The sequence below is a fragment of the Miscanthus floridulus genome, chromosome 9 (assembly GCF_019320115.1).
Source record: "Miscanthus floridulus cultivar M001 chromosome 9, ASM1932011v1, whole genome shotgun sequence".
NCBI lineage: Eukaryota > Viridiplantae > Streptophyta > Magnoliopsida > Poales > Poaceae > Miscanthus > Miscanthus floridulus.
In genome coordinates this window covers 110,523,258-110,595,346 of record NC_089588.1, presented here as the reverse complement: position 1 = coordinate 110,595,346, position 72,089 = coordinate 110,523,258, and the positions used below count along the sequence as shown (strand labels likewise).

Below are 72,089 nucleotides of genomic sequence, written 5' to 3'. Positions count from 1 at the left end.
CAGCCCCTGGGAAATTTACATGCATCTTTGTGCTGATCGATAAATTCTCCAAGTGGATAGAGTACATGCCCCTGGTCAAGGCATCTTTAGAAAAGGCTGTCGCGTTCATCGACCAGTTCATCCACCGCTTCGGCATACCCAACAGCATCATCACTGATCTGAGTACTCAGTTCACCGGGAATGCTTTTTGGGACTTCTGCGATGAAAGGAGCATAGTAGTAAAATACGTCTCGGTGGCACACCCTAGAGCTAATGGACAGGTTGAGCGGGCAAATGGTATGATCCTGGATGCACTCAAGAAGAGGATGTATAGAGAGAATGACAAAGCTCCTGGAAGATGGCTCAAAGAGTTACCAGCTGTGGTCTAGGGTCTCAGAACCCAGCCTAGTCGCAATACCGGTGTATCACCATACTTTATGGTTTATGGCGCTGAGGCAGTGCTCCCAGCAGATATAGCCTTCAGATTAGCACGAGTAGAGAATTTTGATGAAGACAAGGCCAATGAAGTACGGGAGCTAGAAGTGAATAGTGCAGAAGAGAAGCAGCTCGATTCTTACGTACGTACAGCCAAATACCTTGCTGTTTTGCGTAGGTACTACAACAAGAACATCAAGGAGCGGTTCTTTGTGGTCGGGGACCTGGTCCTGAAGTGGAAGATGAATCAGGCTGGTGTCCACAAACTCGCAACCCCATGGGAAGGACCCTTCATGATCAAGGAGGTTACACGCCCTACATCTTACAGGTTAGCTTGCCTAGACGGCATAGACGTACCCAATTCCTAGCACATCGACAAGCTTAGGCGTTTCTATGCTTAGCTACTAAGATATGTACCCCTCTTGTACTATTGATTTATTTCAATAAAGCTATTATGATTTCTCCGACCACTCTAATGTGTCATTTCGAAGTCTATTGTTATTCTAACTCTACCAGTTAAAACCGACCACCATCCCTTCTTGGGTTTTCAGAGCAGGCCCTGTCTCCGATTCCTCCCAACACGTGCATGGGATCTGCTCTCTACGCTATGGGTGATCGATAGGTGCTCTCTGGTTTGACTTGTGTGTTTCTACGTGTACACAAGCTACGCACCTCACACTCCGACCGCAAGACAAATCAGGGCCATACAAACCTTTCAGGATGACGTGTCGAATAAACTGGTACAACTAAATAGAACGCCAACACGTTCTAACTTAGTTACATCGGTACGATATCCGAGCTTAAACACGTTTTCTACAAAACAAACAAGCTCATGTTGATATACAGTTACGTTATTACAAGTTTGCCTAAAAAGGTCCAAGTTTACAATAACACAATTACATCTTCTTCTACAGCTATAGCCTAATGGCTGGTCAGGGCACGCGACACCTGCTGCTCGCTAGGCCTGACATCGTGCTTGGGTCTCGGGGACTCTGGCATTGATCGAGCTGAAGAAGATGGCCCCACCGACGCCTGGCTGGTCGAGACCGTAGGCTTCACTGGTTGGCTTGAAAATAATGGCGCTCCCAGCTGACTTGTTGACGACGTTCCTTGTACGGGTGGTGTCGCACCTCCACACAGGTTAATGTTGCCAATTATTTTTGTAGACAATTCCAGCTGGGTCATCCGTAGCTCTGTGGCCTTGTCTGGATCTACCTCCTTCGGGTATCCAGCCTCTAGGCGCTTGAGATCGATCAGGGGGTAGTGAGCATGTACCATGCTCAGCACATGTGCGCCTACGTACTCTCCTGCCTCCTTCATGAACTCCTGGAACCATCCCCATGCCTTTTGGCTTCTCTCGATCAACCCCACCTATGGCGTCCTTGGCACATCTTCTGCTAGTGTCGGATCGATGAGGTTAAGGACTGGCAGAATGCCCTTTGCCACCTCCTGGGACCGGCTTTTCTAGGTGTCATGGTCCTTGGTGATCTCTTGGCATTGTGCTTTCCAGCCATCACGGTCCTTCATCATGGCCTCTAGATGCTTCTTTACATTGATTTTTATAACTGCAAACCGCACACGCTATTAAAACGATAGACCACTACAAACTATGGTAGGCGACAAAAATGAGCAAAGGCAGTTGGACAACTTACCTTTCAGCTCCTCTGTCATCTTGGTCATGTGGTCCTAGAGCTGCGACTGGTCTTGCGCTAGTTTTCTATTGTCCTCTTTCAGGTGATCACACTCCACGACCGCACGACTGTTCTCCTCTCGGAGATGGATCACTTCGGCTTCTAAGCCTGCACTATAGCTGTTACTACCAACAACGCAACAACACTTGTCAGTAGTTGGTATGATAAAATGGCTACTTACTTGTTCTTTCCCGCTCTTTATTACTAAGCTGGATGACTAGGTTTTGGTTCTGGGACTCTTGCACTGTCTTTTTATGGTTGGTGGCTTCAAGTCGCTGGCACAAGCATTCCACCTCCGCCGTTAGCTCCTTGTTGCTTGCAGCGATCCCCTCGATCTGGTCAAAGCATTTCTTGCGGTACCTTGCGGTCTTCATTAAGTCCTGTGTGCAAATAGCTAAGTAAGACAACTATGACTAGACACCAAGACCAGGGGGTGAAGTAAAGCTTACTTGCACCTCCGTCACAAGCCGTTTCACCACCCGTTCAACTTTCTTGGTTTCTTCGACCTCCAGGATTTCCTCATGGACAACCCATTGGTCGTTCCGCCAATGCGACACATACACATGTTGTCGCTTGTCTTGTGGATGGCCTAGGACTTCCTCCACCTCATCCTCTTTGGGCTCTTCTTTGGGTCCTGGTGCTGGCCCGGCGTCGGCAGCATCTGTGATCACCACAACTTTCCCATGAGTTGTGGCGTCGGTAAATGTGGACTGTGCTCTCACCTCCGGCCATTGCTCCTCGGTCTGCTCCATTACCCTTGATGCTGAGGTGTTGCCCTCAGCAGGTTTAGTGCTCAGAGCACTCGTGCCCGGCTCGGCTGGTCCCTCGACCAACTGCTCAAGGACTGTTGTCTGACTGCTCGCTTGCTGTGGCCTCGATGGATCTTCTACTATGGCTTCCTCGGTGGTCGGCTGCTGGGCAGTCTGCTCTGAACTTATTGGCGGAGCCACACTACTTCTGGCTAGCTGGTCTAGACCATCTATGGATGCCGAACTAGTACATCCGAGATAAGTTTAGAAGGCAATCATATTCAATGCAAATTGCTAACTTACGTCAAGGTTACAAATACTTACATGTTGGAAGCACGGAACGATATGGAGAAGGCGCGTCTCTTCGGTCGTACTTGCTCCACATGCTGTGCGGATGACTCCTGTTCTCCCTCTACATCCAGCACTATCGCTGGGCCTTGGTGCTCAACCCCTCCGCCACTTGTCCTTCGCGTTGCAGTGGTCGGTGGCGTGCTCGGTCAAGTTGTCGCTCCCATCGCCGGTCATGTTCCCTGCCTAGGTACTCCCGAGGTCGACCCAGCTGCATCCTTCACCGCCATCGGTGATGTAGGTCCCATAGGCACGGAGGAGCCACCTTGCTCTATCGACTCTAGTTGCTTCCTCCTCTTTCAAGGGACAAGTCAAAAGATGTCTGCATCCTCTCCCTCCTCTGCGTCATTGTCCGACCAAGCAAAAATCGCCTATCGACGCTTGCTGGCCGGGTTCTCCTCCGGGTCCCCCTTGGGCTCATTGATATTTAGCGCCCCCCCGGTGAGCAGGGTGGTAGCTAATCTCTTCTTCAACTGTTTGGGGGCAGCCGGCCGCTTACCAGTGGCTTTGGCCGCTGCTTCCTCTCTAGCTCTGAGCACCGCCCAGTCGACGTCCTCATCCTCGATCTTGATGCTGGTCTAGGTGGTGAGATCAGCTCCTTGTGGCCACTCTACTCCAGGGGGTGGCGACACAAACACTATCGCTCTATCCCAACCATTAACCTGGGTAACAAAAGGGAGTGAACACAGTAAGTTTCCACTTATCCTACCATAATATAAAACTATGGGTACAAGGCAAGACGAGTTACCTTTGGGGGAGGTCAGGCAAGCTTGAAAGCATGTTTGATATCGCTCAATCTGGCATAATTTGGATCGGCTAAGTTAAATAGCTCGCCACTTCTGGCTTTGACTTCGATTTTGTCAAGCGCCCCCTGCCTCATCCACGTCGGGTCCGCGCTCCCTTGATACTCATAGCCAGGATGTACCCTCCTCTGGTAGGGCTAGATCCGTCGGCTGATGAAGCTCCTGACCATGCTTGGACCATCCAGTTTTTTCCACGGGATCATTCCAAATATTTCTGGAATCTGTTCCAGGTGCTTGGGCTTCTCCGACCAGCTTCTCTTCTTCTCTAGAACATAGCCCATGTCGCATAGCGTGATCATGTTTGGCTCTTCATGGATGTAGAACCATTTCTTATACTAGTCGTCGAGCGACGTGTTCCATGGGCAGTGCAGGTACTGGGCTTTCATGCCATCATGGAGGTTGAGGTACACACCCCTAGCTATCTTTGAACCATCGCTTCCTTTCTTCCGCAGATAGAAAAGATGGCGGAAAAAATCAAAATGGGGCTAGAAGCCGACATATGCTTCGTAGAGATGTATAAAAGTGGCGACAAGGAGGATTGAGTTGGGATGCAGATTGCAAATCCCAATCTCATAGTAAAGACAGAGCCCCTGAAGAAATGGATGTACTGGAACCCCAAATCCCTGTTTAAAGAAATCCTCGAACACCACGATCTCACCTGGTTGTGGATCAAGGTACCCCTCGCCCTCCACCGCACGCCATCCTACGAGCTTCTTGTTGTGGAGTACCCCCATGGTGACGAGGTCTTTAATGGTCTGCTCGTTGCTTTTCGATTTCCACCACTCCTTCACCAAGACCCCTGCTTTCTTCTGCGCATCACTTTTTGCCATGACTCCGGCCTTGCTGGTGAACAAGGAAATGGCGGCGGATTGATTGGTGGTGATTTCAGACGTATTAGGGTTGGTGAGAGGAAGAAGAAAGCTGCGGTTGCGAATGGCAATGGGGTTTAGTAACTAGTAACTGACCTATCATATACCGTATTTAACCCAAGAGTTATGCCGTTTCGTCTGCCTGGAATTCTTGGGAGATGTGCGCACGCGCCGCAGATAGTTGTTTTCACAGCCTCGAGATCTATGCCAATATATGCGCCTCTTTGTTGCCAGTGTGAGAGGGCCCACGCTGACGCACCTACTGATAGGTGCCACGCAACTATTTGCTTGACAAGACAAAAAGGCAAAATGACATGCTATACCTGTCTACTTTTTTGACCAGACGTGTCAGACCGGACTTGTTAGAGCAAATACATAAGCAAATACAAAAAAATAATAGTAAAAGTAGCATAATAGTACAAGTGGCAAAAGGTCGATTTGCCACACTTTTTGTGCTTGGGGATTGTCCCGACCACCCTCATGCTCGGGGACTGTCCAGACCACCCTCGTGCTCGGGGACTGTACAGACCACCATCGTGCTCGGGGACTGTCCTGACCACCATCAAGCTCAGGGACTGTCTCGACCGCCCTCATGCTCGGGGACTAAACTGACTATGGTTATTCTTGGGGATTCGTCGTTTTTCCCATGCTACGATCGAGGACTGCCCCGACCACTCTCCGACCATTGCTCGGAGACCGCTCTCCTCGGCTACATGTGATTTGTACTCACATACAGTTGAGAGGCATTTATTTTTTCTCACTTAGACCTTGCTACAAGGCTGATACCTCGCCTTCCAGCAAGCTTGGGGACTACATCGGTACGATGCACCTACCGGTGCATCTCGTATTGATTGTACGACGATTGGATTCTCAACTTAACTAGGAATTCTTTTTAGACCCTAGCACCATGTGCCTATGTCACCTACTACCAGGCTTGGGGACTAAGTGAGCACACTTCACCTTGCGGTGAATGTGCTTATTTTATCAACCCCTATACTCTGACTATTGGCCATAACTGCTACTATAAAAGGGTCACTTACATTTCTTTTCAGAAATACAAGTGGGCACACTTGATCAGGAAAGAAATCTTTTTCTTTTTTCTTTAGAGCACCATGCATTCTTCGGACAACTGGAATCTTCGGCTATAATCGTGGTCTACTGCTCTCTGTGCTGACCAGGATACTGGCACATTTACTTGGTCAATGTTTCAGCCAGTCAGAGATGACATGAAGATAGATCGCATTAGTCGAAGAAGATCGAACGGCGTGTCGCAACATAATACATGGTGCTCGGGGACTAGCTATGGGGGTATTAACCCCTATACCCTTATGGCTAGGCTTGGGCTGGCCCGGACCAGGGGGTCTAGCCCACTAGAAGACGACGCGCGGCCCGGCCAATCTGCTCAGAGTCCCGCGCAAGGAATCAAGGCAGACTTGGAGATCAAGCAAGATCCTGGTCGATTAGAATAGGAATCCTTATTCGGCCACCTATGGCAATTGTAACTGGTTAGGATTAGTTTCTAAATCTGTAACCCTGCCCCCTAGACTATATAAGGTGGGCAGGGGAGCCCTCTCAAAAACATCTCTCATTAACATACAACAATACAATCAGACGCAGGACGTAGGTATTACGCCTTCGCGGCGGCCGAACCTAGATAAAACCTCGTGTCTGTCTTGCGTCACCATCTTGTTTGTAGCTTGCGCATCTATCTGCCGATAATCTACTACCTTGGGCATACCCCTAGGTAGACTGCCGACCATATTTCATCGACAATGATGTAGGCGATGAACCATTGAGGGAGGCTATGAAGAACATTCTGGTTAGAGACATCAAGCTTAAAGATGATGAAGATGATGTACAAGTGATTGATCCACCTTCTTCATCAAGTGTGCCATAAGATGATGATAAAGATGGGAGAGTAGAAAATGAAGACACCCATGTCTCCCATGATCAAATGGTGACACAAGCACAAGATGTTGATGCTCCACAACCTCCTCCTCAAGTGGTCAGTAGAAGAAATACACCTCTACTATAAGATCATCCACAAGATCTCATCATAGGGAGTCCATCAAAGGGAGTAATGACTCGCTCATAAAAACTTGCTTCATTTATTGCTCATCACTCTTTTGTCTCTTGCTATGAGCCTACCAAGGTAGAAGAAGCTCTTCAAGATCTGGATTGGATAAATGTCATGCATGAAGAGTTGAACAACTTCACCCGTAATGAAGTTTGGACTCTTGAAGAGCAGCCAAAAGGTGCAAGAGTCATTGGAACAAAGTGGGTGTTCCGCAACAAGCAAGATGATCAAGGCATAGTTGTGAGGAACAAGGCAAGGCTAGTTGCAAAGAGGTTCTCTCAAGTTGAAGGATTGGATTTTGGAGAGGCCTTTGCACCGGTTGCAAGATTAGAAGCCATCCGTATCCTCCTTGCATATGCATCACATCATGAAATGAAACTATATCAAATGGATGTGAAAAGTGCTTTTTTAAATGGCTTTATTAATGAACTAGTCTATGTTGATCAACCTCCCGGGTTTAAAGACCCTAGATATCCTAATCATGTTTATAGGTTATCCAATGCATTATATGGGCTTAAGCAAGCCCCAAGAGCCTGGTATGAGCGCCTTCGGGACTTCCTCATTGAGAAGGGCTTCACCATCGGGAAGGTCGACACTATACTATTCACCAAGAAGCTTGATGGGCACATCTTCATTTGTCAAGTGTATGTTGATGATATCATCTTTGGATCATCAAATGAAGATTCTTGCAAGGAGTTTGGTGAATTAATGTCAAAGGAGTTCGAGATGTCAATGATTGGAGAGCTTATATTCTTTCTTGGTTTTCAAATCAAACAAATGAGAGAAGGGATTTTCATCTCTCAAGAGAAATATACAAATGATCTTCTCAAAAGAGTGAAGATGGATGACTGTAAGTCAATCAAGACACCAATGCCAACTAATGGACAACTCGACCTAGATGAGGGAGGTAACACGGTTGATCAAACTCTCTACCGCTCTATGATTGGTAGCTTGCTATTTTTAACCGCATTTAGGCCCGACATCATGTTTAGTGTGTGTATGTGTGCTAGATTTCAAGCTAATCCTAAGGAAACTCATTTAATTGCCGTAAAAAGAATCCTTAGGTATCTTAAGCACACACCAAGCATTGGCCTTTGGTATTCCAAATGAGCTATATTTGAGTTAGTTGGCTATTCTGATTCAGATTATGCAGGTTGCAAAGTTGATAGAAAAAGCACATCTAGAGGGTGCCATTTGCTTGGTAGATCACTTGTGTCTTGGTCCTCCAAGAAGCAAAATAGTGTGGCTTTGTCCACCGCCAAAGCGGAATACATTGTCGCGGGTACTTGTTGTGCACAAATACTTTACATGAAACAAACTTTGCTAGACTATGGTGTAGTTCTAGATAAAGTACCTCTTTTGTGCAACAATGAAAGTGCGGTAAAACTTGCAAATAATCTAGTTCAACACTCTCGCACCAAGCACATAGATATCCACCATCATTTTCTTAGAGATCATGTTGCTAAAAATGATATATCATTAGAAGGTGTAAGGACCGAGGATCAATTGGCAGATATCTTCACTAAACCGCTAGATGAGGCAACTTTTTATCGATTGCGGAATGAGCTCAATGTTCTTGATTTTAGTAACTTTACTAAAAAATGAGCTTGTGTTGTCCCTTGCATTGCATTGTAATATACAGCATGTTTGATTTTTGGTAATGCATATTGGACTTGTCTAACATGGTTAAGATAACCGCCGTAAAGCGTGTGAAGAAGCTTAACCTTGGATCAAACTTGACAAGCAACTAGATTTATCTTCAAGTATTGCATTGCATATGCATGAATGTTGTTTTATCGTTTATCTTCAATTGCCCTCTTATTGCCTATTTTCATAAAAAGAATAATAGCCTAAGGCAAAATATTTTCGAAAAACATGAGGGTTTGAGAGAGGTCACTCACATCGGTCCCAATTGGTGTTTATTTGGATCTTATTGGAGTTGACACTTGATTGGGAACAGGCAGCACGAAGGACTTTTAAGATTTGCTGGAAAAAGAGTGACCGGATGCTACACCGAACTCTGATGTCTAGCGTCCGGTCAGTTCATAGGAGGTGAACTTGCTATGAAGGAGTGACCGGACACTGGAATAGTGTTCTCCTAGCGTCTGGACAGATGGTGGCTCTACGTCCGGTCGATCAAAGACGAAGGAGACAGCTTGCACTGGACTCTGGCTGTGTCTGGTCGGTGTCCACCGGACGCGTTCGGTCATGATTCTAGGGTATTTGGACCTCTCTGGAATTGACCAGACACTAGGTGGCAGCGTCCGGTCGCTGCCACCGGAGCGTTCGGTCAGTAGAAAACGTGTGCATTCTGGATTCTTTTCCCATTTCCTTTTCTAACACGGGGGACCCCCATATAAGCCGTGCGCCGCTTGACCTATTCATGTACCACGCGCCGACATCGCCGTCCCAAGCTACAATGCCTCCTTTGCCCAAGCCGCCTATCACACCTCCATGCCTCCATGTGCCGCCGCCGTCGGGCCGTGCCTCCATGTGCCGCCGCTCACGTTCTCCGCACGCCGTCGTGACTCCGCGCCTCTGCACCTACGCACCGCCGTAAGCACTCGGTCGTGCCCGAGCCACCGCCATGCGTTGCTGTCACCATGCCCTGCTCCCCATGCCAGCATTGTAGTCTCGTAGCCGTGCCCTGCTCCCCACGCCAGCGCCACCGTCTCACCGCCATGTCCTACTCCCGCGCCACTACCGCCCGCGCGCCCGCAGTTCTCCAATACCACCAAGCAAACCTGTGGCCTAGCATCGCCAAGTCCCTGCCCTAACGCCATCGGTGTCCTAGCCACAGCTCACCGTACCTATTCATCATAGTGCATCACCGATCCACGCCACTGCAAACCCTAGCTGACCCGGTGGTTCCTCGCGTGTCGCTTCTTTTCTCTTCGGATCGCCGGTTCGTCAAGTAGCAAGCCCTTGGTTTCTATTTCATATCTAATTGCTTGCTTTCTTTGGGTTTCATATCTCTAGATGAATAATTAAGATTATTTGTATATCCTCTATTCTATCATGCAGCGAGTCAGTGCTGTTGAGGTCATACTTGTAGTTGTGAGTCAACTCGGGGCCAAGCTCACGAGTACGGATCGAGGCCAAGCCTCGGAAGTGACATGCGATAGTTGTTCTTCTTAGATCCAACTGATGGTTCACGTCAAGAATGTTGGAGGTGGTCCTGGAGATGAGGATCTAAGGCATCTGCCTTGCTTGCTTGCAGATCCAAAAGGCAAGGCGATAAAGAAGTTGGTAACAAAGAAGCACAAGTATCCAGATGCAGATACAGCTAGAGCAGCCGCAGTTGCAAAGGCCACAGAGCATGCCGATAGAGGAGGTGCTCACAGTGGTGTAGTTGTTGCAGATCAGCAGCTTCCACCAACGATAATAGAAGCACTTGAGCAGGTTGAGCGCCGTCATGGTGGTCCAGCTGGGACTGTCATGGTAGCAGGATGGCGAGTTGTCTTAGATGAGAGTCAGCCTCAGGGGCAGTCATAGCAGTAGCCACAGGCAGTAGAGCATACTCAGGAGGGACAGCAGGCCTAGGAGACAGAGCAGGCACCTCAGCCACAGCTTCGCCGCTCTGGTCGTACCTGTGCTCCAGTCACACCGAGGGCAGATACACAGCGGAGGGGTTCTCATCCATCGCCTAGACCATAGGATCCACCTCCAGTGACTCATCTAGATCTGAGGGCCGCCACAGCCAAGCAGGTGCAGTAGCTCATATTTGTGGAGTTTGAGCAGTGGTTTCCGCCAAGGCGAGATGAGTGTGCATCAGAGGGCTTCTACACACCACTGCAGGGGGATTTCTACAATGCATATCTTAACAGTGGAGCTATTTTCAGATCTTAGAGGTTGTGCAACATAGAGTCTATTATTGCAGTAGCTGGAGAGCACATTCGCCCCTACCTTTCTTACCTACTAGAGCTGATAGATTTACTTGGACCAACAGGATTGTATGTTCCATCTTGGGTCTATCGGTTCTATGCTTCCCTCTGGATTGACCCGCAGCATAGATTCATACACTTTGCATTCAGTGGTAGAGATTACAGGCAGATGAGCACTAGGGTCAGAGAGATACTCAGGCTTTAGGAGCAGCCCATCTAGCTACATGAGGTTTGCTATGGACAGACAGCGCCCCCCAGACGTACTCATGGCGGGATGGTGCCCCCTACAGATCTAGTCAGCCACTGCTTCACAGAGCCATTCGGCGAGGGGTCTAGCAGGACACCCAGTGATCTTACTCCCACTGTTAGAGTGCTTGATGCCATTATGAGGAGGACACTACTTCTGAGGATGGGGTATCGCGAGGGCTTAACTCGCATATGGTTGTGGCTACTGAACTGTCTGATGCAGTAGACATTGTTTGATATTTGGGATCTCCTTCTATCAGAGATGGAGGACACTATTGCTGAGGGGTTTAGAGGTCACCGACAGTTGCCCTATGCCCACTAGATCACATTTCTTATTCACAGGGCAGTTATAGTGAGGCTGCCTGAGATGTTAGCTAAGTACAGTGGTGCTACGATAGAGTTCCCTACATATAACCTGACTTAGATGATCCATCATAGTACACCGACTGCACCTAGCCAGCCGCACCATCGTCCAGAGGTGCTAGAGACTGCAGCCTAGTAGGATGCTACTATCAGGGGCATAGCAGCTATAGAGGAGTAGTAGTTGGATGCTCAGCAGAAGGGGATGGTCGCAAGCGACCCTAGTGATAGCTCAGATGAGGACTACCAAGAGATACCTTAGATGCCTCCTTGATGACATGACCATGAGGTCGGTAGCTCTAGTTCAGCTCCACCTGCACCGTAGACAGACCCCGCTCTACTTGCCATACTTGAGCGGATGAGGCAGGATCAGGTTCGCCAGGCTTAGGAGACCACCGCCACGTTTGCATAGTTCCAGACTCGACAGGATGAGTTTCAGTGGCAGCAGCAGGCCATACAGTAGTAGCAGCAGGCCATGCATCAGCAGCAGCTCCTCATGCAGCAACAACTCCTTGGATTTATGCAGCATGTAGTGATAGCTATTAGGGTTCCACCGCCACAGCCTTCATCCTAGCTTGGTCAGCCTACCACCACTTCTATGACTCCAGCGTTACCGCCTAGTGGGCTTAAGAGTCAGGGACAGCCACTAGCATAGTTTGCTTCACCTATAGAGTAGGTGTCCTAGTGGTTTGCTTCAACCATGTTAGCACCGTAGTTCACACCTCTTCAGACGGGCTTCACACCGGCTCATACTTTCTCGCTGCTAGTGCTAGAGACTGTAGTGTCTAGGAGCCTTGGTGAATCCTTCAGTGAGTTGATAGGGCATCCTACTCCGCCATATTTACATGTCCCAGGTTCTTCTATAGTTGCACCTATTACCAGGACTACAGAGATGCTCCCTTCCTTAGTGGCATCATCAGAGCCGACTGCTCTAGTCATACCTGCACAGTCTACAGCAGCTCCAGTTGTTGATCCAACCCAGGCCGCTTCAGTGTCGCTTCTAGCTATAGAGGGTCAGACAGCTCAGAGTTCTTGCTCAGATGATGATGGCACCTAGTTCCAGTTTGCTCCTCATACCTCAGCGCCTGACTCATCTGTTGTAGCCCCACCGACTGACCCTTAGGTTTTAGTGTTTGACGCCAAAGGGGGAGAGGGATCGAGCATGCTAGACTTAGGGGGAGCGACTTAGGGGAGCTTAGTTTACTTAGACTATCTATTACCTTTACATTTGGAGTTTTATGTGTGATACACTATTATGCATGTGTGTGTTTATTTTTATGCATCAAACTATATTTATGTGATAGTGATATCTACATAATTATGATATATGACATGTGTGCTCTCTACTTTGAATTATTTATATGTCATATCACTTGTGCTATGCTCATTTGCTTTGCTTCCACGTTTCACTCCGATGCAAATGAGCTTTATTACTTGTACTCATGCTTATTTCATATCTTTTGAGTACATCATGTTGGTTTAGGTCATATAAGCTTGCCTAACACTTTTGTTCTTCTTGCCAAAGCTTATATGAACCAAGCATGTCAAAAACCTCAACTCTTTCACATACTCGAGGTAGTATTGTCATCAATTACCAAAAAGGGGGAGATTGAAAGCATCTAGGCCCCTAGTTGGGTTTCGGTGATTAATGACAATACATGATTACTATGACTAACGTGTGTTTTGCAGAGGCAATTAAGTTAGGTCATGGTAATGGAGATCGATTGGGCTATCATGGTGGTCATGCCCCTACGATGGAAATCGTTTTAATTTTCAAAGGATGAACGACAAGGTTAAGGATGGACTAGTTCTAAGTGTCGATTGGAGTTGAAGAGACACTTAGAGTAGTTTATGACTTTGTTTTTCCTTTGGCCGTACTATTAAGGGGGGTATGGATGGGTAGCTTGACCTAGGTGAGTCTAGTGGGTTAGGTGTGGTGCACACTTGCTAATCCTAGCACTAGGTAGCTCCTAAAAATCCCTTAGATCTAATGGAGCAAACTTCATTCACGTACGTTTGAAAGTTGGAAGTGAATGGAGGGTCAAATACTTACCAGACGCTGGCTCCGGTGTGACCAGACGCTAGCTCAGGGTTCGGTCAGTTCAGTTGACCAAGGTGTTTTCGTCTGGTGCGACCGAATGCTGAGAGGTCAAGTGACCGGACGCTGAAGGCCAGCGTTCGGTCGACTCCAGTAAGGTTCCAGAGAGGGAAAATCTCGACCAGATGCGTCCAGTCAGTGCTAACCGAACGCTGGCCAGCGTCCGGTCACCCCGTAGACACTACAAAAAATCTAGGCTTGTATGACAAACCGAAATTGTCATGTAAAGTACTGAATTTGTCATAAAATGTATTATATGACGAAAATGTGGCGTCACGCCGGTCGTCATATAACGACCGTCACATAATGTACCGCGTGACGATTGTATGAAAAGCCGTCACAAAATGTGATGACCTTTTGTGACGGTACCATTTGGTCATCACATATTGTTACCTTTTATGACGATAGTATTTGTCACATATTATTTAGTCAACGCGTCACTCAATATATTAACCGTCACAACTGCCGACTACGTACCCTGGTTAATGCTCGCTATTATGACGATAAGAAGTCGTCATCTATAGTGTAGTTAACCATGGTTAAGAAGCATCACGCATTATATATTCATTCAGTGATGAATCTTAGCACAGGTCATATAACATAGACATAAAAGTCACGCCATCATTCACTTAGAACCCAAATCATATGATATATTACATAGCGCAAATAGGTTCAACCATCACACAAGTTTGTCTTTTGCATATGCAAATAACTTTATATAGCTTATGATAAGACAGAGTTTGTAGTTCCAGCAATACATTAGCTCCCATGTCCTTTACTACAAAGTTGAAGAATTTGCACCTTGCAAGCATTTATAGCTCACATGTCCCTCACTTCTCTCCTTGCTGCAACTTTCAATTGAACAAAACAACACAAAACAAAATAACAAATCAGCAAGTATGCATGCTTGGTGTTGGATTCTTGAAAAAATTACAAAGAATGTAACTTAATTGGAGATATCAATACCTTGAAGAGGACATAGTAGATTTAATTAATAGATCAACTAAGCTTCACATTGGCACAATGGATCTGTCTGGCACAAATAGCAAAACAGCTCCCTTCAAAAAAATAGCAGACCATCATACTGGTTAGGGGCAGGAAATAAAAACCTATGCAGTGATACATGAGCACTATATGAATAAGAATTTGGCAGGCAACCAGGTGCAGACAATGCAGGAACCCAAACAGAATGTCAATGAGATTACCTCTCACACGAAAAGCACATATAGGGAATTGTTCCCATAATATAAATAATTCAACATATATTCAACGATTAGGGTAGCATCCATGTGGTTAGCACTCACAGTCACCACAAAAGGGCCAAGGCAGCATCAGACCAAAGGTAGTAGTGTAATTCGTATAATTGGTACCAAAATTCAGTAGAAGGGGTTACAGTTAATGTGGTACACCGACTCCACAAATCTATTAGCTAGTTTTTATTAGCAAGGAGGAGCAAAGCATCAAATGAGTATGCACGGCAAGAGCCAATTGAACTGTGACACCAAGTGTTAAAGAGTGGTCCAAGTGCTTAAATATCATATCACTATTGCTAAGCCGTTGTTCTGGAACAAAGTTTCACCTGATGCAGATTAATCAACGTTTCCTCAGCAATCAGCACACACCAAGGCAATTATGCCGCATCTCCTGCAGCCAACAATCAAAAGAATAATATTTTTTTACAAACTAAATTAGTTCAAATGTGTACTATAATTATAGGGCATCTGGTACAGAAGGATGCACAAATATGTAAAGATTTAGTATGCAGCCAAATTGTTAAGCCAATGGCATTCTGATTTTAATTTCAGTTGAATTGTACACCGAGCTAAAAAAATCTGTAGGGTTGATGTGTGGTGAGATGTTACTGAACATGCAAAGGGATCTGAAAACGCTATCCATGATCCATAGCATCGCCCAAGGTACATCTGTATTTTCTGAAAGCAGGAAAGAAATAGCAGGTTAGTGTATTTGACTGTAGTCATCTAAAGAAAAATAACCAAAGTCCTTTCTATGAAATCCAACGCTAATAATTCGCTGACAGCAAACACTGCTAATATTTATTTATAGGACCTATTCAGAGTCTACAAAAATTATAGGAGATAACACTTCAACTAACATGCAGTGCAAATTTCATGTTGAACATAATTTACGTGTTCACTAAAAATGGCATGATAATTATACAAGCATATTTATTTATCTATGGCAGGCCTAAAAATAATAAGCAAAAAATAAATTAATTTACACTAACACATAATACACATTATCAGGAGTCTAATAAAATTAGTTTTATAAATTTTGGACAACTACAAAATTTTCTATTGTATTTACAAGATCTAGTTAGTTTGGTCACTTTTAGAGAAAAGCAGGAAGCTAACAGACACATATCACGCTAGCAACCACGAGCTTCCCTCTAAATCACACGAAAGAACAGAGGAGCAGATGGCGGTCGTGACTTGCAACGCACGCGGCGGCCGTGGCTCAGTCATCCCGCAACATCCTCTTGGGCGAGCGCCAAAATTGTATAATGCAACAAATCCCGTCCGCATCTGTATATCAGCTGCAAAGAAATAAGGAAATAAAAAGGAGAAAAGAAGAGCATACCTATTGCTATTGCTGTGCCTCGAGCGAATGGCGTTGCTGCAGCCGCCATGCGAACGTGCCGGGCAGCCGTGCGGACTCGTGCATGGCCACCAGACGCAAGAGCGAAGTGGAGTAGGAGGTTGCCATAGGGAAGGATGCGGTAGGAGAACGGTGGATCTGGATCTGAGGAGGAGAGGTGGAGTGGCATGTGAAGAAGACAACTGAGTGAGCGGCGCGTTGGTAGGGTTTAGGTTATTTATTTCGAGCTGAATGAATGTGAGCCGTCCGTTGATCGATCCAACGGCCAGGAATGATATGCAGATCAATTTGGGCTGGGCTGGATCTACGTTTGGGCTGAATCTGATGTTAATACAGCGCGCTTATTATGTTTATAATTTATCGTAAAGTTTATGATAATTATTTTAAGAATATAAATTAATTCAAATGGAAAAGTCGTCAACTACAAAATTTTAGAACTCATCAAGATCTACAACTTTCATATTGGTTATTTTCCCATCCGAGTTTATTTGAACTTTTTAAAATTTGAATTTCAAAATATTTAGAATTCAAATAGATTTTTGAGGTTATAAATTATTCCAGCTGGAAAAGTCATCAACATCAAAGTTGTACAACTCATCAAGATCTACAACTCTTATTTTGATCATTTGTTTATCCAACAAAGTGATAGCAACATTGTTCACAAATTTTACATATCTCTCTCAAAGTTTCATAAACTAAGACAGAGATGTAGAAATTGTGAACAACGTTACTATAACTTTGTCGGATTTGTAAGTCACCAAAATAAAAAAGTTAGATCTTGATAAGTTGTACAACTTTTATATTCATCACTTTTTCAGACGAAATCATTTTGGGTTTCAAAATTTGGTTTGAAGTTGTCATTTTATAAAATTCAGAATTTGAATTCTTCAAACTTTGACACATGACAACAAGAATACAATAACTACATAGATCATGATTTTAGAAAATTTCAGAAAAAAAATCATCGCATTTGGAGTTAGTATGTGGGAGAAAAACTTGTTACACGTTTTAAAAGGAGATTAAAAAGAGAAATCATTCTTGTTCGTCACTTGTTCATGATGAAGAACAAGTGATTTTTCTTTTTAATCTGCAGCTAAAATTTGTAACTAGTCTTTCTCCCACATACTAACTCCAAATGCGATGCTTTTTTTTCCTAAATTTTTCTAAAATCATGCTCTATCATTGTATTTTGTTATTGTTTAAATGTGACAAAGTTTGAGTAATTCAAATTTTGAATTTTAAAAAATTACAACTTGAAGCCATATTTTAAGACCCAAAATGATTCCAGCTGAAAAAGTCATCAACATCAAAGTTGTACAACTCATCAAGATCTACAACTCTTATTTTGGTCATTTGTTTATCCGACAAAGTGATAGCAACATTGTTCACAAATTTTACGTCTCTCTCTCAAAGTTTCATAAACTAAAACAGAGATGTAGAAATTGTGAACAATGTTGCTATAACTTTGTCGGATTTGTAAATCACCAAAATAAAAAAGTTAGATCTTGATAAGTTGTACAACTTTTATATTCATCACTTTTTCAGCCGAAATCATTTTGGGTTTCAAAATTTGGTTTGAAGTTGTCATTTTATAAAATTCAGAATTTGAATTCTTCAAACTTTGACACATGACAACAAGAATACAATAACTACATAGATCATGATTTTAGAAAAATTCAGAAAAAAAAATCATCGCATTTGGAGTTAGTATGTGGGAGAAAAACTTGTTACAAGTTTTAAAAGGAGATTAAAAAGAGAAATCATTCTTGTTCGTCACTTGTTCATGATGAAGAACAAGTGATTTTTCTTTTTAATCTGCAGCTAAAATTTGTAACTAGTCTTTCTCCCACATACTAACTCCAAATGCGATGCTTTTTTTTCCTAAATTTTTCTAAAATCATGCTCTATCATTGTATTTTGTTTATGTTTCAATGTGACAAAGTTTGAGTAATTCAAATTTTGAATTTTAAAAAATTACAACTTGAAGCCATATTTTAAGACCCGAAATGATTTCAGCTGGAAAAGTCATCAACATCAAAGTTGTACAACTCATCAAGATCTACAACTCTTATTTTAGTCATTTGTTTATCCGACAAAGTGATAGCAACATTGTTCACAAATTTTACATATCTCTCTCAAAGTTTCATAAACTAAGACAGAGATGTAGAAATTGTGAACAACGTTACTATAACTTTGTCGGATTTGTAAATCACCAAAATAAAAAAGTTAGATCTTGATAAGTTGTACAACTTTTATATTCATCACTTTTTCAGCCGAAATCATTTTGGGTTTCAAAATTTGGTTTGAAGTTGTCATTTTATAAAATTCAGAATTTGAATTCTTCAAACTTTGACACATGACAACAAGAATACAATAACTACATAGATCATGATTTTAGAAAAATTCAGAAAAAAAAATCATCGCATTTGGAGTTAGTATGTGGGAGAAAAACTTGTTACAAGTTTTAAAAGGAGATTAAAAAGAGAAATCATTCTTGTTCGTCACTTGTTCATGATGAAGAACAAGTGATTTTTCTTTTTAATCTGCAGCTAAAACTTGTAACTAGTCTTTCTCCCACATACTAACTCCAAATGCGATGCTTTTTTTTCCTAATTTTTTCTAAAATCATGCTCTACCATTGTATTTTGTTTATGTTTCAATGTGACAAAGTTTGAGTAATTCAAATTTTGAATTTTAAAAAAATTACAACTTGAAGCCATATTTTAAGACCCGGAATGATGTCGACTGAAAAAGTCATCAACATCAAAGTTGTACAACTCATCAAGATCTACAACTCTTATTTTGGTCATTTGTTTATCCGACAAAGTGATAGCAACATTGTTCACAAATTTTACATCTCTCTCTCAAAGTTTCATAGACTAAGACAGAGAATAGAAATTGTGAACAACGTTACTATAACTTTGTCGGATTTGTAAATCACCAAAATAAAAAAGTTAGATCTTGATAAGTTCTACGACTTTTATATTCATCACTTTTTCAGCCGAAATCATTTTGGGTTTCAGCCGAAACGATTGTGAAGTTGACAAAGTTTTAAAATTTTAAATTTTGAATTCCAAAAAAATGAAAACTTCAAACCAGATTTTGAAACCCAAAAAAAGAAAAATATCTCTTGGCCCTAATATTTTAGGCCCAGCCTGTCTCCCTCCACACGTGCGCCCTCCACATTTTTACATGGGCCAAGGCCTAGCTCCGGGCCCAGCAGACATGGGTCAAGGGTCCATCTCCTACTGGGTATTTTATGACGTTGGGGGTCGTCATATTTGATAAAATATTCAGTGACGACTACTATCGTCACATAAAAACTATATGAATCGTCATAAATTCACAATCGTCGACCGGCTTCTGGCGCCTGCCATTTTGTGACGAAACTTGGTACCTTTACGTGACAAAAAAATGATGTCGTCATAAATAGTTTTAGGTCTTCTAATTTTATGACGCTAGAGAAATTTTTGTCATATTATGTTACATTATATGACAAAAACAGGCCCCGTCATGAGGCATTTTGTCATAGAAAGACGGATTTCTTGTAGTGAGAGGCACATAACGGTTCATTTTTTAGCCCATGTTATAAATACTTCCTCCATTCGTATGTGGGGGTCCTTTTGCTCTTTCCAACAGCTAAGAAACACCTTTGAGAGTGTCAAGAAGAGCAAGGTCCTAGTGAGGTGATTGAGATTTGAGAATCCCAAAGAGAGCCCTCATTAGTGAGATCAAGAGTAGCAAAGTGTGCATCCACCCTTCTCATTAGGCTTGTCGTGGTCAAGTGAGAGTTTGTGCTTGTTACTCTTGGTGATCACCATCACCTAGACGGCTTGGTGGTGATTGGGAGCTTGGTGATCATCCGGCGGTGCTTGTGGATGACCCAACTCAAGTTGTGAGCGGTTGTGGGTGATCCACCGTGATGGAGTGTCGAAGAATTAACCCATAGAGAGCACTTGATCCTTGCATGAATCAAGGGGGAGCTACACCCTTGCGCGGGTGCTCCAACGAGGACTAGTGGGGAGTGGCGACTCTTCGATACCTCGGCAAAACATCGTCGCGTTCCTCCTTCTCTCTTTACTTTGAGCAATTCAATTCTTGTCATTTACATTCCTAGAATTGCCATGCTAGAGTAGGATTGGAACTTAAGGTGCTAAACTTTTGTGCATTAGATCAATAGAAACACTTTCTAGGCACAAGGGGTTAATTGGGCTAACCGTAGAGTGTATTTATTGCAAAGAAATTTAGAATTAGCCCAATTCACCCCCCCTCTTGGGTATCTTGATCCTTTCAACCTTCAACAAATTTAATATTAACTTATGTGGGGTTTCAGATACGTCCATCAACTCTAAGTTGATTTTCAGATCCATAAATTTTAGATTTAACTTTCAAGAGCATAAACTTTTTAAGTGGTTTACTGTAGATCCATACATCTTCATTTGGCCCTTAGATCTAATGTGGAATGCGGAGTTAGCAGCCAGCATGACATGAAATTTGCCAAGCTCATGTTTATCCCCCGATCGTGCTGCCCTCAATTCCATTCTCTCAAGCCTAACATCTATGCATTTGCTCACTCTCTCCTCGAGTGCTCGCCACCACCATTAGAGTACCTACTATGCCTTGTACTTCACCTCTATCCTAGAAACGAGCTCCTACTAAATCTATCTCTGTCTCCTCTAGCTTCTGCACTCGTTGGGCACAGAAATCATGTCATAGCTCCTAGCCCATCCTACTGCATCTGAAATAGTCAAGTTTTGAGCTCGCGTGCGCCGTAGTTTCCATCGATGTAGGCCATCACTACTTCAAAAGGTCCTAATGGCTAGAGGGGGGTGAATAGCCTATTAAAAATTTCTATAACAACACTTAACAAACCGGTTAGACAATTATGAGGCAAAGCGAGTGTTGCGCTAGCCTACTAAAAATACAAGCCACCTACCATAATTCTAGTTTATGTAGTTTCTATTCACACAATAGCTATATCACTACACTAAGTTAGTGTGCTCTCAAAGGCTAACTAAAGAGCCACACTAACCAAACTAACAAGCTCTCACAACTAGCTACACTAAAGAGCTTGATAACTAGTTTGCGGTAATGTAAAGAGAGTGAGCAAGATGGTTATACCACCGAGTCGAGGAGTGAATCAATCAGTCACAAGAATGAATACCAATGAAGACCAATCACCTCAGAATCAAATGATGACACAATGATTTTTTTACCGAGGTTCACTTGCTTGCCGGCAAGCTAGTCCTTGTTGTGGCGATTCACTCACTTGGAGGTTCACACGCTAATTGGCATCACACGTCAAACCCTCAATAGGATGCCACACAACCAACACAAGATGAGGATCACACAAGCCATGAGCAATCCACTAGAATAACTTTTGGCTCTCCGCCGGGGAAAGGTCAAGAACCCCTCACAATCACCACGATCGGAGCCAGAAACAATCATCAACCTCTGCTCGACGATCCTCGCTGCTCCAAGCCATCCAGGTGGCGGCAACCACCAAGAGTAACAAGTGAATCCCATAGCGAAACATGAACACCAAGTGCCTCTAGATGCAAACACTCAAGCAATGCACTTGGATTCACTCCCAATCTCACAAAGATGATGAATCTATGATGGAGATGAGTGGGAGGGCTTTGGCTAAGCTCATAAGGTTGTTATGTCAATGCAAATGGCCAAGAGAGTGAGCTTGAGCTAGCCATGGGGCTTAAATAGAAGCCCCCATGAAATAGAGCCATTGTACCCCTTCACTGGGCACAACATAGGGTGACCGGACGCTCCGGTAAGATCGACCGGATGTAGGACCCCAGTGTCCGGTCGCTCGATGCTTGCCATGAGTCATCGGCTTCAAACACTGATCGCCCGATCTCAACGGTCATCAGTACATTTAAGTAGTGACCGGACGCGCTGCTCAAAGTGAACGGACGCACGAACACCAGCGTCCGATCATTTCTAGTAAGATACCAGAAGCAAAAAATCACGACCGGACACGTTCGGTCATGACCGACCGGACTCACCCAGCGTCCGGTCACTCAACGTCTCCCCTGTGCGCTGCATATGTCATCATACGTCATACTGACCGGACTCAGGCCCTGAGCGTCTGGTCATTTCTCGTGCCAGCGTTTGATCATGTGACCGAAACCGCACGCTCACTGCTGCCACTGACCAGACGCGCCGGTCCTATCATGACCAGCGTTCGGTCACTTATAGTGACCTCCATTCACCTAGGTTAAGCCACAGGACATGTCTGTTATGCTCTGTGAAACCCTGTCTTTTCTGTACAGTGTGCCGGTGGCACCGTCGGAATGTCCACACTCTATGGGCGGACTCTTCGCCGGTGAAGCTTCTTACCCTTGCTCAAATGTGCCAACCACCAAGTGTATCACCTTGTGCTCATGTGTTAGCATATTTTCACAAACATTTTCAAGGGTGTTAGCACTCCACTAGATCCTAAATGCATATGCAATAAGTTAGAGCATCTAGTGGCACTTTGATAACCGCATTTCGATACGAGTTTCACCCCTCTTAATAGTACGACTATCGAACCTAAATGTGACCACACTCACTAAGTGTCTTGATCACCAAAACAAAATGGCTCCTACCATTTATACCTTTGCCTTGAGCCTTTTGTTTTTCTCCTTCTTCTTTTCAAGTCCAAGCACTTAATCATCACCATGGCATCACCATCATCATGTCATGATCTTCATTTGCTTCACCACTTGGAGTGTGCTACCTATCTCATGATCACTTGATAAACTAGGTTAGCACTTAGGGTTTTATCAATTCACCAAAACCAAACTAGAGCTTTCAAATGAGAGCACGGTTGAGTCAATCGCAGTCCCCTTGTACCCGTGCACATGCATTTGGGACAAGTCTATACTAGACCCACCTTTTTCAGCATCGTCTTCCACCTACCAGCCATCGACCGCCGAACGAGCACTCTCATGGCCGACCCACTATTGACCTCCACGAGACAGATTAAAACCATCCTTGTGGTGCAAGGGTGGTAAAGCTCGCGATCCCATCCACTATAGCCAGAGAATGCTCCCTTGGCCAAATCGGCCCCTCCTCACCATACTTGTGCCTATGCTAATTTGGGAATGAAAGAAGAGGAAGGAGATAACTCGTGGGGCACGCGCGCCGCCACGTTTCTGCAGTGCACCCCTATAGCCATATGCCGGAGGTTCGTGTCCGTGCATTGCAACAGGTGCAAAATATTCCAATACAACAAGTCAACAACTAAAATAGACAAGGATAATTGTGATGCAACTCCTATGACATGGATAATTTTATCAAAAGACATTAATGGCCAAATAACATCAGTATAAAATGTGAATGGCATATTAGGCATTACACAAAATAAGGCATCTTTATATTTCAAAATTTCGAAGTCCTATAATTCATCTTTACAAATAATCCAACATAGGGTCCAATGCAATTTTTGTATAATCTCAACAAATAATCCTGCTATTAGAGCTCTCCACTGGCTTACCATTGTAAGCTCGATCCTAGGATGATTTATCGTGGACTTTTTTTCTCTTCTAAAATCTCTTCTCAGGCAACACTAATAAGCATCTCAAGAAACAATAATGAGCATTTAGGGTTTCCTAAATCTACAGAAAAAGGAATTCAGACATCAAAGGCACCAAAGCTCTCACACATGTTTAGGTCTTATACTTGTATGTAAACAAACAAGATAAAGTATATGTCTACATAGTAAAAAAAATCGAGCAGATCAAATTGTTCTCTAACAAGCCCATATATCATTCTGCTATTATGAACATTTGTTATTATGGAATCCTTCCCTTCAAACAACCTGTACCTAAGAGCATTTGCTATTATTATGGAATCCTTCCCTTCAAACAACCTGTACCTAAGAGCATTTGCTATTACGGCCCTAGGAGACATGTTCCACACACTACAGAACCGAATCACCAAACTTATCATCGGAACCACAATGTTATATGTATGACGAAATCAACCCCAAGAGCATTATGAAGCCAAAAATGCACCACACGATCACAATCCATGCTCAAAGAGGTAGGCAGTAGCAGCACATAGTGCCACACATAAACTTCAGACTCCAAAAGTGTGAACCATTATTTTAGAGTCTTCTTGGTAGCATTTATTTTCAATTTTGCTATTCAAGTAGTAGAGGTAGCAGTAGCATTTATTTTTAGTTTTACTAGAACAAGTTGAGCTAGCAGTACCTACTGTTTAGTAGTTTTGTTATTCAGTGAGTATAGGTTTTAGAGTTTTCATCGAGTAGCAGTATGTTCTGCTTGTGCTATTGTCACATTGCTTCAGTTATCGGCTATAGGTTCAGTTTTCAGAGACTGCAGGATTTGAGCAAGTGTATGTACTACACACTGCTCTGCCAATGTTGCTGAGCAAATAGCTATGTTACAATAAGCAATAAATGTTTATTTGATTATGTTTTATGCATTCGCAACAGAAGAACAAGAAAGAAAGAGAGCATTAAGAACAAAATAAAAAATTGTAAGCGTCTCTGCAGCCTGTTTTCCCTTCCCCAATGCAACACCGAAGTATTTATGTTCAAGTTTGTAAAGTCAATAAACATTATGTATTTCAAATTCACAAGACTCTTAAAGTGCAATGCTACTTAAAAACAATGTCATCCATACTGAAAATGAGCGCGCAACTGATAGAAGACCAAATTCATATAAAAACTAACACAAAGAGCCTATGCACTCACGTTGTTACAACTATGAAATATAGTAACTTACATAGGAAACTCCTGAGGGTTCTATCATAATCTCCAATAATAACACCACAACCAAAAGGCCTGGTACAACAGAAACGAAGTTAGGGTTGACTACAGTAGCCCAAAAATGTTTGATGAATACAGACATGCCTCCAGTAATTATGGACCACTACTGCTAAATATATTACCTGAGCCACCAGTACAGTATGCAAAGGTGAACATAACTTGCCACATGATCTGCCAAGTCTAAATGATCTTACATAACATGGATCTGCCAATACCTAAATCCTCCTCACGCTATATCAAACCAAATTGGATTGATATCTTGATTTACAAGACCAAACGCTGCACAAGACATATACAACAAATCAAATATTTGATTTCTCCCATAGGCAGTACTAAGGATTTTGCCCTTTGGCATTTCATGACTGACTTCCTCACCGTAGCTTGTAGCTCTGTTGCTCCAATCAAGATCAATTGTTTTGAGCATTATATGAAGACATTTGCCCACTGAAGTCACAACCTAAATTGAATAAGATTAAAAAATATTGTGTACAACATCATTATAATAGCCTAAATTAAAAAAATATTATAGTGATTAGTTAATAACTTGGCATGTAGTACTAAATATTGTATGAAACCAAAAAAATTACAGCTACAAAATACATTTATTTTTGCAAAGGTTGAGTAATCAGTTTTGCAGTGTTTTTTATGCAATCGTATGACATGGAAATTCGCATCAATTCATATTAACCAACCTACTTCCTGATCAGAGCTCAGACCTTCATTCATATCACGATCAATAGAGGTTTTTACCACAATTGAACAGAACCTGCGCCAAAGCATCAAGACAGTAATAACTATTAAGTTGAAGGTTCAATGCTGACTTTTATCCTCTCATCACTGCTAAATACATCAAGCTGGTTCAACAATTCCAACATTGTCCTTTGCACTTCTCTATCGTAGCTAACTTCACTGTAGAATGGAACAAAAAAGTACAAATTAATTGACTACAGACAAATAATATATATATCCGGATCTGATGCTAATAATCATCCTATATAACATCAATTACCACCCAGCATGGAGATACTAAATATGTAGAATACATAACCAAAAAGAAAAGAGTGAGTTTGCAGTGTAGAATCACACTGCATGAATTCTATAAACTGCAAGTTGTTTATCAGGCCAACTGAAAAAAGTGAAATGCTAAAATGGTTAGTTTTAGGAGCCCTATCATTTGTATGATATTTTAGTATATTTCAAATTAAAATAATGGGATGTTACAAATATTGATTTCATAAATTTAATTACCTATCGGGACAAGTTGTGGACAGCCAGTTTCAGAACTGTGGCATTAGTTTGTGGTGGTCCATACAAAAGAACATCTTTGGGGGGATGAATACCCAATTTCTGAAATCGATCTTTGTGTGTCATTGGCAACACTATTGCTTCCACAAGCTCTTGAATCTGTGTCCAAACATAACATCATTTTACTGCTTGCAATGTATAAACTCAACCATAGTGTCGCTTTAACAGTCTATGCATCAATTGTACAAAACAAATTACATGTTTTCCAAGTCCTCCAATGTCATTGTAATCCTTTGTAGGTTTCTCGTCTACTTCCAATGCCATAATCCGTGAGTCATGCTCAGAAGGCAATGTGTAAAGTATCAAGTAGTTGTCTTTGTTAACCAAAGAATTTAAAAATGAATTTGAGTTCTTCATAACCGACAAAATCAACCAACTACAAATGGCATGTGGAAGTAAACATATGCATTATTGAATTACAATACGTTCAACGCAGAACAAACAAAAATGTAATCCGACTCTAACAATTAGGGATTAGGATACCTTGATTTTTTTTATAAAAAAAGCATAGGGCTTTTTCTGAAATTGAAAAGGCACAAAATGAAAACACTATTCACAATAACTGAATCTCTGAAATTGAAAACACTGAAAACAAACAAAACTCGACATTCATATATTGAGAGATTCACTTGAGGACTGAAGGATATTAAATCGGTGACTAATCGTACACTGAGCACAAACTGAAAATACAACCACGCATGCCTCACCTTCTAATGTGGCAAAGAGGAAGCAGAAGGACTCCTGTTTGTCCCGGGTGGCGGAGTGAGACGTCGGCGATGGCGGCCGTCCCCGTGAGCACACAGATCCCGATGCCACGGCGGCGCGCGCTCCGCCGCTGGGTATCTCGAGCATGTGCGGGCGCATGGCCGCCGCGGGATCCACGTCCCGCGTGACCACCGGCGGCGGCTTGGGCTTGTTCTTGTACCCCGGCGACCGGCCTCGATGACGCTCGCTGTCGGCCCATCGACTCCTGCTGCCCCGTCCGTCACGGTGAGGGAAGGCCACCGCTGCTGTCATCGAGGTGGGGGAGGGCCACCATGGCCGCACGTCAGAGTGGGGGAAGGTTGCGTGGTTGGGGGCGCCGCCCGATCCATGGGGTGGGGGAAGGGGTGCCATGAAACGGCGACGCGGCGAGCTGAGGGCGACGATGGGGGCGCGGCGGATGTAGACGACTGTGGTTGGCCGCACGTGGAGCATGGGCGCGAGCGAGGATAAGGGCACCCGTGCGATGGCGATGATGGCCGCGCAAGATCGGTGGTATCGCGAAACTGCCACCGGGCGAATGAATCACAGGAGCGAGGTTTCCTTTTGAGCTCTTTCCTTTTGTCGTGAGGGGACGGGCGTACGAGCGCCGACTCCTGGGATCGCACGGGGAGGGCAGGAAGGTGAGGCGAAGTTTTTGTCGCACCAAAATGGTGTCTCCTCTTTAGTCTTTTTAGTTGTGAGAGATGCTGGCCACAGTTCCCAAAATATTCTAACAGAAAGAATGGAACACCCATACTCAACAAGACCTCATCTTCTGAGCTCCATGGACTGGATTTGCTCTGTGAGAACCTCAAGGCTGAAATCATATCTGGCTATAGATATGGACCCCACCTTATCAGGCTTCTGGAGCGTGTTTCAGTGAATCTGTCGAAGAAAAACATTAAACTCACCAAAGTTAATTAGAGTAAACTCACCAAAGTTAATTAGAGTTTTTGTTATCCCAGGCCTTCTATGTGGCTACTCACCGAATGGTTCATGTGGAATTTATGTACACGTTATAGGCTCCCTTCAGAGGCACTAAATCGAAGCCTATACTTTTGACTACTTTCTAAGTGAAGCAGGCCTTTGCTCTATTGACTATATATGCTATTGCCTTTTACTCTTTTTCCTTGCTTAAGGATGTGATTGCAAAATATCTGCTTTAAGCCCTATGCACGTACTGTGTCTGTCGGTATCTGCTGTCCACTTACATGGACAAAGCTAGCTTAAGTTGTTACATATTGGGAAACTGTTTCCTATTATAAAATATCGCAATCTTGAAAAATGGGTTCGCAAAGTGCATGCTTTCTTCTTCTTCTTCTTTTCCTTCCTGGGCCTTTGGGGACTAGGCAGAGGTAACTACCTACGAAAACTATACACCATCTCAACTTCATCATTGTTTTTGCCATCACACTGCAATGATCTCCTTACATGGATGTTCAAAATATCTTGAGCCCCTTTGCTTTGACATACATGTTCTTCTATGTGTCTTCTCCCCTTATGTTTCACATGTGGAATTTCTTGCATATTATGGGTTCCCTTTAGATGCATTGGATCGTGAGCCTGTACTTTTCACCAATTTCTAAGTGTGATGCAGGTCTTTGCTCTATTGACTATATTATATGCTACTGATTTTAACTCTTTTTTCCTTGCTTCTGGTGCTTACATGTTTGCTTCTGTGTTTTCCTACTGAAACTATCTCCCTGGGGCTCTTTGGAACTTGGCAGAGAGGTACATACTTTAGGAAACTATCAAATTCATCAGCGTTTTTGTCATTAGTGTGCTTTTGTCTTGAGCCCCTCCGCTTCGGCTTTGACATGATTTCAAAACATCTTTCTCTGGACTGAAAACTCTGTGCTGACTGCTGACTACAGACGAGCTGAAACTGTCTAGCTGGTTCACCCTCTTTTGCTTCTGCAGTGCACAAGATCTGTAATCAAATCCCGTGGAGTGTTTCCTGTTCCAATTTCAGTTGGTTTTCTCGTGCAATCAAACCTTGACATGTGTACAGATCCCCAGGAACGCAAATGCGGGTGATGTGAGGATTTCAGTCGGTGAAACAAAATTTGACTAAATTTATTTAAGAAAGCAACAGAAAAACCGGTCGATTGACAACCACGCGGACGCAGTGCACCAAACACCGGCGACAGTGACGCACTGATAGAGCTTCAGGCGAATTAGGCCTTCTTTTACAACATTTTTTCTTCACTCGTGTGATGGCATTTGGCAAAGCAAACAGATCAATCACTGGGCCAAATTGCAAGCATAAGAACTTTGTTCTCCATGTTCCACCATACTGACTTTTCTTATTAAAAAAACAGAATTTAGCAAATATAAAATATGAAGTCAGTTCATTGGCACATAAAGGATTAGAAAACAAAATCTGAAACCAGGTTGTTGGAAAATCCATTGAGTAAGGACTATTGTGGCATCATTTTCTTCATATTGCTATACCCTTTTTTTTTTGCGAAACTCAATATAGATGCAGACGCTCATATGACGCGTACGTCGCATACCACTGAAAGAATAATGCCGCTAAATCCTAGAATAAATCTAGGAGAATATAAGCACCCGTGTCAAGTCTGAGCACAACTCACTTCGTCCTTCGTACATTATTTAATGGATATGTTATTTAGTAAATATATTTTAGGATTTAATAAATAAAGTGATTTAAAGATATACTTAACCCTCAATTTGTCTTATAGTAGTGAACAATTGCTAAGAAACCGATGTCATATCAAAAGTTTTTTTAAAATTGAATCCATTCAAAATGTATGACATTTTGTTTATCCTAAATTGATATCCTAAGTTTAAAAAGTTTATAAAAAATGTAGAAACTTCTTGCAACACTAGATTAGCACTAGATACACTAAATGTAATCAAATTTAAATGAGTCTTAACAGGACAAACATGAAAAAACATATATTTTAATCGAGGAATTATACACTATGCATGCATATAATTTTAACTAATAATTAGCCAAAATTCATAAAGTTTGGTTTTAATCACAATCTGTCTACTAATTTTGAGCGGATGAATTTCTTTAGAGAACTCACTAAAAACATATGGTTAAATTTTCCAGAATTACTCGACGACGGGCGACTGATTTTTCGCATTCACACCCGTCACCTGCCCACGAGCTCAACCTGCGCCCGTGGCCTCCCCTTCTCTCTCATCTCTGGCGACTCCTCCCTGGCGGCCGTGCCCGTGCCCTACTCCGGCGAGCTCCTCCCCATGCCCCACTCGCACTTGTCCCCGTGCCTGGCAGCCACGTGTGCGCCGGCCCCACCCCCTTCTTCCCCAACTCCGACGGGCTGAGAAGAAGGGGCTCGGAGGGGGGGGGGGGAGGTAGGGGCGGCACGACAGTGGGGACAGTGGCCGGACGATTAGCAGCTTGTTCGGTAGCCTGTATTCGGCTTATAAGCCTTGGTTTATCAGCCAGCAAACAATATTTTTCTCTCATACTAAATCAGCCGGCAGTACTTTCAGCCATGGCTTATAAGCCAATCTAGCCGAAACGAACAGGCTGTAGGTCCCCTGGCGGCGGTGGAGGCGGGGGAGCTCCATGGTGGGAGCTCCGAGGCCATGTCAGGCTAGGTCACCAAAGTTCCATGGCTAGGCCAGGTTAGGGCGGGCGCGGGGAGGGGGGAGGGTTGGGGGGTTGGGGAGAGGCTGCGGTGGAAGACGGCAGCCACTGCGAGCGCCCTAGGATTACGCTGGAGCTCAACGGCCGTGGAGCTCTAATGCAACCCTAGCACGCCCGATGGCCGTGGAGCTCTAATGCAACCCTAGCGCACCAGTGTGGGGCGGTGGACCGCAGCGGGGTGAAAGGTCTAATGGCTAGAGGGGGGGTGAATAGCCTAATAAAAATTTCTACAACAACACTTAATAAAATGGTTAGACAATTATGAGGCAAGCAAGTGTTGCGCTAGTGAAAGGTCCTAATGGCTAGAGGGGGGTGAATAGCCTAATAAAAAATTTCTACAACAACACTTAACAAAATGGTTACACAATTATGAGGCCAAGCAAGTGTTGCGCTAGTGAAAGGTCCTAATGGCTAGAGGGGGTGAATAGCCTAATAAAAATTTCTACAACAACACTTAACAAAATGGTTACACAATTATGAGGCGAAGTAAGTGTTGCACTAGCCTACTCAAAATGCAAGCCACCTACCACAATTCTAGTTTAGATAGTATCTATTCACACAATAGCTATGACACTATCCTATATTAATGTGCTCTCAAAGGCTAACTAAAGAGCCACACCAACCAAGCAAGCAAGCTCTCACAACTAGCTACACTAAAGAGCTTGACAACTAGTTTGCGGTAATGTAAAGAGAGTGATCAAGAAGGTTATACCGCCATGTAGATGAAGAAACTAATCAATCACAAGGATGAATAACAATGAAGATCAATCACCTCGGAATCAATGATGAACACAATGATTTTTACCTAGGTTCACTTGCTTGACGGCAAGCTAGTCCTCATTGTGGGGATTCACTCACTTGGAGGTTCACGCGCTAATTGGCTTCACACGCCAAACCCTCAATAGGGTGCCGCACAACCAACACAAGATGAGGATCACACAAGCCACGAGCAATCCACTAGAGTACCTTTTGGCGCTCTGTCGAGGAAAGGTCAAGAACCCCTCACAATCACCACGATCGGAGCCGGAGACAATCACCAACCTCCGCTCAACGATCCTCGCTGCTCCAAGCCGTCTAGGTGGCGGCAACCACCAAGAGTAACAAGCGAAATCCGCAGCGAAACGCGAACACCAAGTGCCTCTACATGCAAACACTCAAGCAATGCACTTGGATTCTCTCCCAATCTCACAAAGATGATGAATCAATGATGGAGATGAGTGGGAGGGCTTTGGCTAAGCTCACAAGATTGCTATGTCAATGAAAATGACCAAGAGTTGTGAGCTATAGCCGGCCATGGGGCTTAAATAGAAGCCCCCACGAAATAGAGCTGTTATACCCCTTCACTAGGCATAACACGGGCTGACCGGACGCTCTGATCCAACTGACCGGACGCAACACCGGATGCACCGGTTGTGAATACGGGACGTGTCCGGTCGGCATACCGGACGTGTCCGGTAGCCCCCAGACTACCATGTGTCTAGTTCAAACCAACATAGCCGTTGCTACTTAATCTGCCGACGACTGGACGCTCACACCGGACGCACAAACACAAATGACCGAATGCTGAGCCGCAGTGTCCGGTGGAGTACAGTAAGCATCCTTGCCCGACCGGACGCGTCCGGTGATACCGGACCGGACGCTGCCAGCGTCCGATCGACTGTCTTGTCGTATACTATTTTTTCTGATTCACACCGAACGTGTCCAATGTGGTGACTGGACGCGTCCGGTTGCAGAGTTCATCACCAAATACCGAACGTGTCCGGTCACCATACCGGACACGTCCGGTCACTCTGTAACCAGCGCGACAAACTCCTCTTCGACTCTATCTTCTTCACCCTTGCTCAAATATGCCAACCACCAAGTGTATCACCTTGTGCACATGTGTTAGCATATTTTCACAAACTTTTTTAAGGGTGTTAGCACTCCACTAGATCCTAAATGCATATGCAATGAGTTAGAGCATCTAGTGGCACTTTGATAACCGCATTCCGATACGAGTTTCACCCCTCTTAATAGTACGGCTATCAAACCTAAAAGTGATCACACTCTCTCAGTGTCTTGATCACCAAAACAAAATAGCTCCTATGGTTTATACCTTTGCCTTGAGCTTTTTATTTTTCTCTTTCTTCTTTCTAAGTCCAAGCACTTGATCATCATCATCATGTTATGATCTTCATTTGCTTCACTACTTGGAATGTGCTACCTATCTCATGATCACTTGATAAACTAGGTTAGCACTTAGGGTTTCATCAATTTACCAAAATCAAACTAGAGCTTTCAATCTCCTCCTTTTTGGTAATTGATTACAACCCTTTCACAAAGATATGAATTGAAATTCAATTGAATCCATGTTGCTTGCCCAAGCATATTTACCATGCGTAAAAGGATATGGACAAGTTTCATGAACCCCAAATGGTAGCAATTGCTCCCCCTACATATGTGCTAAGAGTTTGGATTGTAGCTTGTACATATGCTTAGATAGGAAATATAGGAGTCAATGTCTATCAAATGATGCTAAGGTATAAAAGATGGACCTTTGAAGCGTGATACCAATCGGAGTGCACCAATATGCCATCCTTAGCACCATGGTTAGCTCAATACCACTTGGAAACAACACTTGGAAATGAAAGTTATCTAGTGATTTCATTTCATCATTCAATCTTACAACTAACGTACATCACACAAGCATGGATGTTTAAATTTAATACTTGTGTCATGCAAGCAAACATATGAAATGCATCATCCAAGTTCATGAGCTTACTCCCCCTACTTGTGTGCTCAAAATTTTAGTTGATCCCTTTCCTTTGTCATATCTCTCCCCATATGTCATATATCAAGATATCTTTATGTTCTCTCTCCCTTTATGATATTTCTCTCCCTTTTCACTATTTTGTACTACTATCTTTGTTTCTCTCCCCCTTTGTCATCAATGACCACAAAGGTTCTAAATATAGACAGTATTACTTGTAGGGTCAAGATTATCAATGTTAATCAATGGGGTGAGGATCAAAGTTCCAAATTTGGTTTAAACTAGAATATATGCCAAAGATATTTAACTCGGTTTGATCCAAGGACAAGCTTCTTCACACCTCCAAATAAGGGTTATCTTGTACCATGTTGAGTTAAATACTTAGAGCTTATTGTCTAGATCAAACACTAGGTTTACAAGCCCACAAACATGTCATATGCTACCACTAGATCAAAATAAGCATAGAAGCAATATTGATACCATATAGACATCAAAATCATTTGATTTTCATGAATGAGCCTAATAAAAATAGAACCACTAGAAAGGTCCTAATAAAATTGAAAATGTGACTAGATGCACTAATCATGTCCTTAGCAAAGATATATGTCACGCCAATCAACTTTTACCTTGGATTGCTCGAAGGAGAGGCAGGTCATATGAGTGAGGGGTGCATCAACACATATTTGAGAAATCCAATATGTTCAACTCATTCCTTAGCTTGCAAAACCTTTTATCATCCAATGGCTTGGTGAATATATCCGCAAGTTGATCTTCAATGCCTACACTCCCAATGCAAATATCCCCTTTTTGTTGGTGATCTCTTATGAAATGGTGGCGGACATCAATGTGCTTTGTTCTTGCATGTTGAACCGGATTGTTGGTTAGCTTGATTGCACTCTCATTGTCACATAGCAATGGCACTTTCTTGAACTTGATTCCAAAGTCACACAAAGTGGCCTTCATCCAAAGTATTTGTGCACAACAACTACCGGCGGATATGTATTCGGCTTCGGCGGTTGATAATGCAACACTATTTTGCTTCTTTGATGACCATGAAACAAGTGATCTTCCTAATAATTGACATGTGCCCGAGGTGCTCTTTCTTTCAACTTTGCATCCCGCATAATCCGAGTTGGAGTAACCAACTAGCTCAAACTTTGCTCCTTTGGGATACCACAAATCAACATTTGGTGTATGCTTTAAGTACCTCAATATCCTCTTTATAGCCTTCAAATGACTTTCTCTTGGTGAGGCTTGAAATCTTGCACACATGCATACACTAAACATGACATCCGGCATTGATGTGGTCACATAGAGTAGGCTTCCAATCATAGACCGATACAATTTTTGATCCACCATATTGCCACTTGCATCACTATCCAAGTTGCCATTTGTTCCCATTGGTGTGCTAATGACTTTGCTATCAATCATGCCAAACTTCTTGATCATGTCCTTGATATACTTGCCTTGACTTACAAATGTACCATTCTTTAATTGCTTGATTTGAAGACCAAGGAAGTAGCTTAACTCTCCAATCATGGACATTTCATACTCATTAGCCATCATCTTTCCAAACTCATCACAAAATTCTTGATTGGTTGATCCAAATATGATATCATCAACATATATTTGCAATACAAATAGATCTTTTCCAATCTTCTTGATGAAAAGAGTGGTGTCAACCTTGCCCATGGTGAACCCTTTAGAGAGTAGGAAATCCCTCAATCTCTCATACCATGCTCTAGGTGATTGCTTCAAGCCATACAATGCCTTCTTCAACTTGTACACATGGTTGGGCTTCTTGTCATCTTTAAAACCGGGAGGTTGCTCAACATATACTTCTTCATTGATGTAGCCATTGAGAAATGCACTCTTAACATCCATTTGATAGAGCTTGATATTGTGGGCACAAGCATAGGCTAGCAAGATTCTAATTGCTTCCAATCTAGCAACCGGGGCATATGTTTCTCCAAAGTCAAGACCTTCAACTTGTGTATATCCTTGTCCTACTAATCTTGCTTTGTTTCTTACTACTATCCCATCTTGATCTTGCTTGTTTCTAAAAACCCATTTGGTTCCAATCACATTGTGTCCCTTTGGTCTCTCTACTAATTCCCATACTTGATTTCTTGTGAAGTTATTCAATTCTTCATGCATAGCATTCACCCAATCAACATCCTTCAAAGCTTCATCTATCTTCTTTGGTTCAATGGATGACACAAATGAGAAGTGTTCACAAAATGATGCCAATCTTGATCTTGTTTGTACACCTCTTGAAATATCACCAATGATAGTGTCCAATGGATGATCCCTTGCAACATTAGTTGGTTAGAGGATTGGAACTAGATTGCTTGCACTTGCTTGATCATTGGGTTGAGATGATGTACTAGCCACTTGATCTTGTTCATTATCATGAGAGCCACTTGCACTAACTTGATTTGTATTATCTTGCACATTTGAGTTAGAGAGCACTTGCACTTGATCATCTTCATCATCATTCACTTGCCTAGGCCTCAATTCATCAATATCCATATTCTTCATGGCATTTGAAAGTTGAATGCCTCTAACATCTTCCAATTTCTCATTCTCTACTTGTGAACCCTTGGTTTCATCAAATTCAACATCATGAACTTCCTCAAGAGTACCACTATCCAAATTCCAAACTCTATATGCTTTGCTTGTAGTGGAATAACCAAGTAGGAATCCTTCATCACATTTCTTGTCAAACTTGCCTAATCTAGTGCCTTTCTTCAAGATATAGCATTTGCAACCAAAGACCCGAAAATATGCAATGTTGGGCATTCTACCATTCAAAAGCTCATATGGTGTCTTCTCTTTCAATGGGTGACAATAGAGGCGGTTGCTACAATAGCAAGCCATGTTGATAGCTTTGGCCCAAAAAGATTGACTCACATTGTACTCACTAAGCATAGACCTTGCCATATCAATGAGTGTTCTATTCTTTCTCTCAACAAGGCCATTTGATTGTGGAGTGTACTTGGTCGAGAATTGATGTCTAATTCTAAATTCATCACATAACTCATCAATTCTAGTATTCTTGAACTCACTACCATTATCACTTCTAACTCTCTTGATGGTTGTTTCAAACTCATTGTGAATGCCCTTGACAAATGATTTGAATATTGCAAATACATCACTTTTGTCCACTAGAAAGAATATCATGTGTATCTAGTGTAGTCATCCACTATTATAAAGCCATATTTATTACCACCAATGCTAGTGTATTGTGTTGGCCCAAATAAATCCATGTGCAATAACTCAAATGCTTTACTAGTGCTCATCATGCTTTTCTTAGGATGGGTGTTTCCAACTTGTTTGCTGGCTTGACAAGAGTTACAAAGCTTATCCTTTTCAAACACAACATCTTTCAAGCCTTTAACTAAGTCATGCTTAATCAATTTGTTCAATTGTTTCATTCCAACATGACCAAGCCTTCTATGCCATAACCAACCTATGCTAGACTTAGTGAACAAGCATGTGGACAATTTAGCTTCACTAGCATTGAAATCAACCAAGTATGGATTCTCATATCTAAAGCCTTTGAAGATCAAATTAGAGCCATCTACACTTATGATTTCTATATCATCTACCCCAAATATGTATTTGAATCCAAGATCACACAATTGAGCCACGGATAGCAAATTGAAATTCAAGCTCTCTACTAGTAACACATTGGATATGCTCATGTCATTAGATATTGTAATCTTACCAAGCCCTTTGACCTTGCCTTTGTCATTATCACCAAATGTGATACTATCATAACCATCATTGCCATTGGTATTGATTGAGTTAAACATTCTTGCATCACCGGTCATGTGTTGAGTGCACCCACTATCAAGAACCCAATGCCTTCCTCTGGCTTTGTAATTGACCTATAAAAGAAGATCAATTCTTTTTAGGTACCCAAACTTGCTTTGGTCCTTGAAGGTTAGTCACTAGGCTCTTTGGTACCCAAATGGCTTTCTTCTTTGAGCCCATCCATGGTTTACCAATGAACTTAGCCTTCACACCATTTGTACCCTTAGTAAGCATATAGCATGAATCAAGCTTTATGAAGGATACATTAGCATTTTTGCTCTTGTTTTTGCATTTTTACTCTTTGTGACCCACTTGCTTGCAACTAGTGTAAAACCGATCATTGTTCTTCACAAAACTAGTCTTGTGAGGAGCAAAGGCCGCTTTACCTTTCTTAGGGGTATAGCCCAATCTCTCTTTATAGAGAGAAGCTCTTTGGCTACCCAAGCACATAAACAAGCGGTCCTCACCACCATAAGCCTTAGCTAAGGTGTGAGTGAGCTTAGTGACCTCCTTCTTGAGGTTCTCATTCTCAACCACTAGTGAGGCATCACAAGTGAGACCATCACTACTAGATGAGGTAGAAGTAGAAGTACTACAAGAAGGGTTAGTAGGAGCAACAATGATAGGCATAGATAGTGATTCATCAATTATATCGCAAGTTAAACCTACATTGCAAATTTCAACATGCTTCTTTTTATTTTGCTCATCAAGCAAAGATGAATGAGCTTTTTCAAGCTTTTTGTGAGCTTTGCCAAGCTTCTCATGGGCTTCCTCTAGCTTCTCATGAGTTGCTTTGAGCTCATCAAGGGCTTGCTTAAGGGCTTTTACCTCCTTATTCAAGCTCTTGCATTCTCTTCTCTTAATGTCAAAATGTTCTTTAGCATCTTCTAGCATGTCAAATAATTCATCTTTAGTAGGTTTATCATTATCACTATCACTATCATTTCCATTTTCATCATCATGTTCTTCATCACTTTCATCATCACGAGATTGTATCTTAGTGGCCTTAGCCATGAAGCATGATGAAGATTCGAAGAGAGAAGGCTTCTCATTGATGGCAATGCTTGCAAGAACCTTCTTCTTGATGGTCTTGTGATCATCACTATCATCATCATCACTTGAGGAAGCATCACTATCCCAAGTGACTACATATGAACCACCCTTCTTCTTGAAGGCCATCTTATCCTTCTTCTCTTTCTTTTCCTTTTTGTCCTTCTTCTTGTTCTTCTTGTTGTCATCATCATTGTCTCTATTGTATGGGCACTGGGCGACAAGATGATCTTTGCTTCCACACTTGAAGCACCTTCTTGACTCTTCTTTATTCTTGGATGAAGATTTCTTTCTTCTTGCATAGTAGCCCTTCTTTACCATGAACTTGCCAAATCTTTTGATAAAGAGAGCCATCTTCTCATCATCATCATCCCATGAATCATCCTCTTCACTTGATGTTTCTTGTTTAGCTTTACCCTTGGATGATGTGGCCTTAAATGCCACACTCTTCTTCTTGTCATCCTTCTTCTCATCTTTCTTCTCCCTCTTTTCTTCCTTCTCATCATCATCTCTATAAGCATCATCGGTCATGATATCTCCCAAGATTTGGTTTGGTGTCATTTGTGTTCAAACCGGTCCTCACTAGTAAGGTGACCAACATGCCAAATCTTGCGGGCAAACATCTCAAGAACTTATTGGAGAAGTCCTTGTCCTCTATCTTCTCACCAAGTGCTTTGAGATCATTGACAATCACTTTCATCCGATGGAACATATCTGGCACACTCTCATCTTCCTTCATCTTGAAGCTTGCAAACTTCTCTTTGAGAATATATGCCTTTGCACCCTTCACGGCTTGAGTGCCCTCAAATGATTCTTCCAATTTCTTCCAAGCTTCATGAGCCATCTCAATATTCTTGATTTTCTCAAATGTTCTCACATCAATTGCATCATGAATGTCACTTAGAGCAATGTCATTATTTTGGAGAAGCACTTCTTCGGCCGCGGTGGGATTTTTTGGATCCTCAATCTCAATTTTGGTTTCTACCACCTTCCACACATTTCTATTTATTGACTTGATATGTGTGGTCATCTTTGACTTCCAATAAGAATAATTTGAGCCATCAAATTGGGGTGGCTTCTTGGTGTTGTTGATTTGAGCCATTTTAACACCGAAGGTTGTTAAGCCTCAAATAACGGTGACCTCGGCTCTGATACCACTTGAAGGTCCTAATGGCTAGAGGGGGTGAATAGCCTAATAAAAATTTCTACAACAATACTTAACAAAATGATTAGACAATTATGAGGTGAAGCAAGTGTTGCACTAACCTACTCAAAATGCAAGCCACCTACCACAATTCTAGTTTAGATAGTATCTATTCACATAATAGCTATGACACTATCCTATGTTAATGTGCTCTCAAAGGCTAACTAAAGAGCCACACCAACCAAGCAAGCAAGCTCTCACAACTAGCTACTCTAAAGAGCTTGACAACTAGTTTGCGGTAATGTAAAGAGAGTGATCAAGAAGGTTATACCGCCGTGTAGATGAAGAAATCAATCAATCACAAGGATGAATAACAATGAAGATCAATCACCTCAGAATCAATGATGAACACAATGATTTTTACCGAGGTTCACTTGCTTACCGGTAAGCTAGTCCTCGTTGTGGCGATTCACTCACTTGGAGGTTCACGTGCTAATTGGCTTCACACGCCAAACCCTCAATAGGATGTCGCACAACCAACACAAGATGAGGATCACATAAGCCATGAGCAATCCACTAGAGTACCTTTTGGCGCTCCACCGGGGAAATGTCAAGAACCCCTCACAATCACCACGATCGGAGCCGGAGACAATCACCAACCTCTGCTCAACGATCCTCGCTGCTCCAAGCCATCTAGGTGGCGGCAACCACCAAGAGTAACAAGCGAAATCCGCAGCGAAACGCAAACACCAAGTGCCACTAGATGCAAACACTCAAGCAATGCACTTGGATTCTCTCCCAATCTCACAAAGATGATGAATCAATGATGTAGATGAGTGGGAGGACTTTGACTAAGCTCATAAGGTTGCTATGTCAATGAAAATGGCCAAGAGTTGTGAGCTATAGTCGGCCATGGGGCTTAAATAGAAGCCCCCACGAAATAGAGCCGTTATACCCCTTCACTGGGCATAACGTGGGCTGACCGAACGCTCCGGTCCAACTAACCGGACGCAGCACCGGACGAACCAGTCATGAATACCGAACGCGTTCGGTCGGCATACCGGACATGTCTGGTAGCCCCCAGACTGCCACGTGTCTAGTTCAAACCAACATAGCCGTGGCTACTTAATCTGTCGATGACCGGACGCTCACACCGGAGGCACAAACACAAATGACCGCACGCTGAGCCGCAGTGTCTGATGGAGTATAGTAAGCATCCTTGCCCGACCGGATGTGTCCGGTGATACCGGACCGGACGCTGCCGGTGTCCGATCGACTGTCCTACCGTATACTGTTTTTTCTAATTCACACCGGACGTGTCCGGTGTGGTGACCGGACATGTCCGGTCACAGAGTTCGTCGCCAAATACCGGACGTGTTCGGTCACCATACCGGACATGTCCGGTCACTCTGTAACCAGCGCGACAAACTCCTCTTCGACTCTATCTTCTTCACCCCTACTCAAATGTGCCAACCACCAAGTGTATCACCTTGTGCACATATGTTAGCATATTTTCACAAACTTTTTCAAGGGTGTTAGCACTCCACTAGATCCTAAATGCATATGCAATGAGTTAGAGCATCTAGTGGCACTTTGATAACCGCATTTCGATACGAGTTTCACCCCTTTTAATAGTACGGCTATCAAACCTAAATGTGATCACACTCTCTAAGTGTCTTGATCACCAAAACAAAATAGCTCCTATGGTTTATACCTTTGCCTTGAGCTTTTTGTTTTTCTCTTTCTTCTTTCCAAGTCCAAGCACTTGATCATCATCATGGCATCATCATCATGTTATGATCTTCATTTGCTTCACCACTTGGAATATGCTACCTATCTCATGATCACTTGATAAACTAGGTTAGCACTTAGGGTTTCATCAATTTACCAAAACCAAACTATAGCTTTCAACTAGCCTACTCAAAATGCAAGCCACCTACCACAATTCTAATTTAGATAGTGTCTATTCACACAATAGCTATGACACTACCCTATGTTAGTGTGCTCTCAAAGGCTAACTAAAGAGCCACACCAACTAAGCAAGCAAGCTCTCACAACTAGCTACACTAAAGAGCTTGACAACTAGTTTGCGGTAATATAAAGAAAGTGATCAAGAAGGTTATACCATCGTGTAGATGAAGGTTCCATTCAATCACAAGGATGAATAATAATGAAGACCAATCACCTCGGAATCAATGATGAACACAATGATTTTTACTGAGGTTCACTTGCTTGTCGACAAACTAGTCCTCGTTGTGGCGATTCACTCACTTGGAGGTTCACGCGCTAATTGGCTTCACACACCAAACCATCAATAGGGTGCCGCACAACCAACACAAGATGAGGATCACAAAAGCCACGAGCAATCCACTAGAGTATCTTTTGACTCTCTGCCGGAGAAAGGTCAAGAACCCCTCACAATCACCACGATCGGAGCCAAAGACAATCACCACCCTCTGCTCGACGATCCTCGCTGCTCCAAGCCATCTAGGTGGCGGCAACCACCAAGAGTAACAAGCGAAACCCGTAGCGAAACACGAACACCAAGTGCCTCTAGATGCAAACACTCAAGCAATGCACTTAGATTCACTCCCAATCTCACAAAGATGATGAATCAATGATGGAGATGATTGGGAGGGCTTTGGCTGATCTCACAAGGTTGCTATGTCAATGAAAATGGCTAAAGGTATGAGCTTCAACCGATCATGGGGCTTAAATAGAAGCCCCCACAAAATAGAGTCGTTGTACCCCTTCACTGGGCATAATGCGGGGTGATCGGACGCTCTGGTCCGATCGATCGGACGCTGGCCCTCAGTGTCCGGTCACATGATTCACGCCACGTGTCCCCTGCTTCAAATACTGTTCGTCAAATTTCAACGGTCATCTGCTGACCGGACGCAGCGCACAAAGTGATCGGACGCTCAGCCTCCAGCGTCCGGTCGTTTCCAGTAAGGTTCTAGAAACGATTTTCTTCGAATTGACGCGTCCGGTCATGCTTGACCGGATCCTACGAGCGTCCGGTCACTCAGTGACTTTTCTCTGCGCTGCCCGACAACAGGACCGGACCCTAGACCTCAGCGTCCGGTCAGTCCAAGACCCAGCGTCCGGTCATTTGACTGACACTAGAGTCTTCGCTACCACACTTGACCGGACATGCCGGTCCCTCTAAGACCAGCGTCCGGTCACTTAGTGACCAGCAAGACTAACTCATTTTCACCTCTAACTTCTTCACCCTTGCTCAAATGTGCCAACCACCAAGTGTATCACCTTGTGCATATGTGTTAGCATATTTTCACAAATATTTTTAAGGGTGTTAACATTCCACTAGATCCTAAATGCATATGCAATGAGTTAGAGCATCTAGTGACACTTTGATAACCGCATTCCGATACGAGTTTCACCCCTCTTAATAGTACGGCTATCAAACCTAAATGTGATTACACTCTCTAAGTGTCTTAATTACCAAAACAAAATAGCTCCTATGGTTTATACCTTTGCCTTGAGTTTTTTGTTTTTCTCCTTTTTCTTTCCAAGTCGAAGCACTTAATCATCATCATGGCATGATCATCATGCTATGATCTTTATTTGCTTCACCACTTGGAATGTGCTACATATCTCATGATCACTTGATAAACTAGATTAGCACTTAGGGTTTCGTCAATTCACCAAAACCAAACTAGAGCTTTCACGGGGGCAAGTACAAGGCTTAGGAGGGGCAACAGAGGGGGAGAAGACACCGGAGAGGGAGAAGTCGCTTGGGCTGGGAGGAAGTAGGACGCCGGGAAGGAAGAAGGGGAGGAGTGGAGACAGAAAATATTTGCAGGATTTCAGTCACCTGCCCTCTAAGACATACACTAAATTTTTTTCGGTTTATTAAAAAACAGACTATTCCTCTGTAGCGAAAAGTTATGGAATAGAATAAAAACTCTTTTTTTGAGCAGAAAATAAAATAAAAACTCGGTAGTAGCAATTGCCAATTGGGCCGGCCCAAAACTGCTCGGCGTAGTGTCCTCTTCCCCCCACCCATCCCCTGTCTCGCCGTCGAGGGATTAGGCACCGCTCGTGCCGGCAGCCGCCCTTCTCACGGCTGCGTCTCTTCCGGCTGGAGCGGCTCCTACCCCCACGGCAGGCTCAGGCTGCGGCGCTCGGTAAGACGTAAGCCCCATTCCCCCACCGCCCCATCTTTCGCCCCATTCCCTTACCCCTGACTGGTTTGCTTTCGGCCCTCGTGAACCCTTCTTGATTTCAATCTTCCGAGCAAAATGCTTCGCCATTTTTGGAAATCTTGCGCCGTCTTTGATCTAACAGTGCGACTCATCAAGTAATCGATCTAGCAGGGCACGCCATGGAGCTTGGGGATGCCTTCAGGAAGCCCGCCCGCGCAAGTGGTGTCGTCGGCGGATCCTCGGCCGGCGGCCCGGACCGGCTGAGCTCTCTGCCGGACTGCCTCCTCCATACCATCATGTCCTCCTTGAAAGCTCGGCAGGCGGTCCAGACATGCGTGCTGTCGACACGGTGGAGGCACCTCTGGCGCTCAGTGCCCTGCCTCGACATCGACTTTGATGAGTTTAACAAGGCGCCCCCTTCTGACGACAGCTCTAGCTCCGACGATGGTACCTCTGATTCCGACAGTGACCGCTTGGAATGATGATCCTGACGACGACGACGACGATGATGACAACATCCACAACGACTGGGAGCACTTCACCAAGTACAAGGACTGGGAGGATTTTGAGGATTTTGCCGTGACACTGATACGCCGCTGTAACATTGCACAGTTGGATTCATTCCGGCTGCATACTGATGGAAGCAGAGCACCGGAGTTTGGCAATAGAGTGGCAGGAGGATGGCTCCGTCGCGCCATGAAATACTGCACTCCTGATCGTGCCAATCAGCAGGGATTGAGCTCTGGTTCTTGGCGCCTCAAAAGGCTACATCTCTGCCATGTACTTCTTGATGACCATTTTGTGAAGTGTGTTAGTTCAGTGTGCCGCTCTTTGGAGGATTTGGAGCTGGACAATTGCAGTTGTGAAATTCAGTCAATCACCTCCCAATCGCTGAAGACCCTGGTTCTGAAAAGATGTGGATGGCGCAATCTTTCTGAGATTATATCGCCCACACTGAAGACATTGGTTATTGATGGCGGCTCAAATATAGGTGCCTGTGTGCTAGTTATCTTGGCCCCCTCTGTGGTGTATCTGCATTTGGCTATGCGTGTTGACTACTTTAGTGGTGGTGTTTCATTAAACGAGGTGCCATCCAGTTGCCAAGGCTTTGATTCATCTATGGTATCACAAATATGTTTATGCCAGAAGTAAACTTGCTAGGCGATCAATTCAAGCTTCTCTGTAGCATATCTAATTCGACAAATTTAGAATTGTCGGATGTTGGGACAACAGTATGCCTTCACTGTCTCTTGCAATGTTCCATTTTATTCGCTCCAATAATGTTACTGTGCTATCTAATCTAATGTGCTATAGGTGCTTGGTAAGGAACCCAAATTCCAAGAATTCAAGAACCTGAGGAGCTTATTGCTGGACAGATGTGATCTCAGTGATGACTTCAAGACATTGGTATTCTTTCTTCGGAGTTCTCCTATTCTTGAGAAGCTCACTTTACGGTGCTGCGAGGTATACTGTTGTTTGGTTTTTAACTTACTTAATGAACATTGTTCCTTGTCTTACATCTTTTATGCTGGCCACAGTTCCCAAAATATTCTAACAAAAAGAAAGGAACACCCATACTCAACAAGACCTCATCTTCTGAGCTTCGTGGACTGGATTTTCTGTGTGAGAACCTCAAGGTTGAAATCATATATAATCATGGCTATGGACCCCACCTTATGCAGCTTCTGCTGTGCATCTCAGTGAATTTGTCGAAGAACAACGTTAAACTCACCAAAGTTAATTAGTGTTTTTGTTATCCCAGGCCTTCCATGTGGCATTTCACCTAATGGTTCATGTGGAATTTATGTGCACATTATAGGCTTACTTCAGATGCACTAAATCTCAAGCCTATACTTTTGACTAATTTCTAAGTGAAGCAGGCCTTTGCTCTATTGACTATATATGCTATTAATTTTTACTCTCTTTCCTTGCTTAAGGATATGATTGTCTCTGTAAAATGTCTGCTTTGATCCCTATGTGCTGTGTGTCAATGTCCACTGCCCATCGTCCACTTACATGGGCCAAGCTAGATTAAGTTCTTACTTATTGGGAAACTGTCTCCTATTATAAAATATTGGAAGCTTGAAAAATAGGTTCGGAAATAGCTTGTTTTCTTCTGTTTTTTGGCCTTCTGGGGAATAGGCAGAGGTACATACTTTCGAAAACTACACACCATCTTTAATTCATCAGGGTTTTTGCCTTCACTGTGCAATTATCTTAAGGATGAAAGGGAGCATCTCTTGGTGAAGGAGGATGAGATCCGATATCGATGGCAAGAGTATTTTGACAAATTGTTCAATGGTGAGAATACGGACAAAACCTTTCAGTTGGATAACTCTTTTGATGACATCAATAGGCGCTTTGTGCGGAGAATCCAAGAATCTGAGGTCAGAGAGGCGTTGAAAAGGATGAAAGGAGGTAAGGCGATGGGACCGGATGGTATCCCAATCGAGGTGTGGAGATGCCTCGGGGACATAGCTATAGTATGGCTAACCAAGCTGTTCAACCATATTTTTCGATTGAACAAGATGTCTGACGAGTGGAGAAGTATATTGGTACCGATCTACAAGAATAAAGGGGATATTCGAAGTTGTACTAATTACTGGGGAATAAAGTTGATGAGCCATACTATGAAGCTATGGGAGAGAGTTATCGAGCATCGCTTAAGAGCAATAATGCGGGTCTCTATGAACCAATTTGGTTTCATGCCCGGAAGGTCAACCATCGAAGCCATTTTCTTAATAAGACAAGTTATGGAGCGGTATATGGAGAAGAAGAAGGACCTACACATGGTTTTATTAACTTGGAGAAGGCTTATGATAATGTTGTGACTAGTGTTCGAACAAGTGATGGGCACCCAAGGAATATTATGTGGTGGACTTTGGACAAACATAAAGTCTTAACGAAGTATGTCGGACTCATTAAGGACATGTACAATAATGTTGTGACTAGTGTTCGAACAAGTGATGGAGACACGGATGACTTTCTGATTAGGATATGACTAAATCAAGGGCCAGCTTTGAGCCTGTATCTGTTTGGCTTAGTGATGGATGAGGTCACAAGGGACATACAAGGGATATCCCTTGGTGTATGCTTTTCGCGGACGATGTAGTGCTAGTTGATGAAAGCTGGACAGGAGTGAATCAGAAACTGGAGTTATGGCAGGAGACTTTGGAGTCCAAAGGTTTTAGACTCAGTAGAACTAAAACTAAGTATATGAGATGTGACTTCGGTACTATTACTCGGGAGAAGGAAGATATTAGTTTGGAAGGTCAAGTAGTGCATATGAAGGATACCTTTCGATATTTAGGATCAATGCTACAGAGAGACGGGGATATTGATGAAGATGTTAGCCATAGAATCAAAGCAGGGTAGATGAAGTGGCGCCAAGCATTTGTGTCCTATGTAACAAAAGGGTACCACAGAAGCTAAAAGGTAAGTTTTATAGGACGACGATTAGACCTGCTATGTTGTATGGTGCAGAATGTTGGCCTACGAAAAGACAACATGTTCAACTAGATAAGTATCGCGGAAATGCGTATGTTGCGTTGGGATTTGCAGTCATACAAGAAGGGATCGAGTTCGGAATGATGATATACGTGATAGATTAGGGGTAGCATCAATTGAAGAAAAGCTTGTCCAACACCGGTTGAGATGGTTTGGATATGCCCAACGGAAACCTCTACAGGCACCGGTGCATAGTAGAATTCTAAGTCAGGATAGTAACGTGAAGAGAGACAGAGGAAGACCGAAGTTGACTTGGGTAGAGGCAATAAAAGGAGACTTGAAAGGATGGAATATACCCAAAGACTTAGCCTTAGATATGAGTGTTTGGAAAACAGCTATTCACGTGCCTGAACCTTGATTGCTTCTGCTGGGTTTCAGCTCTAGCCTACCCTAACTTGTTTGAGACTTAAAAGGACTTTGTTGTTGTTATTGATGGATCCCCTAGATCTATGTGCAAAATATCTTGAGCCCCTCTGCTTTAACATGCATGTCCTTCTATGTGGCTTCGCCTTTTGCTTCACATGTGGAATTTACTTGCACATTATGGGTTCCCTTCAGATGCACTAGATCGCAAGCCTATATTTTTGACCAATTTGTAAGTGATGCAGGTATTTGCTCTATTGATTATATATGCTATTGATTTTTACTCTCTTTTTTTCCTTGCTTCTGGTGCTTTTAACACTATGTACTCTGTGTATCTGTGGCTCTTGTCTACTTACATGTTTGCTTCTGTGTTTTCCTACTGAAACTGTCTCCAATTATAAAACATTTCAATCTTGAAAAATGACACCGGAAATCACATGTTCTCCTTTTCTTTTCTCCCTGGGGCTCTTTGGGACTTGGCAGACAGGTACATACTTTGGAAAACTGTGCACCAACTGAAATTCATCAGCGTTTTTGTCACCAGTGTGCAGATATCTCAAACTATACACCAACTCAAACTACATGTATGTGCAAAATATCTTGAGACCCTCCGCTTTGACATGATTCCAAATCATATATCGACAATCTTTCGTCTGACTACAGATGAACTGAGAACTTTGTGCTGACTGCTGACTTCAGACGAACTGAAGCGGTCTGGCTGGCTCACCCTCTTTTGTTTCTGCAATGCACAAGATCTGTAACCAAATCCCGTGTAATTTGAGTGTTTTCTGTTCCAATTTCAGTTGGTTTTCTCACGCAGCTCCATTTGACAAACTAATGCCTTCTTAATGAAAAACAGGCTGTCAAGTCTGCTCGAGAAAAAAAAAAAACTGAAAACTTTGTATTGACTGCTGACTGATGCTGGTGGCTTGCTCACCCTCTTTTGCTTCAGTTGGTTTTTTCCGTGCAATCAAACTTTGACATGTGTTCAAGTCCCCTAGAACGCAAATGTGGGTGATGTAAGGATTTCAGTCGGTGAAACAAAATTTGACTAGAAATTTGAAAAGGCAACCAAAGAAACAGAGAGAGTTTCAGGCGAATTAGGTCTTTCTTTTACAACATTTTATCTTTCACTCGTGTGATGGCACCTGGCAAATCAAACAGATCAATCACTGGGCCAAAGTGCAGCATTGTTAAGTGCTCTATAAAAAGTAATTTACCCACATATAAAAGCACGCACACAGTCATATGCAGCATCACAGCCAACAAGGCCACCCCAAACACAGAGAATAAATCTGAACTCCATGGTTGCAAGTACACAACAAAGTCTAAAGATTGTTTTGCAAACATAACAATTTTGTTCTCCATGTTCTACCATACTGACTTGTTTATTCCAAAAAAAAAAGGATTTTGCAAATATAAAAGATGAAGTTAGTTCATTGGCACATAAGGATTTGTAAAACTAAAAAAAGATATAAAAACATGTCGTTGTAAAATCCATTGAATCAGGATTATTGTGACAACTTCTTCATATTGATATACCATTTGAACAGGTGTGATGCCCGTTTTTTATAAAAAAAAAAACTATGCAATTGAAAACTTTTTTTTCCTCAGGAATTCAGGAGACCTGCACATCTTTTCTATCAAGAGAGAAAATGTTGTCGAAACCTTCATCTAGGATTGAATAACTAAAGTTTCTTTAAAGGTGTAGTTGACTCTCAATTTCTCTTACAGTAGTGAAAAATTGCTAACAAATCAATGTCATATCGAAAGATCTTTAAGACTGAGTTCACTCGTATAACTATTATTATTCTCTCCGTTCTAAAATGTAAGGCATTTTGTTTGTCCTAAGCTGAATTTTTTTTCTTCTAAATTTAACCAAGTTCATAAAAAAACATATCAACATCTTACAACACTAAATTAGTTGCATTAAATACACCAAATTTAATCAAACTTAAATAAAAGGCATGTTTAGATACCATGAGCAAATTTTAGCTTAAATTAGCTCTATTGCATCCAAACAAAGAGGCTAATAGGTGGGTTAATTTTTTAGCCAAGTCTTCAACTACTAGCCAACCATATATAATTTAGACAAATTTATAGCTCAACTAGGAACTAGCCATGTGCATCAAACATGCCCTAAATCTAACTTAGGACAAACTTAAAACATCTTATAATTTTTAACTAATTATTAGCCAAAATTTTATGAAGTTTGATTTTAATCACAATACGTCTACTAATTTCGAGCGGAGGGATTACTTTACAGACTAATCCTCCGTAGCCAAAAATCATGGATTAAAAACTCCTTCTCAGCTATTGGGCCGGCCCAGAACTGCTCGGCGTTGTGTCCTCCTCTTCCCCAACTCTCTCGCCGTCGAGCATCCCCGCTCGCGCCGCCGGCGCCGCCCTTCTGACGTCGGCGTCTCCCCCCACGGCAGGCTAAGGGCTCGCTCGGTAAGCCTCATTCCCCTACCGCCAATATTTCGCCCCGTTCCCGTACCCCTGAGGCCCTAATTTCTTTGATTTCGGCCCTCGTGAACCCTTCTTCATTTCAATCTTGCGATGAGAACATGCTTCTAACTCAGCAAATGCTTCGCCAATCTTGCGCCGTCTCCGATCTAGGAGAGCGAGCGACTCATCTAGTAATCGAACAGGATTTTGTGGTGTTTTGTGTAGATGGATTTATTTTTAATCTTTTTATTTATTTGTTCTGCGGGTTCTTTGGTCCTCTAACGTGGGGAACTGCTCCGAGCAGGGCACGCCATGGAGCCTGAGGATGCCTTCAGGAAGCGCGCCCGCGCAAGTGGTGTCGTCGGCGGAACCTCGGCCGGCGGCCCGGACCGGCTGAGCTCTCTGCCGGACTGCCTCCTCCATACCATCATGTCCTCCTTGAAAGCCCGGCAGGTGGTCCAGACAAGCGTTCTGTCCACACGGTGGAGGCACCTCTGGCGCTCGGTGCCGTGCCTCGACATCGACTTTGATGAGTTCAGCAACACGGCGCCCGCTTCTGACGTCTTCGATAGCAACGAGAGCGACGATGATACCTCTGATTCCGACAGTGATAACTGGCACAACCACAAGGACTGGGAGCACGTCACCAAGTACAAGGACTGGGAGGATTTTGAGGATTTTGCCGTGACCCTGATGCGCAGCTGTAACATTGCACAGTTGGATTCATTGCGGCTGCATGTTGTCCAAAGCCGAGCACCGGAGTTTGGCAATAGAGTGGCAGCAGGATGGCTCCGTCGTGCCATGAAATACTGCACGCCAGATCGTGCCAGTTATCAGGGATTGAGCTCCGGTTCCTGGCGACTCAAAAGGCTGCATCTCTGCCATGTACTTCTTGATAATAATTTTCTGAAGCGTGTTAGTTCAGTGTGCTGCTCTTTGGAGGATTTGGAGCTGGACGATTGCAGTTGTCAAATTCAGTCAATCACCTCCCACTCGCTGAAGACCCTGGTTCTGAAAAAATGTCGATGGCGCAATCTTTCTGAGATTATATCGCCCACACTGAAGACATTGGTTATTGATGGCGGCTCAAATACTGATGCCTGTGTGCTTGTTATCTTGGCCCCTGCTCTTGCATATCTGCATCTGGCTATGCATATTGCCCTCTTTCGTGGTGGTGTTTCATTAAACGATGGTGCCATCCGTTGCCAAGGCATTGATTCATCTATGGGGTCACAGACATCGTTCTGTCAGAAGTAAAATTGGTGGCGATCAATTCAAGCTTCTCTGTTGCATATCTAATTCGACAAATTTAGAATTGTCGGGTGTTGGGACAACAGTATGCCTTCACTGTCTCTTGCAATGTTCCATTTTATTCACTCCAATAATGTTACTGTGCTATCTAATCTGATGTACTACAGGTGCTCGGTAAGGGACCCAGATTCCAAGAATTCAAGAACCTGAGGAACTTATTGCTGGACAAAACTGATCTTAGTGATGACTTCAAGACATTGGTGTTCTTTCTTCAGAGTTCTCCTATTCTTGAGAAACTCACTTTGCGTCACTGCTTGGTATACTGTTGTTTGATTTTTAACTTACTTAATGAACATAGTTCATTGTCTTACATCTTTTATGCTGGCCACAGTTCCCAGAATATTCTAACAAAAAAAAGGGAACGCCCATACTCAACAAGACCTCATCTTCTGAGCTCCATGGACTGGATTTGCTGTGCGAGAACCTCAAGGTTGAAATCATATATGGCTATGGCTATGGACCCCACCTTATCAGGCTTCTGCGGCGTGTTTCAGTGAATCTGTCGAAGAACAACATTAAACTCACCAAAGTTAATTAGTGTTTTTTTTTATCCCAGGCCTTCTATGTGGCTTCTCACCTAATGGTTCATGTGGAATTTATGTGCACATTATAGGCTCCCTTCAGAGGCACTAAATCGAAGCCTATACTTTTGACTACTTTCTAAGTGAAGCAGGCCTTTGCTCTATTGACTATATATGCTATTGTCTTTTACTCTTTTTCCTTGCTTAATGATGTGATGGCCTCTGTAAAATATCTGGTGTAAGCCCTATGTACTGTCAGTGTCTACTGTTCCACTTACATGGACAAAGCTAGCTTAAGTTGTTACGTATTGGGAAACTGTTTCCTATTATAAAATATCACAATCTTGAAATATGGGTCCACAAATCGCATGTTTTCTTCTGTTTGTTTTTCTTCCTGGGCCTTTTGGGACTTGGCAGAGGTACATACATATGAAAACTATACCATCTTGAATTCATCATTGTTTTTGCAATCACTTTGCAGTTATCTTGTGTATGGGTCCCCTACATATATATGCAAAATATCTTGAGCCCCTTTGCTTTGACATACATGTTCTTCTATGTGTCTTCTCACCTTATGTTTCACATGTGGAATTTCTTGCATATTATGGGTTCTCTTCAGATGCACTAGATCACAAGCCTATACTTTTGACCAATTTCTAAGTGATGCAGGTCTTTTCTGTATTGACTATATACGCTATTGATTTTTACTTTTTTTTTTCCTTGCTTCTGGTGCTTTTAACACTATGTACTTTGTGTATCTTTGTCTCTTGTCTACGTACAAGTTTGTGTCTGTTTTTTCCTACTAAAACTGTTTCCAGTTATAAAGCATCGCAATCTTTAAAAAATGGCACTGGAAACTGCTTGTTTTCTCTTGTTCTTTTCTCCCCGGGGCTCTTTGGGATTTGGCAGCGACTGCGAGGTAGTACATTCCAAACAAAAAAATCCTGTGCAGATATCTCCTGTATGCGCCCCCCCCTCCCCTACCCCGTTGGGCTTACCTTAAAAGCCGACTTATTCGGCTTTTTTTTTTCAGTCGGAACCGTGTTTTTTTATTACAACAATTCAGCTTCGGCTTGTTTTTTTAGCCAAGCGAACGGAGCCTACATGTGTAAGGATACTGAAATATGTGGAAAATTTTTTGATTAAATTTGAAAAAAAAAACAACCAAAGAAACCGGTCGATTAACAACCACGCAGTGCACAAAAGCACCGGTGACAATGACGCACCGATAGAGTTTCAGGCGAATTAGGCCTTCTTCTACGACATGTTTTTCACTCGTGTGATGGCATGTGGCAAAGGAAACCGATCAACCACCTTATTCTCCTCATCCATTTCATTTTGGGTCAAGAAGGTGGGAAAGCGCCTTTCTATTGTCCCAAAGTGCACCATTATTCAAAAAAGTAATTTACCCACATATAAAAGTCATACACAGTCATATGCCGCATCACACCCAACAAGTCCACCCCAAACAATAGTAGCATAAAGATTGTTTTGCAAACATAACAATTTTGTATTTGTACTCCATGTTGTACCACATTGACTTGCTTATTCATAAAAAAAGATTTTTGCAAATATAAAAGATGAATTGGCACATAAGGATTTGCAAAAAGAAAAAGAAAACAAGATCTGAAAGCAAGTTGTTGGAAAATCCATTGAACCAGGATTATTGTGTGGCAGCATTCTCTTCATATTGCTATACCATTTAAACAGATATGATGACCAAAAAATACAAATAGAAATCCTTAGTACTCTTGTAAGCAATCGAAGGTGAAACCTAACATTTCTTTTTCTCAAATTCTTAGGAGACCTGCACATCTTTTATATATCAAGAAAGAAAATGTTATTTGAAGAAACCTCGTCAGTTTTCTATAGGTGTATTTCTGGATTTAATATAAAAAAGTGTCTTTAAAGGTGTACTTGACCCTCAATTTGTATTACAGTAGTGAAAAATTGCTAAAAAAATCAATGTCATATCAAAAAACCTTTAAAAGACTAAATTTGTTCATATACTACCTCCATTTGAAGTTATAAGACGTTTTTCCTTTTATGGAGATATATTGCTTCTACTGTGATATAGTATATATATAAGTATATAGCAAAAATTATGTATCTAGAAAAGCTAAAACATCTTATAATTTGGAATGGATGGAATAACTATTTTTTTCCTCATGAATGACATTTTGTTTATCATAAATTGCAGAATCATCTAAGTTTAACCAAGTTTATACAAAATATATAGCAACAACTTAACACGCTAAATAAAACTATTTAGTTGCATTAAATAAAACCAATTTAATCAAACTTAAACAAGTCTAACTTAGGACAAATCTAAAACACCATACGCTTTTTAATCGAAGAATTTTATACTTTGCATGCATATAATTTTAACTACTTACTAGATAAGTGCCCGTGCATTGCACGGCGGCCTCGAATTTTATCCACATCTACGCGAAGGATTTGTTCATTTTGCGAAAGCAATAAAAAAACTATTAAATGATTTTGCATTGGAAACCTAAACTATTTCCAAATGCATTTACGCCTTTTCATCGTATTCAAAATAATTCACGCATATGCCAATTCTTTTGTTGCATATCCAGTATGGCCCTGACATCGAGCCTCTTTCATTCAGGACGCGCGGATTTTATATTTCTAACTTTGAAGTTGCAATTTTCAAGCTTTTCAAACTGACTTTGAAGCAGAGTGTCTATAGGTTATACATGCTCTTAGATTTTTCATGATTTATATTCCACGCGCAATGACACCTTACACTCTTTGGTTCAAAGGAACTTAACAAAATTTGTATTAAAATTTCTAGATTTGATTTTGATTTTATTTAGATTTTATAAGTTTAAGTCAATTTGTGCATTGTTCCAGAAAAGACAAGAAGCTAACAATACATTTTTTATTGGGAACCCTGAAGTCTATATAAATCTTTAGGTTTCTGCATGTCGTTTTCGGTCTTGGACCATTGGTTCCGTATGGGATACTCCGGTCCGAATTTTTTTCTATTTGGCCCTTTTTTTGAAAGTTTCTCACAAATAGACCCCTGGCAGAAAGAATTCAGGAAATAGACCCTTAGCTCGGCGCCAGAGTGACTGGCGCCGAGCTAGGCGCCAGTGTCTCTGGCGCCGAGCTGGCGGGCACGGTGGGGTGGCCTGCCAGGGAGCTCGGCGCCAGTCACTATGGCGCCGAGCTCGGCGCCGTAGATCTTGGCGCCGAGCTCGGCGCCGTAGTGACTGGCGCCGAGCTTGGAAATATCTATCCGGCCCGCGCGTCTTCCTCTTCCTTTCTCGCCCAAGCCGCCCCTGCCTGCGCCGTTGCTGCTGCCCTTGCCCGCTCCACCGCCGCGCCCACGCCCACCACCGCGCCCGCGCTGCGCCGCGCCGCGTCGCCGCCGCTGCTCCGACGGCCGAGCCCGCGCCCTCGCTGTGCAGCGCCGCCGTTGCTGCTCCGGCGGCCGAGCCCGCGCCGTCGCCGCTCCCTCGCCCGAGCCCGCACCGTGCCGCCGTGCCCTCGCACCATTGCCCGTGGTTGGCGGCAGCGCCGCGCCGCCACGCCGTCCTCGCCTTAGCCTCGCCGTGGTCTCCACCGGCGGCCTCGGCCTCACCCCGCCTTGCCCCCTCCACCGCCGGCCTTGCCCCGCCTTGCCGCCGTCCACCGCCGGCGTGCCTCCCACGCCCGTCGAGCCGGACTCACCGCGCGGAGCGCCGGGCACCCCGCGTCCGCCGCGCGCCACCTCTGTCGTCGGTCGCGCCACCGTGGGCCCGGATCTTCGCCTTGACCTACGCTCGTCGTTCGCCGACCCGGAAAGGTAAAAATTATGAATATGCAATGTACCTATTTAGTTGGTGTTTGTTATTTACTAGTTATTATGATGACTCAGTTAGTTGATTTAGTGAGATATATATGTAGATAGATAGAAACATTGATACATTGGTAAATAGATATAGTTAGATAGCTACTTAGATATGTAGTTATATTTGTAGTTAACTTTATATGATCTAGCTATTTAGTGAGTACACTATAAATATATATGTAGTTATTATCTTGATTACTTAGTTTGTAGTTAGAAAGTACTTGTTAGGTACTATCTATCGTCTAATTTGGACTAAAGGACATGTGTTTTGTTACGTTTTTGAAATAGATGGACAACCTAGTGACCATATATCATGGAGGCACGGTTGAAAGCGATCGCTATGGATATGTTGAGTTTCTTGACATGCAAAGCGTGTTTGTGCTATTCAATGATAGGCCTTCATTTAGTGACATGGTTGCAAGGGCTCAGGAGGAGCTGCATTGCTTTGAAGATGATGACATTGTAGTTGATGGTGTACTGCACCTAGGTTGTCCTTCGAACATCTTTAGGCGAATGATCTCAATTGGTTGTGCGGATCAGTGGGAGAACTATGCGAGATCGGCTATGAAGAGCCAGTTGCAATGTTTGGACGTGGTTGAGCATCGGGTGTTAGTTGATCCAATCCCTCATGGGTTTACCCCAGCAATGGATCATCAGGCACACATCGACCCTCCCATTCTAGAACCTTACCTGCATGTGTAGATTGCGCCTACGGTTCCTGATGCTCAATCTGCCCCCAATGTGGTATTTGGAGATGGTTGTCATACTCATGTTTTCATGGCAGATCCTCCTTATGAGATCCCTTTGACACAGAATCATCCGAGTAAGTGTCTTAACCTGCATGGTTTTTCGGAGCTTACCCCATTCCTTACATCTATTTCTTTCATTCTTTCCTCATTTCTATAATGATGTTGCAGGAGACATTCCTAAGAATATGGATGTGTCCCATGTTGCTGCGCAAGTGCACTTTGGAGATGGATTCTATGGCTCCAATAGTGTTGAAATTATGCATGATTCAGAGCCATATGAGATGGCTAGGGCTCTTGATTATGATGATGATCGTCCTGTTGGAGAGCTAACAGAGAGTGATGTTGAGATGATGAGGCGTATCTTTCCCGACCGCCGTGATCCTAGAGTTCATGAGTTCAGTGATCTTGCTCATTCCGATCAGGCGTTTGCAGAAGGACATGATGATGAGCTCCTAGAAGCTCCTGAGGCCGGTCCTAACATGGTAATTGAGGAGGGGAGGGTGTTCAATGACATCCCTGCTTTGAAGAGGTGGTTGCAGGCTTTTGCAGTGATACGAAAGAGGCCTTACAGGGTATTGCATTCATATGTGGAGCGTCGTTACACAGTTGTGTGTGACAAGGAACGCTGCCCATGGAGGGTTTGTGCAAGGAAGCAACAGGTGACCGGAAAATGGAAGATCACAAAAGTTGTCGGGCTACACAATTGTGCTGACCATGAGCTAACATTGAGGCATCGACAGTTGACATCTACCCTCATTGCCAAGCGGTTGATGGGAATTTTGCAGGGAGAACCCAACATGAAGGTGAGAACAATTATCAGGACCATTGAGGCATTGTATGGAGGATATGTGATAACTTATGGTAAAGCATGGAGGGCTAAGCAGCGAGCGTGGAAGATGATATATGGGGACTGGGAGGATGGGTATGAGCAGATGCCAGTTCTTTTCAATGCAATCAAAGTGGTGAATCCAGGCATGCATTATGAGTACATCCCAAAACCTAATGCATGGAAGGATGGGAGGCAGATATTTTCCCGTGCCTTCTGGTGCTTCCCTCAGTGTGTTGAGGCCTTTAGGCACTGTTGTCCCATCTTCTCCATTGATGGTACGTTCTTGATTAGCAAATACCAGGGCACACTTCTTATAGCCATATCCAGTGACACGAACAACAAGTTGGTTCCTTTGGCATTTGCTTTGGTTGAGAAGGAGAACAATGACAGTTGGGGATGGTTCTTGAGGCTAGTCTGGATACACGTGGTTGGGCCTGGCAGGGAGGTTGGCGTCATATCTGATAGGCATCAGGGCATACTTAATGCCGTGCGAGAGCAGTTAGAGGGGTTTGCACCTTTGCACCATCGTTGGTGTACTCGACACCTTGCCAAGAATCTACTCCAGAAGGACGATGCCAAGGGTAACTTTGATCTATTTTAGGAGGCTGCTCGATAGCTTGAGGACAGTACTTTAGGGAAAAGTTGGAGCAGGTCAGAACCGCTTCAAATGCAGAAGGTAGACAATGGCTCACAGGTTTGATGAGGGATTTGGAGAAATGGACGAGAGCTCACGACACCGGTGGCTGGAGGTACGAGTTTCAGTGTAGCAACATGACAGAGTCATTCAATAAGTTGCTATTAGGGATACGTGGTATGCCCGTAAATGCAATTGTTCAATTCACCTTCTATAAGCTTGTTGCCTAGTTCAACGATAGACACGCCCATGCATTGCAGTTGAGGAGTGATGGAGAGATATGGGCTCCGAAACCAAAGGCACACCTAGAGAAGGCAAGAGAAAGGGCTGGCACACATGAGGTTGCATGCTTTGACCATGTCACAGGGACTTATCAGGTCGAGCATAGGGGCGGTACAACGTTCGATGGTGAGGTCTGAGAGTCGAGGATACATGTGGTTGTCCTCTAAGATTTCAAGTGCACTTGTGGTAAACCAAGGCAATACCACTTTGTAAGTTCTCATTTGGTGGCAGCAGCTAGGCATCGCAACTATAATATCAAGAGGAGGATACCTCACGAGTTCAGTGTCAACACGCTTGTGAACACATGGAGCCCCCGCTTCGTGCCTTTCTGGGACCCTGGAGAGTGGCCTCCATATGATGGGCCGAAGTACATTACAGATCCAGCTTACCATTAGAACAAGCATGGATCAAGGCAGAGGATGAGGCACATGATGGTTATGGATCATATACCCAGAAGAACTAGGCGTGAGAGAGGAACTCCATTTGTTACTAATCCCGAGCAGTACGAGTGCGGCAAGTGCGGTAGACTTGGCCACAACTCACGAAGTTGCCATTGGCAGATTAGTGAGGTAGGACTATTGGTTTATAGTATTATTTTATATTTGTCTTATTCATATATTTAATTATGCATGTCTCAATTTATGCTTGTATTTGTGTCAATTACTTATACATTTATAAGTTCATGTTTCACTATACATTGGAATTCTAATTCATTCACTTTTTTTGTAGGATGGAGCAATTCCACCTGCTCGACCTGATGTATGAGGAGACCCACCGAGGATGTCTCGTTGCGCTAGGGCAGGTAATAATCTATAAGTTTTATTCGTACATGTGTTCGTGAAGTAACATGTGACTATGTTTTATTCGATGCAGGACCTTCCGCACCTTCATTCTAGGACCCACAGTGGGTTCTTAGACATTCGGTACGATGACAGGTACACTCCTTTCCTGCAAAGAGCTAGCCTAAATGTCATCTCCTTTTAGGTTTATCGTGGGTTGCCCGAGTTCAACTCAGCGGCGATAACTGTGTTGGTAGACAGGTATTAAAGTGAATCATTACCTCCATTCATGGCCATTTGTTCATGTGATTGACTTTTTGACAAGTAATCTTGCTTTGTCTTAAATATAGGTGGTGGCCGGAGACTCACAGCTTCCACCTACCTTTCGGGGAGATGACAGTCTCGCTTTAGGACTGTTAGAAGATGCTAGGCCTAAGAATTCATGGGAACCTAGTCACCGGGCAGTGCTGGTCAGAGGGCTGGAGAGCACGAGTGGAGGCCTTCCTTGGGCGTGAGCTTGGCGAGCAAGGGGCTCGCACTTCTAGAGTTCCCATCTCATGGCTATGTGCAGAGTTCGCATAGTGCCTCGAGGAGGCAGATGAGGAGACGGTTGGGTACTACTGCCGGGCGTGAATCCTACACCTTTTTGCTTGCGTTCTCTTTCCCGATGCCATGGGTGACAATGTGTCCCGGATGTGGATCCACTGCCTCAGTGACTGGGACCAGGCGGGTCAGTACAGCTGGGGCTCTGCAGTCTTGTGTTTTCTATACCGGCAGCTGTGCGAGGGGTGTCGTCGGTCTACGTCCAACCCATCACTTGATGGATGCGTGTACCTATTACAGCTGTGGATGTGGGCTCGTTTTCTAGTTGGTCGTCCAGAGGTTCTGGCTCGTCATGAGTGGTTCCAAGGTCAGCCTCCAAGTCGCTAGCCGATGTGGGCGTACCTTTGGGACCAGGTCAGGGTTCTGCACATGAGGATAGACCGGGCGTACATTTAGTACACGAACGAGCTAGATACGCTGACGGCGTCTAGTGTAAGTAAATTTTATTTTCCATGCTGCTTTGAAAAGGATTAGTATACCATCTAACATCTTATTTGGACATGTTGCAGGTGGAGTGGGAGCCGTATGGTGGAGAGGACACACTTCCTTTTTAGCTGAGCAACGTCTGTGGGGCCGACGACTACTTCTATAGGATGAGGTGCCCTCTAATCTGCTTCTATGCTGTCGAGTACCACCTACCAGATAGGGTTGCACGCCAATTTGGAGTGAGACAGCTTTGGCTTATGCCTCTATTCTCGACTGGTGTTGACTTACACAAGTAAGTGTTTTGATATTTCAAATGTCTCATGATGATGGTCCATTTCTTATAATATGGTGCCACGTACATGGATTAATGTAATGATGACATACGTGCAGGTTGGATCGTCAGAGGAACAAGAAGATTTTTGACTGGGAGTAGCACCACCAGTCCTACATTGAGGAATGGGAGGAGATGCACGACAACGTGGACGACAACAACAAACCGCACACGAACCGTGAGTTCAGGCGGTACCAAGCTTGGTACCAGCGTTTGACACGGTGCAGGCTGAGGCTACAGTGGACCGAAACTAACTACGTCGACATCGAGTCCTCCGACGATGAAGACACGGCGTACGACCAGTCGACTCATGCAGGAAGGCGGGTGGAGGCATTACCGATCTTGGACAAAGTGGTAAGCCAATTGCCTTATTTTGTTACATTGAGTTACATAACAATACATTAGGCGTTCTTGGACCGACATTAGGAGTTATCTATTGTAGTTATTGCAACCTTCGAGCCATATAATCCTTATAATAAGTTACATTCTTGTACAAAAGAAAAGAAAACAAAATGCTATATGTTTAGAAGTCTTATTATTGAGAACTTTGTTGTAGGGCAATACACTGAAATGCTCAGTTGAAGAGATCGAGCGCGTTCGTCCGAGAGTCAATGACGACTACATACTTGGCTTCCTAGACGTAAGATTTAAAATATTCTTTCAAACATATCATTAATATGTTATATTCTTTCAGTTAACATAGTTTTGTACAACAGAGGTTGTCACGTCGTCTACGCCGTGCGGCTAGTTGTTGTGGTTGCAGGACAGACACGACGCAAGACGTGTACGTTCCTTCCGTAGGAAGAGGAGCCTTGGGTTCCTCTAGTCAAGCAGCTATAGGGGAAGGGGATGAGGACGAGGAGGACGATGATGATGATGACATGGACAAGAGGCATGATGAGATTGGGCCCTCTCAGCTCCATGACGCTCCATCGACTCATCCTACACCGCCTCTTGGCACTAGGTGACACCGTCCGCATGACCCTTACACTCCAGGCACCAGCGCTCTGGGTCACAAGGATAAGGGCAAGAGTAGGAGGCAGTGAGGGACATGGTAGGTGTTACTATGAACTATTGTGAATTTTGTATTTACTTTTCTGTAACTATTCAGGACTGTATGGACATTGTGGACTATTTGGACTTTGCATGACATATTATGTTGGTTGTGATATTCGTTGTGGTTGCATTATGCTCGTTGGATGATTAAATGTTTGGAATATATATTGATGTCTCTGTTTGTAACTATGGATGCTCCTAATACAAGACCGTATCTTGCGAATTTTTTGCGTGAACCTTTAATCATACTACACTTGTACAAAGGCACAAATGTAGTACACAGATTAACTATAAATTTATTACAATGTGTATAATCTAGGAAATATTGTACATACGCTTTGTAGATGAATCTAGGATTACCAAGCAACAGTGAACGAATCTATGCTTTTCAGACAAACATAGACTTTTCAGATACACAGACAGCATCGAATTATCACATCACTGATATAGTACTAGCATGCAAGGAAGCACAACTCCACTCTATCTCCACCATCCATCTTATGACTGTTTGATCCAAGGGCTGAGGTGAAGAGGCACATGGATCGCTGACATGGCACATTGAGAGGCCTCTATTCCTCCTCTCAACCTATAAATAACCACTCACTCCCTCTCATTCACACAAACAACAAGGAAGAACACTCCTTAGCATTTGCTTTCGTTGCAGTACCAATGTCTAGAGGGTCATCCAGAGGGAGAGGAAAGGGGAAGGAAACTACCTGGGGGTGGGAGGGTCCTCTTGGTCCCAATTTCTTTAAGGAAGCTCTTTATGAGAGATTCCTAGTTGAGAGCAAAAGTGATTTCACCAAAGAGACACCACTGAGAGGATACGATGAAATGAAAGAAGAGTGGCCAAAATGCATGCATGGTGAGGACTGCCTAGTGCAGATGTTCATCGAGGGAATAGATGGAGGTCGTCGTTTCTTCAAATGCCCACGAGCATGGGTAATTGCTATTACTATTTGTTTCTTCAATATGTTTGTCTTGTATATCACTTACACGACATACTTATTGTAGTCTTCCTTGGCCAAAGAAAACTATGGGTTCAGTAGGCGGGTCGATCCTCGACCTATTTATCTACATGCGGAGTACATCTACTACCTACAGGACCATATCTTCGATCTAGAAAGGGAAGTTAGCAGCGGTTACAAGGATGACGAACAGGACGACAACAACAATGGTGTCGATTCACAGGAGGCACTCTGCAATAATCCATATTGCACCTGCCCTAACCACAAGAAGAAGGGGCCTCCCCCGTCACCCCTGCCACCACCAACAACAACAATGGGAGGCTACTATAGAGAAGGTGCAACACAATTTGCTATGTGGCCACACTACTAGGATGACTTTATCTTTTTCACATGTACCCAGGTTTAATTACCTAAGGCATGGTTTAATTACCTAAGGCATGTTAGGTTTAGTCAAAGAAAACTCTGTACCCAGGTTCAGTACATGTAGTCACATGCCATTTAATGTGTTTCGTGTGTTGATTTATATAATGTCGTACGTCGTTAAGTGTTTTTGCGGCACGTGTTCAAATTTAAATATGTCCGTATCATTAAGCGGAATATTAAGACCATAGATAATGAAAACAACGACATAATGAAAAGTTTGATACTATGCCACATTACACAACATATTAATACTACAACTACGTGCCGACAGTAGACATAGGGGCAAATGCACTTCCAAATCCTTAGTCTAAAACGTACTGAGTAAGCAACTCATCATCCGAGTACCAGTCCTCTACTACAACCCTGTTGCTGTGGCTAGGCTCAACTACGTTGCTCTGACCTGCCCGTCGCTTGTAGTAAGCGGCCTCCGCTTCATCTACGGCCGCTGCGGCCTGAGTGAAGAACGCGTCGTCATCCTCCTCTGCCTGTAAGCCCGCCTGAAAGGTCCTAATGGCTAGAGGGGGGTGAATAGCCTAATAAAAATTTCTACAACAACACTTAACAAAAGGTTAGACAATTATGAGGCGAAGCAAGTGTTGCGCTAGCCTACTCAAAATGCAAGCCACCTACCATAATTCTAGTTTAGATAATGTTTATCCACACAATAGCCAAGACACTACCCTATGTTAGTGTGCTCTCAAAGACTAACTAAAGAGCCACACCAACCAAGCAAACAAGCTCTCACAACTAGTTACACTAAAGAGCTTGACAACTAGTTTGCGGTAAAGTAAAGAGAGTAATCAAGAAGGTTATACCATCGTGTAGAGGAAAGAACCAATCAATCACAAGGATGAATAACAATGAAGACCAATCACCTCAGAATCAATAATGAACATAATGATTTTTACCAAGGTTCACTTACTTGCCGGCAAGCTAGTCCTCGTTGTGGCAATTCACTCACTTGGAGGTTCACGCGCTAATTCGCTTCACATGCCAAACCCTCAATAGGGTGCCGCACAACCAACACAAGATAAGGATCACACAAGCCACGAGCAATCCACTAGAGTACCTTTTGGTGCTCCGCCAGGGAAAGGTCAAGAACCCCTCACAATCACCACGATCGGAGCCGAAGACAATCACCACCTCCGCTCAATGATCCTCGATGCTCCAAGCCATCTAGGGGGTGGCAACCACCAAGAGTAACAAGTGAAATCCACAGCGAAACACGAACACCAAGTGCCTCTAGATGCAAACACTTAAGCAATGCACTTGGATCACTCCCAATCTCACTATGATGATGAATCAATGATGGAGATAAGTGGGAGGACTTTGGCTAAGCTCACAAGGTTGCTATGTCAATGAAAATGGCCAAAGATGTGAGCCATAGCCGGCCATGAGGCTTAAATAGAAGCCCCCACAAAATAGAGTCGTTGTTCCCCTTCACTGGGCACAACACGGGGTTACCGGACGCTCCGGTCAAACTGACCGAACGCTAGCCCTCAGCGTCCGGTCACCCGATGGACGCCATGTGTCACTAGCTTCAAATGCTATTCATTAGATTTCAACGGCTACGAAGCTGACCGGACGCTCCGGTAAAACTGACCGGATGCTGAAGCCCCAGCGTCCGGTCGTTTCTAATAAGCTCCCCGAGGCGTATTTCTTCGACTGGATGCGTCCGGTCCACCTCGACCGGACACAGTCCAGCGTCCGGTGGTGAACCCTAGGCACTGTGCCGTCTTACCAGTTCGACCGAATGCAAGCAGCCATCGTCCGGTGCTTTCAGACCCAGCGTCCGGTCAGTTGACCGACACCAACGTCTTCGCGACCAACATCTTTTCACTTCTAACTTCTCCACCCTTGCTCAAATGTGCTAACCACCAAGTGTATCACCTTATGCATATGTGTTAGCATATTTTCACAAACATTTTCAAGGGTGTTAGCACTCCACTAGATCCTAAATGCATATGCAATGAGTTAGAGCATCTAGTGGCACTTTGATAACCGTATTCCGATACGAGTTTCACCCCTCTTAATAGTACGGCTAACAAACCTAAATGTGATCACACTCTCTAAGTGTCTTGATCACTAAAACAAAATAGCTCCTACAAGTTATACCTTTGCCTTGAGCTTTTTGTTTTTCTCTTTCTTCTTTTCAAGTTTAAGCCCTTGATCATCGCCATGCCATCACCATTGTCATGATATGATCTTCATTAGCTTCTCCACTTGAAGTGTGCTACCTATCTCATGATCACTTGATAAACTAGGTTAGCACTTAGGGTTTCATCAATTTACCAAAACCAAACTAGAGCTTTCAATCTCCCCCTTTTTGGTAATTGATGACAACCCTTATACAAAGATATGAAATAAAATTCAATTGAATCCATGTTGCTTGCCCAAGCATATTTACCATGTGTAAAAGGATATGGAAAAGTTTCATGAACCCCAAATGGTAGCAATTGCTCCCCCTACATATATGCTAAGAGTTTGGATTGTGCTTAGATAGGAAATATAGGAGTCAATGTCTACCACATGATGCTACGGTATAAAAGATGGACCTTTGAAGCGTGATACCAATCGGAGTGCACCAATATACCATCCTTAGCACCATGGTTAGCTTAATATCCCTTGGAAACATACTTTAGAAAGATACCACTTGTAAAGATTTCTTGGAAATGAAAGTTATCTAGTGATTTTATTTCATCATTCAATCTTACAACTAACATACATCACACAAGCATGGATGTTTCAAATTTAATACTTGTGCCATGCAAGCAAACATATGAAATGCACATTCAAATGCACCATACAAGTTCATGAGCTTGCTCCCCCTACTTGTGTGCTCAAAAAAAAATTTAGTTGATCCATTTCCTTTGTCATATCTCTCCCCTTATGTCATATATCAAGATATCTTTATGTTTCACTCCCTTTATGATATTTCTCCCCCTTTTTCACTATTTTTACTACTATCTTTGTTTCTCTCCCCCTTTGTCATTAATGACCACAAAGGTTCTAAATATAGATAGTATTACTTGTAGGGTCAAGATTATCAATGTCAATCAATGGGGTGAGGATCATTTTCCCAAATTTGGTCTAATCTAGATCATTTGCCAAAGATATTTAACTCGGTTTGATCCAAGAACAAGCTTCTTCACACCTCCAAATAAGGGTTATCTTGTACCATGTTGAGTTAAACACTTATAGTTCATTTTCTAGATTAAACACTAGGTTTACAAGCCCACAACCATGTTATATGCTATCACTAGATCAAATCAAGCATAGAAGCAATAGTGATATCATATAAACATCAAATTCATTTGATTTTCATGAATGAGCCTAATAAAATAGAACCATTTGAAAGGTCCTAATAAGATTGAAAATATGACTAGATGCACTAAACATGTCCTTAGCAAGGATGTATGCCATGCCAATCAACTTTTACCTTGGATTGCTCGAAGGAGAGGCATGTCATATGAGTGGAGGGTGCATCAACACATATTTGAGAAATCCAATATGTTCAACTCATTCCTTAGCTTGCAAAACCTTTTCTCATCCAATGGCTTGGTGAATATATCGGTAAGTTGATCTTCGGTGCCTACACTCTCAATACAAATGTCCTCTTTTTGTTGGTGATCTCTTATGAAATAGTGGCGGACATCAATGTGCTTTGTTCTTGCATGTTGCACCGGATTGTTGGTTAACTTGATTGCACTCTCATTGTCACATAGCAATGGCACTTTCTTGAACTTGATTCCAAAGTCACTCAAAGTGGCCTTCATCCAAAGTACTTGTGCACAACAACTACTGGCGGATATGTATTCGGCTTCGGCGGTTGATAATGCAACACTATTTTGCTTCTTTGATGACCATGAAACAAGTGATCTTCCCAACAATTGACATGTGCCTGATGTGCTTTTTCTTTCAACCTTGCATCCCGCATAATCCGAGTCAGAATAACCAACTAGCTCAAACTTTGCTCCTTTGGGATACCACAAACCAACATTTGGTGTATGCTTCAAGTACCTCAATATTCTCTTTGTAGCCTTCAAATGACTTTCTCTTGATGAGGCTTGAAATCTTCCACACATGCATACACTAAACATGACATCCAGCCTTGATGCGGTCATATAGAGTAGGCTTCCAATCATAGACCGATACAACTTTTGATCCACCATATTTCCACTTGCATCACTATCCAAGTTGTCATTGGTTCCCATTGGTGTGCTAATGACTTTGCTATCACTCATGCCAAACTTCTTGATCATGTCCTTGATATACTTGTCTTGACTTACAAATGTACCATTCTTCAATTGCTTGATTTGAAGACCAAGGAAGTAACTCAACTCTCCAATTATAGACATCTCAAACTCATTAGCCATCATTTTTCCAAACTCATCACAAAAATCTTGATTGGTTGATCCAAATATAATGTCATCAACATAGATTTGTAATACAAATAGATCTTTTCCAATCTTCTTGATGAAAAGAGTGGTGTCAACTTTGCCCATTGTGAACCCTTTAGAGAGGAGGAAATCCCTCAATCTCTCATACCATGCTCTCGGTGCTTGCTTCAAGCCATACAAAGCCTTCTTTAACTTGTATACATGGTTGGACTTCTTATCATCTTCAAAATCGGGAGGTTGCTCAACATATACTTCTTCATTGATATAACCATTAAGAAATGCACTCTTGACATCCATTTGATAGAGCTTGATGTTGTGGGCACAAGTATAGGCTAGTAAGATTCTTATTGCTTCCAATCTAGCAACCGGGGCATATGTTTCTCCAAAGTTAAGACCCTCAACTTGTGTATATCCTTGTGCTACCAATCTTGTTTTGTTCCTTACTACTATCCCTTCTTGATCTTACTTGTTTCTAAAGACCCATTTGGTTTCAATCACATTGTGTCCTTTTGGTCTTTCTACTAATTCCCATACTTGATTTCTTGTGAAGTTATTCAATTCTTCATGCATAGCATTCACCCAATCAACATCCTTCAAAGCTTCATCTATCTTCTTTGGTTCAATGGATGACACAAATGAGAAGTGTTCACAAAATGATGCCAATCTTGATCTTATTTGTACACTTCTTGAAATATCACCAATGATTGTATCCAAAGGATGATCTCTTGCAATACTTGTTGGTTGGAGCAATGAAACTTGATTGCTTGCACTTGCTAGATCATTGGGTTGAGATGATGTACTAGCCACTTGATCTTGATCGATGTCATGAGAGTCACTTGCACTAGCTTGATTTGTATCATTTTGCACATTTGAGTTGGAGAGCACTTGCACTTGATCATCTTCATCATCAATCACTTGCCTAGGCCTCAATTCACCAATATCCATGTTATTCATGGCATTTGAAAGTTGAATGCCTCTAACATCTTCCAAGTTCTCATTCTCTACTTGTGAACCCTTGGTTTCATCAAATTCAACATCATGAACTTCCTCAAGAGTACCACTATCCAAATTCCAAACTCTATAAGTTTTGCTTGTAGTGGAATAACCAAGTAGGAATCCTTCATCAGATTTCTTATCAAACTTCCCAATCTAGTACCTTTCTTCAAGATATAGCATTTGCAACCAAAGACCCAAAAATATGCAATGTTGGGCTTTCTACCATTCAAGAGTTCATATGGTGTCTTCTCTTTCAATCGGTGACAATAGAGGCAGTTGCTACAATAGCAAGCCATGTTGATAGCTTCGGCCCAAAAAGATTGACTCACATTGTACTCACTAAGCATAGACCTTGCCATATCAATGAGTGTTCTATTCTTTCTCTCAACAAGGCCATTTGATTGAGGTGTGTACTTGGCTGAGAATTGATGTCTAATTCCAAATTCATCACATAACTCATCAATTCTAGTGTTCTTGAACTCACTACCATTGTCACTTCTAACTCTCTTGATAGTTGTTTCAAACTCATTGTTAATGCATTTGACAAATGATTTGAATGTTGCAAATACATCGCTTTTGTCCACTAGAAAGAATACCCATGTGTATCTAGTGTAGTCATCCACTATCACAAATCCATATTTGTTACCACCGATACTAATGTATTGTGTTGGCCCAAACAAATCCATGTGCAATAACTCAAATACTTTACTAGTGCTCATCATGCTTTTCTTAGGATGGGTGTTTCCAACTTGTTTGCCAGCTTGACAAGAGCTACAAAGCTTATCCTTTTCAAACACAACATCTTTCAAGCCTTTAATTAAGTCATGCTTAACCAATCTATTCAATTATTTCATTCCAACATGACCAAGCCTTCTATGCTATAACCAACCCATGCTAGACTTAGTGAACAAGCATGTAGATAATTTAGCTTCACTAGCATTGAAATCAACCAAGTATAGATTCTCATATCTAAAACCTTTGAAGATCAAGTTAGGGCCATCTACACTTATGATCTCTACATCATCTACCCCGAATATGCATTTGAATCCAAGATCACACAAGTGTGCCACGGATAGCAAATTGAAGTTCAAGCTCTCTACTAGCAACACATTGGATATGCTCATGTCATTGGATATTGCAATCTTATCAAGCCCTTTGACCTTGCCTTTGCCATTATCACCAAATGTGATATTATCATAACCATGATTGCCATTGGTGTTGATTGAGTTGATCATTCTTGCATCACCAGTCATGTGTTGAGTGCACCCACTATCAAGAACCAAATGCCTTCCTCCGGCTTTGTAATTGACCTACAAAAGAAGATTAATTCCTTTTAGGTACCCAAACTTGCTTGGGTCCTTGAAGGTTAGTAACCAAGCTCTTTGGCACCCAAATGGCTTTCTTCTTTGAGCCCATCCATGGTTTGCCAATGAACTTAGCCTTCACACCATTTGTACCCTTAACAAGCATATAGGAAGAATTAAGCTTAATGGAGGATACATTAGCATTTTTGCTTTTGTTGGTGCATTCATGCTCTTTATGACTAACTTACTTGCAACTAGTGCAAAACCGACCATTGTTCTTCACAAAACTTATCTTGTGAGGAGCAAAGGCCGCCTTGCCTTTCTTGGGGGTATAGCCTAATCTCTCTTTGTAGAGAGAAGCTCTTTGGCTACCCAAGGCCATAAGCAAGCGGTCCTCACCACCATAAGCCTTAGCTATGGATGAAAACGGATTGGATACGAACGGATATCACTGATACCACATTTGTTTTCATATTTGTGCCCGGATTCAGATTTGAATACGGATATTGTCAACAATGCCGGATATGATACGATTGGCTATCGACATCGTAAATATGTGATTTGAGTATTCGGATATGGATACGGCATCGGATGTTGAATATTCGGACTCAGATACGGACGGATTTAAAGCCCTTTAAATGAATTCGGTCTCGAATATGGTCGGAAAATATCTGTACCATTTTCATCCCTAGCCTTAGCCAAGGTGTGAGTGAGCTTAGTTACCTCCTTCTTGAGGTTCTCATTCTCAACCACTAGTGAGGTATCACAAGTGAGACCATCACTACTAGATGAGGTGGAAGTAGAAGTGCTATAAGAAGGGTTAGTTGGAGGAACAATGATAGGCATAGATAATGATCCATCAATTATATCACAAATTAAACCTACATTGCAAGTTTCAACATGCTTCTTTTTAGTTTGCTCATCAAGTAGAGAGGAATGAGCCTTTTCAAGCTTTTTGTGAGCCTTGCAAAGCTTCTCATGGGCATCCTCTTGCCTCTCATGAGATGCATTGAGCTCATCAAATGCTTGCTTAAGGGCTTTTAGTTCCTTATGCAAGCTTTTGCATTCCCTTCTTGAGATGTCAAAGTGTTCTCTAGCATCTTCTAGCATGTCAATTAATTCATCTTTAGTAGGTTCATCATCATCATTATCACTATCACTATCATGTTCATTATCACTTCCATCATCACAAGTTTATACCTTAGTGGCCTTAGCCATGAAGCATGATGGAGAGTCGAAGAGAGAAGGCTTCTCATTGATTGCTATACTTGCAAGAACCTTCTTCTTAGTGGTCTTATGATCATCACTATCATCATCATCATCACTTGAGGAAGCATCACTATCCCAAGTGACCACATATGATCCACCCTTCTTCTTCTTGAAGAATGTCTTGTCCTTCTTCTCCTTCATTTCTTTCTTGTCCTTCTTCTTGTTCTTCTTGTCATCATCATTGTCGCTATTATATGGGCATTGAGCAACAAGATGATCTTTGCTTCCACACTTGAAGCATCTTCTTGACTCATCTTTGTTTTTGGATAAAGACTTCTTTCTTCTTGCACGGTAGCCTTTCTTCACCATGAACTTGCCAAACCTCTTGACAAAGAGAGCCATCTTCTCATCATCACTATCATCCCATGAATCATCATCCTCACTTGATGTTTCTTGCTTTGCTTTTCCCTTGGATGATGTGGCCTTGAATGCCACACTCTTCTTCTTGTCTTCCTTCTTCTCATCTTTCTTCTCCCTCTTTTCTTCCTTCTCATCATCATCTCTATAGGCATCATCGGTCATGATACCTCCCAAGACTTGGTTTGGTGTCATGGTGTCCAAACCACTCCTTACTAGAATAGTGACCAATGTACCAAATCTTGAGGGTAGGCATCTCAAGAACTTGTTTGAGAACTCCTTGTCCTCTATCTTCTCACCAAGTGCCTTGAGATAATTTACAATCACTTCCATTCGATGGATTATGTCAGGCACACTCTCATCTTCCTTCATCTTGAAACTAGCAAATTTATCCTTGAGAATGTATGCCTTTGCACCCTTGATTGCCTTGGTGCCCTCAAATGATTCTTCCAATTTCTTCCATGCTTCATGAGCTCTCTCAATGTTCTTGATTTGTTCAAATGTTCTTTCATCCAAAGCATCATAGATGGCACTAAGAGCAATATCATTGTTTTGAAGTAGTAATTCTTCAGCGGCGGTGGGAGCCTCTTCATCTTCTATCTCAATTTTAGTTTCTACCACCTTCCAAATCTTCCTATTGATTGACTTGATATATATTGTCATCTTAGCCTTCCAATAAGGATAGTTGGAGCCATCGAATTAGGGTGGCTTCTTGGTGTTGTTGATTTGAGCCATTTTAACACTGAAGGTTGTTAAGCCTCAAATAACGGTGACCTCAGCTCTGATACCACTTGAAAGGTCCTAATGGCTAGGGGGGGGGTGAATAGCCTAATAAAAATTTCTACAACAACACTTAACAAAAGGTTAGACAATTATGAGGCGAAGCAAGTGTTGCGCTAGCCTACTCAAAATGCAAGCCACCTACCACAATTCTAGTTTAGATAATGTTTATCCACACAATAGCCAAGACACTACCCTATGTTAGTGTGCTCTCAAAGACTAACTAAAGAGCCACACCAACCAAGCAAACAAGCTCTCACAACTAGTTACACTAAAGAGCTTGACAACTAGTTTGTGGTAAAGTAAAGAGAGTGATCAAGAA

At 42.9% G+C, this 72,089-nt stretch overlaps 1 long non-coding RNA gene and 2 pseudogenes across 1 annotated transcript; 2 read left to right on the top strand and 1 right to left on the bottom strand.

The window, feature by feature from the left end:
* Positions 1–14,297: 14,297 nt before the first annotated feature.
* On the bottom strand, positions 14,298–15,472 carry LOC136483223 (uncharacterized). Its single transcript, XR_010765359.1, has 4 exons — positions 15,407–15,472; positions 15,119–15,183; positions 14,506–14,597; positions 14,298–14,390 (listed from the first exon to the last, which is right to left on the bottom strand). It is a non-coding gene; the product is annotated as an uncharacterized lncRNA (long non-coding RNA).
* Positions 15,473–43,499: 28,027 nt separating this feature from the next.
* LOC136482633 (MEIOTIC F-BOX protein MOF-like) lies at positions 43,500–45,496 on the top strand (annotated as a pseudogene).
* A 4,267-nt stretch (positions 45,497–49,763) lies between these two features.
* LOC136482632 (MEIOTIC F-BOX protein MOF-like) lies at positions 49,764–52,054 on the top strand (annotated as a pseudogene).
* The last annotated feature ends 20,035 nt before the right edge of the window (positions 52,055–72,089 follow it).